Source organism: Caloenas nicobarica, chromosome Z, assembly GCF_036013445.1.
Source record: "Caloenas nicobarica isolate bCalNic1 chromosome Z, bCalNic1.hap1, whole genome shotgun sequence".
NCBI lineage: Eukaryota > Metazoa > Chordata > Aves > Columbiformes > Columbidae > Caloenas > Caloenas nicobarica.
The window spans coordinates 19,211,736-19,268,722 of NC_088284.1; the positions used below are offsets into that span (position 1 = coordinate 19,211,736).

The 56,987-nt window shown below is 39.7% G+C and overlaps 1 protein-coding gene across 1 annotated transcript; it reads right to left on the bottom strand.

Moving 5' to 3' along the window:
- Positions 1–8,340: 8,340 nt before the first annotated feature.
- GOLPH3 (golgi phosphoprotein 3) lies at positions 8,341–41,396 on the bottom strand. Its single transcript, XM_065657464.1, has 4 exons — positions 40,958–41,396; positions 20,553–20,684; positions 14,240–14,354; positions 8,341–10,326 (listed from the first exon to the last, which is right to left on the bottom strand). The coding sequence occupies exons 1-4, from the start codon at positions 41,168–41,170 to the stop codon at positions 9,902–9,904; spliced, it is 885 nt and encodes a 294-aa protein (XP_065513536.1). The 5' UTR covers positions 41,171–41,396; the 3' UTR covers positions 8,341–9,901.
- Positions 41,397–56,987: the final 15,591 nt, after the last annotated feature.

A 56,987-nucleotide genomic window follows, 5' to 3' on the forward strand; every position in this document is an offset into this window, starting at 1 on the left:
GCTGTTTCTCCTCACAGTGGAATAACAAAAGGCAGTTTTTCGTGGATGCTCTGGCTGTTCATTTCTGGAGCGACATTAGTTTTCTTCTCTTCCTGAGGGAGGCTGGATGGAGGTGGCAGTTTGTTTATTGGACATAAATGAGGTTGAACTGAAAAATAAGAGATTACAAGAACCTATGCTGAACACCACAGTGCAAATGAGAGAGTTTCCTACTGTACAGACTGGTAGAGCAGGAGAGATCCCTGCAGGGAACACAAGTTCATGCTGCACCAAAAAGTTCCTTGATATTCATTCATAAATATGGATAGGTATTAATTAGGAAAGGCAAGTATTTCACCGGTGCAGATATGTAATCCTGTCTTTGAAGAAAGTGACAGGTATACGTGTTTTCTGAAAATATCTCAGAAATTAATGAGTTTGCAAAATAGTTTCTCTCCTCTTTTTGTTTAACAGAACTATTCGTAATAAGGAGCTTTTCCTTAATGCTTAAAGTCATGAAACAACTTTATAAATAGCACTCGTGGACTTGCATGACTTTGCAGGAGCTCAAAAAAACCCTCTCAGCCTGAGCTATTTTGACAGCAGTGGTCAGAGGTGCAGAGCTTCTCCCCCTCCCCATCTCACCCCAATCCCATACTACAGGCAGGTCTGGTGCCTTCCTTGGGGTTTGCTGCCTGGATGAGACAACCTTGGTGCATTATCTGCCTGATACTGACATTGTCTTGCAAAAGAAATGTTGATTCTGGCAGCTCGGCTGGCAATATCTCCAGTCTGTCAGTTAAATTAGACATTAAAAATCTGCATCTAAACCCACTCCCACGAAAGAACCGAATGTTTCTATCGTGTAAAATTTTGGGGCATTCAGGACAAAGCTGAATAATATTGGAAGGACTGCTTCCCTTCTGCTCAAATACAAAAAGAGCAGACCACCCCTCTATTTCCCAGTCTCTCCCCTCTCTTGTTCGACCAGCCTGTTGTGCGGGAAGCTTGTTGGAGTATCTAACTTAGCTGTCTCAGTCAAAGCAATGAAGCTGATTGCAGCATTACAGAAATGTTAGCTGAGGAAGACCTTTGGAGGTCATCTAGCTCAACCTCCCACTTGGAGTGGGGTTTTTGCCAACACTGGATCCGGTCAGCTGGGGCTTTGTCTAGACAAGTGTGTAAGACCTCCAAGGATGGAGATACCACAACACCTCAGGTTAGTCTGCCCCAGGGCTGCACTACGCTACTAGCGAGGAAGTTTTCCTGAAGTCTGATTTGAAACTCCAAAGGTGCAGTTTGATGCTTTTGCCAACTGGTATATTATCTACTGCTACCAAGAACAGTCAGTCCCTGTTATTTTTGTAACTCATCCCCCCACCAAGTAGTTATGGAGCACTAGGCCTTCTCTTCCCCGAATTAAACAAACCGAACTCCCTCTACCTCTTCTTGTAGTCCGTGTCCCCCAGATCCATGACCATCCTGATGGGAACCCTTTGCTGGACCCTATTTTCTGAACATTCTTTTGAACCAAGAGACACAAAGCTGGACATGGTATTCCAGATGTAGACAAGATCTCCAGTGGAGGGAAGAAGTGGCTAAAATCTTCTCTCTAACTACTGCTTATCTTCTTATTGTGATGAAAGTGTCACAGTGGCTTATATTCGACATGGTCCATGTCCTTTCCAGCAGCGCCACTTCCACTTGGCTTCCAGCTTGCACCAGTACATTGGTTTTTTCCACCCTGGGCACTAGACTCTGCATTTCTTACTTAATTTCCTCAGATGCCTGTTGTCCCTGTTTCCAGTTTTTCTGCGGCCCTCTGAATTGAGGCTCTTCCATTTGACATGCCAGCCACTTTCCTTTTACTTATTATTATCCACAACGAGGATGAACCTTCTCTTTTCATGTAGGTAGCTGGTGATGCTACTGAACAATATTAGCCTTGGTCTACTACTGGAGCCCAGTGGTCCATCCAATTTTCACTTCATCCAACAGTCCAGTCTTCCAGCCCATACTTCCACAGCTTCTTTCCACAAGTGCTGTAGAGATGGTGTTGAAAGCCTTCCTGAAGCCAAGTAGTCTTATATCCACTGCACCTCCTATCCCCAGAGCCAGACGTTTCATCACAGAAGGCAGCATATTTGCCATGGCCCAATTTGTGCTTCATAAATCTTTGAACATTTCCTAGTACCATCCTGCCCTGTTACACGTCTGGAAGTGGTCTCAAGAAGTTGTGCTTCCTGCACTTGCCCAGGACGTGAGACAAGGCTGATTTTATCCTGTTGTATATGTCAAAGATGGGCACAACACTGGCGCAGTCTTCATGACTTCCCCGAGCCACTGTGATCTTTCCTAGCTGAATCTCGCTATTACTCTCAGCCCCTTGGGGTGAATCCCATCCAGCTCTGTGGATCTGTGTACATCCAGCCTCTCTGAGCAGTCTCTGCTCCTGCCACCTCCCACCAGCCCAAGCTGCCGGGTCACACACCAAGCTTCATTTCAGGGAAAGGAGAGTACATCGGCATTTTCCATATTTGCTGTCACTTGGTTGTCTCCCTCACTCATCAATGGACCCACGGTGCTCAGTACGGGCTGCCTCATCTGGCAACAGCATCTGTGCAGCTCCTTAGTGAACCTTTAGATCTCAAGAGCTGAGCTCAGGAAGCTCCAGGGCATGGGGCTCCCAGCCTTTGGAGAAGAGACAAGCTGCCAGGGCAGCCTTGAGAGTTGGCTGCACACCTGAAATGGCAAGAGGCAAATCTGCAAAGCCCCAAGCAGCTCAGAGACACTGATGTGGGAGAGCCGAGACTCATTTGACTGTACAACCAAAGGGCTGAGGACCAAGCAGACTCAAACCCTGTTCATTACTGTAAGCCCATGGGGTGAGCTCTCAGCTTTCTGACTCCTTTCTGTGCACTGATGAACATAACCTGCAAGACATGCTACAAGCAAGATCGTCACCAACCTGCTTGTAAATCTAGTTATCTTCTAAGCAATCGCCTTCTGAAGATATGCTTCAATTAAGGCTGCAGTAATGGTCATGTCTCTCCATCACTGTGCAGAGTAAATGAAAAAGTGCCAGACATTTCTGCTGTTCACGGCTCACAAATCCTTAACCCTTGTGCTGACTGTCACTCATATGTGATCCTGACAGCAGGTCCTGTCCATTCTCCACAGAAGGGGAAAAAAAAAAAAAAAAAAGGGGATACTTTAGTATGACCAAAAAATGACTTTGTTTCCTCTTAAAGAAAAATGTAAGAAGTTAGTTTAAATGTCTATAAGTTCAGTGTACAAATTCTGCTGGTCATACAGAAGGGATTCTGCATGTCTTTGGCTGAGTGTCTCAGCTTTGGCTATATTAAAATGCCTTTAAATCTTCAGCTGGATCTCAGAAGGAAGCTCTCAATATCTAGTGCCTAACATCAGGCAGCATATTTGCAGCAAGGCATTTATTAATGCAGTGAATTTAGCTCCATTTCCTGTTTGCAACGTATCCAACAAACAGACCTCAGCTTTTACTCCAAATGTGTTTACAATTGCATTTTATTTCAGGCCTGTTTTATTTGTACATATTCGAGTTTAAAGAAGGTCACACGCACTCCCTTGTTCCAAGCACAACCGCTCACCCGCATGACGTGGTGTTTTCCTGGATGACTGAAACCCTCGTGAACAGCCGGCTGTTCCTCTCCCACGCAGGCACAAGCACAGCCCCAGACACATCTGCAGGGTGCTGACTGGTGGGCACCAGCCAGACCCCTCAACACACAGCTCCCCAGTCCCCTTCGCCATGCTCAGATTAAGTCTTAGGCCTCCAAAGGTGTCCTTGGCACACACACAGGGTGGGATCACTGAGAGAGCACCCTCTGGGAGAAGATGCTCCGGTCTATCATGGCTACTACAGTTCATGGCCTGCCTGGATGGAGAGCAGCTCCCACCTTGCCCGGTGGGCAGCAAGTCTTCCCAGCCCCTGGCCCACCGCTAACCCCACTTTGACCAGGGGGAAAAGAGTATCCATACAAGATATTTTCAAAAAGCTCATTAAGAACATTGCATAAGATTAACGGCCTCAGAAATCTCAGACCTTTCCAGGAGAGGAAGCTCCCTTGGACCAGTTTTTGTTCAGGGACCAGCATTTCTCCATCAGGGGCTCTGCTTAGTGTCATACCTGAGGTGGGTTACTGAAAGGTTGCTGCTTGGAGAAAGAAACTGGTTTTGCTAAATTATTTCCGCAAGTCCTCTGAATACAGGGTCTGAGATTTTTAATGGTGTGTAGGCATTGTTCTGTTTAGCACTGCAAAACATACATGACTTAGCTAAATCTTATTATGTTTTCAGAAGTAACTGAGTTCCCCGGAGCTTAAGGGGTCAGAGCAGGATTTTATAACAAAAGCTGTTTGAGACATACTTTGGTTTCATTTAAACAGACACAAAATAAGGAAGGACCTATAAAGATGTCCTGGCAATGGCAAAGCAAGCTCATGAACTGCCTGTCATTTCACTTTACAACCACCAAAACTTTCTCCTAACACCTACCCATGAGATCAATCCCAGGGCAAAGGGAGGAAATAAAACAACACAAAACCACAAACAAACCAAACAACCCAAACAAAAAAAACCAAACAAAAACACCCCACCACAACAACCTCAAACCAAAAACCCCAACACCCAAGATTTGAATAAATGTATAAAAGGAAAGGTCAACACATGATAAATCCTAAAGAACTAGTGCACGACATGATGGCAAATCCTTTCTGAGCAGACATCAGATCCACTAGATGGGAACGAAGTGAATCATGTATTGGGAGTCAAGAAAGCAAAAATAAAAAACTAAAATATTTGAGTCTATTTTGCCAGGAAAGCAGCTTGTGTGATCACATCTGTGCCTCTTTCTACTCCTACTTAGTTCTTTAAATCAAATTAAATAGAAGTAAAGAACCCTCCGAATAATTTAAGCATCTACAAATTCCATTTAAAAAATGGTCAAATGAAGATGCTTTTTTGAGTTGCAAAACAAACTTTTTCTTTTTTTTTTTTTTTAACAAACAGAGAGCCCTAAAGGGAAAAATCACTCTTGAATATAACACCCTCACTGTAGCAAAAGCTTGAGGAAGAGAAAGGAAGTTCTTAGAGCACTGGCTCAGGAACAAGATCTACTCACATTAGAGAACTGGCGAAATCACCACCCTTGGCTGCAAAGTCCTCCCTGCTACATGGACAACAGCTGGCTTTTGAAGGAGGCAAAGAGCAGTTTCAAGGTAAATTAACATCAGACTTCGTTCACCTTAACAAAACACTTGTTATAAACTGTAGCAGGTGCCCAGCTGCTTCAGTTCAGTCACTGAAGCAGGTAGCATTTGTTGAAGAAGGCATCAGCAAGGAATTGAAGCAGAGGGGAAAGTGACTCTGAGGATAGCATACAGGAGAGTCAAGCTCAAGTTGACTGTAAAATTGAAAGCCAAAACAAATGTTAGTAATAAAAAGGCAAGACTGGAAACACCTAATGCTGGAGATCAGGACAACTCCATGAGCATGACAGAGGAAGTCATCGAGCAACAGGGAAAAGGGAAGAAAGAGATAAAACCAGGGGCCAAAATCGAGAGAGAAAAAAGCCAAAACAGCAAATTGTTTTTCAATACAGAAAGGTAGTGGGGACAAAGACCCAAAAAGCTACTGCTCATCAGCATTTCTTCCCCTATTAATTTCTGCTGCCTTAGGAAGCACCCTTTCTTCTCCTTTCCTACAGAAGCTTTTCCCTCCCGAGTCAGAAGGCATTTCCTACCGCCAGCTTTTCACAGGCTTCCTGCTGCTGCTTTGTAGGCAGGAGAAAACAAGACCCAACAGGAGGAAAGTCCAGATCTTTTTCAAAGATTAACATAGGCAGCATGTCTGACCATGCTTCTTCCCCATCCAAAGAGCCTCCCCTCCCGCCCAAGAAGGCCACCTCCTACAAACACCTGAAGTCACACTTTATATTCCACACTTCCAAAGCAGTTGACAGCATCTCATTTCCTGAGTAATTAAAGTGTTGTATACATCATTACCATATAATAAGTTAGTTACTTTTCTAAGAATTTTGTACTTCTCTGAAGGTGGAAACCCCCTTCGATATAGAGATGGACAACAGTGGAAACCAGGACATAAGAGGCTTTGACTACCTGAAGTGCCTGAAGCCCAGCTGAGGCAGAACTGAGGCTTTGATGGAAATCTTCTATTTCCCAAACTGGTAAAGACCAGAGCCTCAGAAAAAAACTGGAAATTACTTAGCAAATTTTTAAAAAAAAATCATTTAGGTATTGCATGCATGTGATACACAGTAACCACTTGCAGCTGACAGTTGAAAGGGTGCTTTATTTTGTTTCAGTACAGATTCAGTTCAGTTCACAGAGAACACATCAGTTTATATGCATCTTCACTTTGCAGGAGAAATGGGCATGAACACATGAGCACTCAGTCACCAGCCTTTTATAGCCAATTTCATAGAAAAACAGATGAAACCTTTCACCTCAAAAGCATCTTGTATAGCACACAGGTTCCACTAGCATCCCATACAGCACTGTAGCATCACCTCTAGAAACACAGGAAAGGATGTAAATCTCAAGGACTGTAAATATATATATACACACACACACGTGTGTATATATATACACACACATATATATATTTACTGCTTGGGCATTTAACTTCCAAAGTCTTGGTTTTGACATTAACTTGAAAGTTTGTTTTAAAAGAATGGATCCCTGAATAGCGTATGTTCTTCCTTGAGGCACGCGTTCAAGTTCAGGCTATGGACAGCCATCTTCACTTTAAGCAGACATTGAGAGCTGAGGACTCGGAGCAGCCAAAAGTGTCTTAAACCCAGGTCTCCAGGTGTTCGTGAGCTGCAGCAGCAGCTAATGGGAAGAAGGGTACCTGAATCTTATCACAACAAAGCTGTCTCCCATGCTTAACCATTTTATTAGAACCTGAAACAGCAACAAAAGCGGGGATGTTTGCTAAATCCTACTAAACTTACCTTCCTTGTTAGATGCAAGGTCTGGTAGCTCTGGTGAAGCTTTGGGCTTTTTAAAGCACAATATAGGACTCAAGACTCCAAAAGCTCATCTATTTCCCTGGCACATTCGGGCTTCTACCAGGTAGTCCAGCAAAAGACAGTCGCTCTTCACAAAACCTTCATTACTTGCATCAAAGTGCTTTGCCACCCCCAGTAGAAACTATCCCCATCACAGAAAGAGGTTCTATCTCTAAGCAAAATAAATCTGGTAAATACTGTAGGCAGTTATTTTCTCTGTGGAAAAAATAAAATGAAATTTAAAAAAGGAAAAAAAAGAAAATGAACCCAGCCTCTTTCCAGAGGGGATTAAAGGGTGATTTCTTTGAAACCATGTTGGCTGCAAGGGTGACAAAACTCCAATATCCTCCACAACCTAACACGAAAACAGCAGGAACACAGAATATACAGAATGGAGCTGAGAGGACAGAAAAGGGACTATGAAAGATACTTTCAGCCTGAAGCATGTTTCAAGTAGCTTAAATTTTCAAAGTAATTTTAAGAGTTTTGTGCACTTAACTTGCTCCTGAATACGTCACTATTTTTCTGACCTTTCCACCTAATTACTTTTCTCTCCTCTCAAAGAGCAACAGAAAATGAGAAAACAGATCACAGCAGCACGAGACAATGAAAGCAGAGTTAGCATATACTATCAAGTACAGCAAGTATTTTATAAGCTGTGAAATATGAGAGCAAGATGGCAACTTTCATTTTTCCTCCACTTAAAGCAGTCACATTTTGAAATGTTTAAAAGAAAACATCCGAAGTTCATGCCCAAGCTCCTCAAAGTTTTAAACACGGCATCTTACAACTGACAGAACACTGTCTTTTTATTTGTAAACCAGTTTGAAATATCTTACAATATACTTTTAATTCCATTTTTCTAAAGAAACAGCATTTAAGAACTGAAAGAACAGTGTGCCATTAAATGTTAAGGACCATTAAAAAACCCTTTATTTAAAAAAGGTTATATAGGTATGATGAATTTAGGTTGTATTTTAAAGTCAGCTACTTAAGCATCTAAATGATAGAAAATGAAGAGCAAAACTGTAAGTCCAGTCACAGATGAGGCTGTGGAGTTGTGCTCAAGACAAGAGGTCTCCCCAGGGCAGGCACAGCTGCTCTCTGACAAACTCACTGACTCAGCCATGAATCCTGCAGGTCTGAGCCACACCAATGATTAGGTCAGTTTGATCTACTTAATATAAACTCTCCCTTTCTAATAAGAAGAATATTCACTAAAGCTTTGAGTTAAGCAATTAAACCTTTCTAATTAGCAACAAAAAAATAAAAATGACATGCTTGCTCTGTTTCAGGCACTTTCAAGATCATAGTTTATTTACTGTAGGTAAAAAGCTAGTATACAGATTAAGGGTTCCCTTAAATTTCAACTCTACAGTTATACACCATCTAGTATTCTTGCTCTGAATATTAACCAAAGAAGTTTCTAAACACCGGTAAGCCCCACTATAAATCTGCATTGTTATGAGGAAAGAAAAAATACAAATCGATGCTCAATTTTTTCAATGCAGAATATTTATACCGTGAAACCAATGGGAGATAACAAGCAGTGGCAAAGAGGCAATAAATCTTAAAAAGGCCAAGTTCTTTATATATTTTTTTACAATAGTGTGCTAATCGGCATAATTGTACGTAAAAAATTGAAATATAGCAGAGCGTCCCATACAGAAATCTTTTGTCATCTGAACTGCAGTCATTACTTGCTAACCATTTACATGCAACACCTGCTAGGACTGACTTTTTGTTTTTAAAGTGTAAAACAGGTTATAAGGTTTAAGAGACAAACATTAATTTGTGTACAAAATTTAAAACTGCACCTAAGAATTGTACTGGTCATGAGCCTCTTCGATGAAGAGGGGGGTGCGGAAATACTATAAACAATGATAGAAAGCAGTCTCTTTCCGTACACTAATTACTAAAGGCAATACATAGACTGAGAATACCTGGATGGCAAACTCTGTGGACACTGGGAACAAAACAGCTTTCACATACATGCTCGTTACAGGACGCCTTTCTTTGCATCGAATGGCAATGGCTGACAGCAAATAAGGGGCACCAGGTGTACAACTAAGTAGATCTTGCAAAATACTAAGATGGGGATGTATATTGTTAATATACAATTTGAACTATATATACAGTATAACGGAATGTATCCCCTCCCAAAACTGGTTTATGAAACAATTGGACCTTTCTATACTAGCCTTATGACTCAGCTATCGTTCTAATGAAAATATAAGTACACAAGAGACTTGCACGGAAAGTAAAATTTACAGGGCATTTTACAGGAACTATTGACAAAGCTGCTTAATGGCATTTTCGCTTTTTAAGTAATTCTGTTAGATATAATTGAAACAACATCTGTGTATAAAATGTCCTGACAGACACTTCCAACATGTAGCTTTGGTGATTTTAAAAGGCCCTTTTTAATCTGTTATGAATTGTACTGCAGAAGCATTGATGCATGCACACATCTGTGTCGGCTGAGACTAGTGGTCCCAACTGCATGCACATTCTCTCCGTGAGGTTCTTTCCATGTTAAACCACTTCAATAACAGTGAGATGAAAAATAGATTAAACAAAGTATTTCAGATAACTCAAACTTAATAGGAAATGGAATGCCAATATGGCAGTAAAAGTTTTTTCTGTTGTTTTTAAACAGGAAGGTCTCTTGTACTAGGAGAATGCTGTATACAGATACACAGAGAAGGAGTGAATACGCCACTTATAATTCCCATTAAACAAGAGCCGATTCATCATGTAAGAAGGTACAAATTACAGAAAAACATGAATAGTCAATAGAAGAGAAACAACTGGTTTACATGAAAGGAGAATACTTCAGTCTGAATGCAGTTATTTTGTGAAAGCTGCTACAACAGCCCACAGAACCTCATTCGTGTTGGCTTTCATACATTCAACCTCAGGGTCTAAATCCAGAAGCTGCCGCACTCTCTTTGTGGCTAAATCATACTGCTCATCCAAAAGAGGGGCAAAAGCGTTCTCCAGAACATCTGAAGCATGGGCTAAATAAACCAGTGCCAGCAAGCGCTTGTCCATGCGGTGAGGGTCATTCACCCATTTGTCAAGAACTGCTTCCTGAACCTTCTTGATGAGGCGCTGCTTGATATTGTTGTTGGTGAGAGGGTGTGTAGTCATGTCAAAAAGAAGGAAGTTCTGTTTCTCTGTTGTCAGTACACCTTTTTCCACTAGATTTTTAGCTAACCGTTCACGGACATTTCGTAGTTGGTAGTGCAACTTCAATGGGTTCCATGTTTCACCTAAAAAAGCAAGAAAAAAACCCCAACAGTCAGGCAAAGTTTAAGCTGTACTCTCACCGTGTCCTCCACCCCACCCTGTGGTGCAAAATGAGCTGTCAAATTCATATAGCTGACTATTACAACAAGATATTGTGGGGCTGTTCGGCCTGGAGAGGAGGTGGCTGAGGGGAAACCCTATCACTCTCTGAAGCTATCTGAAAGGAGGTTGCAGCATAGAGGGTGCTAGTCTCTTCTCCCAAGTGGCAGGTGGTCATATGAGATGAAATGTCCTTGGGTTGTGCCAGAGGAGGTTCAGATTGGATACTGGGAACAATTTCTTCACAGAAAGGGTTGTCAGACACTAGAACAGGCTGCCCAGGGAAGCAGTGGAGTCACCATCCCTGGAGCTGTTTAAAAGACGTACAGATGTGGCTCTTAGGGACGTGGTTCAGTGCCAGAGTTACATTACGGTTGGACTCAATCATCTTGAGGGTCTCTTCCAACCAAAATGACTCTATGATTCTAATGTCAGCATTTCTCTGATCTCTGACCTACCCAGATATAGGCACAGAGACAGAAACTACATGAGCCTCCTTGGAAGAGCTTCTGTGTACATTTAAAGTTTGGACAAAATGCTAGCTAAGCCATGTCTTGATTAAGGATATGACAAGTAGACATACTGAAGAAAACAAACAAACAACCCACCCCCAAACCCAAACAAAACCAACCAAGCCAGTCATGAAGAAAGAATTTAATAAAAATTTTAAAAGTGCCTCCTCCAATTTTGTGCCTTTGCTGGCTGCTTCCAGCCTTTTGCCGGCTTTCTGCTTCCAGCCTTTTGCCATTTCAGAGACTGGAAGAAGTGTCAATGCCTTTCTTTCTGCCACAGAGACAATCTAATGCACACCCACCCTGTGCATTTCTCAGTTTCTTCAGGTTTTAATTCTTCTCTACCCTCCTGCCCCACCCAGGCAAAACAGTGACCATGCACTGAGTGTGTGTGTGGGTGTGTGTACACAAGAGCACATATTGGTCACAAGCTTTAATGTTTCCACAGAAGTTATTTCTAATGCTTTTTGAAAGGCCAGATTCTCCCGCCTTAACAGAGTGAGTGACTGTGTGTGCATACAAGAGGGAATTTAAGACACAAGATCAGCAAAACAGCTACTGATAATGCTAAAGTTGTTAAGCACCGAGAACTCCACCTTTGCTTAAGAGTTTACTTAACAAGCTAGAAAGTTTAGGTCCACCCTACTGAAGTATTTATCATAAGTATGAAGATATCCTTCTGCTATAAAAGAGTCTATGCATTTGAAGAGGTGAGGGAAGCAACATCATTAAGTATTTCTTACTCAGACGAGGCTTTTCTATAAATGATACGAGAATTTCTGTATCAATTCATTTCTATATCAGAAAGCTTCCTAAAAATTAATTGGTTAACATACAATAATAATAATAAAAACCACACATGACTTTAAAGTTCCTCCCACTGTGACAGAAGGTGATGTACACTGTATGCAAGTAACAGCCAAGTAATATAAACAAATGAAGCAACACCAACTGCACAGTGAAAGGCAGAGATCCCACTCAAGCCTGAATTACACAAGTCTCTGTAGGGTCCCACACCTCATTGAATGTGATTCCCCACCTTGACCACGAATGAAAGTGTCACACACACACACACACACGAGCACTCTCCTTACAGCATTTCACAGAGCAAAGGCTATTTCCAAATGTTGCTACATTTGTTAAGTGGATGTGGCTATACGGTGACAAAAATCGGTACTGTGGTGACACCTTGTGACCAATCTCCTCAATTACACACACTTGCTTGTCCAAACATGGACAGATATTTGTTACATCTACAGGAAGACCTGGCATTTTGATCCAATCTTCTGTATTCCCTACACTTGCTTCCCTTAGAGGCTATCTGATAAACAACATCAGCCTGGCACACATCACCTTACACATCCATATAAATATTTCCATAATAGCTTTGAACCCATATGTACTGTAAATTCAAGCAGCATTCTTCACATTGCTGATAACTACAGAGAGGAGCTATTTTTCCAGGATCAGGCCCTAAAACAAAATTATAAAAGAGTTTATAAAAAATAAAAACAAAACCAAAAACCACCAAAATACTTTTTTTCCAAAGAGCAGTCAACTAAACCATGGGACATGCAAAGAATGCTAATGCCATCCAAGAACTAGTAATTAATAACCATACGTACATAAAAATGATTGATCCAAGTCTTAGCCACAGCTCTGACGATAACTATCTACCCAGAGCCAAACTTAGCAGGGTCAGGAAAACCTTAGCTTAGCTGAAAACAAAAACCTACAACATTGTTCATTCATTAGTTGACCTTTTTTGAATCAGTACTAACTTGATGTGCTCCGCACTGGGAGAGAAGGTGAAATGTCAGCACAAATTATGTATCTGGGACAAGAAAAATGAATTGTTTTTGCAGGCTGTAAAAATGAAAGAGAGCTGAGCAAGAGCTGAACTGCCAGGCCAGGCAGCAGCTATGTCCCCTGCTGTTCTCCTCCCTCCTCGCAGCCAAGGAGCAAGAGCAGAGGGATGGCAAGGACAGGAGTGCAAACTGATGTGCAAGGAAGGCAGTTTAAGTTGCTACGGACAAATGAAAAGACCATAAAGAAAACAAGAAGGCAGAGAAAGCTTGAGAGATTTTGCTCACTTTTGAAACTCTTACTTACAGGTTGTTACAATAACAAATAGATTTAGATGGACAAATTCAAGTCCCATTACCCTCTACCTCGCAGAGTCATGTTGTTGACAAAACAGCGAGTTTTCCTCCTGCACTGTTTGCACAACTCAAGTACAGATCTGATCTACTCCAGAGAAGCTGCATTTTGTGTTCTGTAAAAACAGACTAACCCTGGTGATGAGTTTTGGCTACAGAAAAAACAAAACAAAAAACACCCAAACCAACAGAAGTATTACATGTTAAAAGATGGTCATTGTTCATTTCAGGTTAATTTATGCATCCTGGGGATACACCTGTTGGCAAGACATATAGAATCATAGAATCATTTCAGTTGGAAGAGACCCTCAGGATCATTGAGTCCAACCACAACCTAAATCTAGCACTAAACCATGTCTCTAAGAACCTCGTCTAAACGCCTTTTAAACACCTCCAGGGACAGTGACTCCAGCACTTCCCTGGGCAGCCTGTTCCAATGCCTGACAACCCTTTCTGTGAAGAGGTTTTTTCCTAATGTTCAATCTAAACCTCCCCTGGTACAACGTGAGACCATATGAAAAATGTTATCTGCAACTGTAAAGATGAAATCTGATTGACATTTCATTTTTTGGCAACAACTTACTCCCTTTACAGGAAGAGCTGTGTGCAGAGTACTTATCTTGAAAACTTTGCTTTGAACAACATGGAGTATCTAATATTTGAAAATATATTTTACATTTCCCCAGTTAACGGAAAAATAGAACTCTTAACTGTTTATTATTTCGTTGTGATTAATGGCCAAATCATCCTCAATTTTTACATCTGAGTGGTGAGCTTCTTACCTGCTTGCTTTATCAAAAGATCCAAATACTGAATACATACACCTGTACTCCATACTTCCACTAACTCTCATTTCCCATTACAGAGAAAGGTGCTTGTATCTCCAGGGTGCAGTCCTAATTTACTTTAGAGTCAGTGGAAGGCATTTCTTCCAGAGAGTGGTGATGTCCTCTGACACACCTAGATCTTTTCTATACCAAGTCAAAAGTAAGTTACTTATATTTGAGTAAAGGCTACAATCAACAAGAGACTACCCTGGACAACAGGCTAATTAACTTATTTGCATACTTTCTCCCAGAAAACCTTACAGCGTAAGATCTAGTGATGCCACATAACATAATTAGCTTTACAGGGTGGGGAGCAAATACATTATGTCCAAGGCTTACCACTAAGCAGTTCAATCCAATTTTGTACTGTTTCAGGAGGTTGGGTCTCTTTTATGTGTTTCAGAGCTTCATCAAGCAGAACATCCCCTGTGGGAGCATCTGACTTGCAAATCACCTAGGACAGAATAAAATGCAGTCAGTATTCTGCCTTAATGCATATGCCATAAACATCCACCAACAAAAAAATGGAAAAATCTGCCTATTATCAAAACCAAGCATATTTAAAAAAAATAAGGAGTCATCTCTAGGAATAAGCAAGTTTAAAAAAACATACCTAGTCAAAAACAAACAAAGAAACCAACCCAAGTATCTCAGATTTTAATTATAAAACTATGTTAAGTCATAAGTTATCTATAACTTAAATTAACCTTAACTGACTAAAACTATAGTATTAATAACATGCTTAATAGCTATTTTGTTAAGGAAGACAATCCACTAACCAAGCCAGGTCCTTCGCTTTCCCCCCAAACCAAAGTATACTACAGTGTTACATTACTCTCTGATGGCAGTCTATTTACTGCTTCACATCAATTTATTCAAAATACTGCAAAACTGTTAGGCCATGTGAAACAGAGAAATAAGTTACAAATTGAAAAAGCAGGAAAACTGGTTTTCTTCTTCCATGTACTGATGGACAAAAACAGGTTCCAGACAACATCTGTGAGTTTTACAGCCCTGAAAAACATGTTGAACAGCAGCACTATGTTCCATTCACCAATAGTTAAAACACATATACCAGGCAAAATATGTATATACCAGTAAACCCCTTAATATGCAACAGTAAATGTTGTATCATTTAAGTTTGTTCTTTAATAACTTCGACAATTATTTGAATTCTTCCCTCAAGAGAGTACAGGAGAAAAACAACAACTACAAAAAAACCAAAACAGTCACAGTGACATAATAAAATTTAAGTATTTGAGTAAATGCTTGTTTACAAGTAGTTATATAAACCAATACAAATGCCATTTTTTCTGGTTAGAAAAACATATGCACCAAACAAAAACATACAGATTAAACTAGCCTAAGTCAATATGCTTGAATAAAAACCAGATAACAATAAAAATCTGTCTTTCCTTGAGAAAAGAAGAATTACTACAGTTTCAAAGCTAGCTATGAAAATAACAAATCTGGTAACTTAAACAGTTTTACAAGTTAGTGTTTATAAGCATCAGGTAAGGAGATACAGGCAATTGACAGAAAAACTCACATCAACACAACTGCACATATACAAGAGAAGAAGCTAGTGAAAGCTCTTATTTTTCGTAAAGCTTCACAGTCATCAGAAAGGTGTCCTGGAAAAGCTTTAAGTGTCCTAATGAAATACATTCCAAGTTTAGTTCTGTTCCTTAGTTCTAATAATCCTTACTGCAAACAACAGAGGAGTCCAGTACATTTTCATAGTGTCTAGACACGACACCACAATGGTAAGACAGCTTCAGTACTGGCAAGATGATCCCAAATTGCAGGTGCATAGAAAGTCAATGAAATGGAAAGGAGAACTGCTGGAGAGATTTGTGATCAGATCATAGCTGAAATATTATTTCCAATTTAGATCATATATACAAAGCACCGAAACTAAGACTTTTAATAAAATAGGCAAGAATGAACCAGTCCATAATGCCAGGCTAAAAAGAACAAAGTTTGTTTAGATCTAAAGAGAAAGCATGTAAGATACTTTCCAAAGAAGGTATCAAACAGTAGGTTAGGGTCCCTACTTTGCGAAAAATAAAATATACCAGCTTATTCTGGAAATAAGAAAAACGCAGGATGTATTGTCAAAAATTTCAACAGGTAAATTAAACATGCAGGGAGCTGCCGAATTGCAGTCAATGGAGAATTTTAAAACTAAACATCTAGCAGGGAGAGTCCAGAGAAACCTCATTATCTGTTACTGCATCAAGATTAAATGGTCACTTGAGATACTGTCCAGGTCTCCATTTTTGGGAGCTGGATATTACTCCAACCATAAAGCTCAGATATTGGGTTTTAAGAACACAACTACATTTCAATCCAGACAATTCCTATTTGAAACTAAACATATAACAATGTGTACTTATCTTTCTGATTTACAAGCTTGCACCACAGTGTCACTCAAAACCCTTACTGAAAATATAGTGATATTAAATACTTTCCAGTTCTATATCAAGATTTTGAAGTTTTCGAAGTTTCTGTTCTCTAATTATACAGAAGCATCCTTCAAGATGGGTTTTTAAGCTGCAGTATTGTGGCTATAATTGGCACCTTTCAGACTTTCCTTTAATACTTAACCTAAAAACACCCAACTTATTTATTATCTTTACTTCTTTTTAAAACTGACATTCCAGCAGTATTTAAATTTCTTTCAAGTTCCCATATGATCAGTTTCACAGTAACGCGAGTTACACTGGATCACTCCAGCCTGCTGCAGTTGGTAACCTACTACTCACCATCTCACTTTAACAGATAAGATGTGAAGTTCTTTTTGACCTGTTTTATTATTAAAAAAAAGAGATCATAACGCACACACAATCAAAACAAACCTCACTGAAGAGATAAATGAAGTGCTTTTAAGTCTAGGATATAAGGTGGGTTTTTTGGGGGTTGCGGTTTGTTTGGTGGTTTTGGTTGGGTGGTTTTTATTTTTGTTTTGTTTTGGAGTTTAGAAACAGCTTTCCTTGCTTATTTGGGGTTAAGATGCTTTTTTCTACACTGCAAAGAAGTTTAAGTCAGTGTAAATATAATGCACTGTGACAGTACACACCTAAACACACAGGTGCTTAAGGGAAGAGCTGTAAGGTGCATAACATGCCCCATTCAACTCAGTCAAGACTCCATAGGCTCTTGCGAAGCCACAAGGCATTATGATTTTGTTTCAAAGTTTACCCTTCTCTGTAGCCAGGCATACAGCACTGTTTCTTCTCATTTCTCTGCCACACTGAATATTTACCGCACAGTTTCTTCTGATTACCCTTGCCCTTAAACAAAAGTATTCCGGTTCACACTCCCACGGTATTTATGTTGCCCTCTCCAGCATGTGGAGATAAGCAATAGCGGAAGCCCAGCCACCTCTCTCCTGTCTCCATGGATCTGCTCCTTCTTGAAGGACTTACTGATAAATGCTTCTTGGCTAACTCTCTTCAGAATCAGAACAGCACGAGAAGAGTGGGAAATCGAGTGGTTTGGCGAAATTGTGAATTGAATCATCACAGAAGATTAACCATCCACAAAGGGGAATTTTTTTTCCTCTCTTTAACAAAAGAACTAAGGTAGAGAAAGAAGCTAAGATCCTCCTTCTTTAGAGATTATGGTCCTTAGCCTTACTGCAAAAAAGTCTTTCTTTATTCAAATTTTTCAGTGACTTATCAGGTACTAGATCTGCTTTGCATCCAACTACCGATGAAATTTCAATTATACAGAATATTTAATTTGCATTTTCCACAATGTAGTTTTGCAATTAAACAATGCTAAAGATTAGGCACTTCTTGCATTGATTTTTAAGTAAAACACTTCATAATTTACTTTTAATACAAAAATTCACTCGTGCATGAATCACTCAGAATTGTCAGCTATAAAATACTGAAGTAAATCCACCATGGATTTGTTGGGATTTCTTTTGTTTTCAAGAACTGTAGGGATTTGGTTTGCTTTCTGAGGCTGTAAGGCAGCACAGAGTACCATTTTATATCATCAATAACCGCTAGCCTTAGAAATTACTTTATTTATATATAAACTTCAATATTCACTTGTTTCTAAAATTGATACCAGCAGATAGAGCTCAAAAATGATGCAATAATTACATACTCTTAAACCAAATTTACGAGGATGTTGCAGCATATAGAATGTCATATTGACTTTCAAAGTTTCACTAACGTCCACCAAGTCCTTGTCTACCCATTTCTCAGTCTCATTTGTGTGTCTGTGGCATTCAAGCATGGTTTTAATGCATCCTGATCCATTCTTAAGTTCCACAAAACCACAAAAAAATATGAAAGATCTACCTGAATTAAGGCTTGAAGTAGAAATCACTGCAGCTAGCAATCTTTTAAGTCAGCTGTATGACTAAGGCTACAGTTAGCTGGTTATAAATCCGTACTACTGCCTAAAGAACTAGTTCTGCCCTCTTCTTGTTCTCACTTTATTGCTTGTGCCAGCAGTCTCACTTTGTGCCCCGCCTAAAGACAAGATCAAGAAAGTAATTCAAGTGAAAACTAAACTATCAAAAAAGTGAATTAGTTTTCAGCCAGAGGCGTTATCCGACACAGATACACAAATTCAAGTAACAACCCAAGAGAGACTCCAATAAGCCTCTTCACAAAGACAGGACTACCCTTCTCAGCTGCAACACAGGCCAAAACTCCCTTTGGACCATGGCTTGAAGATAGAGGGTCTTGATTCACAAATCAAAGTTTTGAGTTTTAAGGATGTTTTACCTTCCCACAAAATCTGAGGATGGACCTGGGGTGAGGAGAAAGGAGGGCCAGCCTGAGAGGCAGAAGCCACAGATAATGGTATTGCCACTGAATCACAACCTTCGATGCAACTACACAGTTCATTCCACACACTAGGCACAGTATTTAATTCAAAGTGAAAACTGAGAGCAAGGGGAGAAAAGCCTGCAAAAGGGGGACAAGAAGGGCACTTGGTAGAGTTGGAAGACTTGCATCCAGCCAACACAGGAACAAGCCTGAAACTTACTGTTAAAGAAAAGCTTCAGATAAGGTACAAAACACCACAAGTCATTCATGAGAGCCATTTCTAAATTGAGAGAGGTGGTGCAGAGGGAGAAGAAACCTCATACACATCAGCAGTCATGGATTTTATTTGCAAAAAATTACTTAAGCAGAAGTGAATCTTCATTTGAATTTTAAATTAAAGCCTTTTCCATAGAATGCTCCTCTCTGCATAAAGAATTCCCTCTATTGCCTCATTAAGAGCAGAAAGAACAAAACCTTTAATATTGGGCAGCTCTTCTATCTCCTTAAGCAAAGGTGGGAGTGAGAAGAAACAAAGCACACTTGCCCACTCCCAAAGCCACATAACATAAAAAACCCACACACCAAACGAAACAAAACATATACACAAAAAACCCCACAAAAGAAAAAGACACATACACAAAAAAAACCTGACCCCATAACCAACCAAAATAAAACCCACAAAGGATGACAATAATTCGATAATTTTGCTTGTATTCTTTACTGAACATATGCAACGGTTATTTTTCCATTTTCCTAAATAAAAACACAGTTAAAATTTCAGGTAGATAGAGCTGACAAGGTTTGCACAGAATTAAAATAACTGCTAAGGAATATTCCTGAATGCCTATAGAGCCAAAACCTTTGGAGGAAAAAAAATTGTGCAGACTAATCAATGTTGAATGTGCTTACATGAAGCTAAGAGAAGTAGGAGCTGTTTGTCTGAACAGAGGTTCGATTCTTCAGACAAGGGGGAAGCTGGCAGAAAGTTGGGAAATCTGTCAGCTTTCCTTTGAAAAATTTAGCGAAAGATAATATTGACAGGGAAATTTGCCATAAAAGAGAATTCATTTGTGGTGGATAGACAACATTTGACTATGTTTTCAGTAAGTTTATTTTACAAGTATCCTCTAGTGCTGACGAAATAAAAATTCTTCAAACAGCATGACTTTGCACATTTTGTACTAAGGAAAAAATCCAGCATAAAAACTAGTAAATTAAGGCCTCATATCTTCAGCCCAATTCAACACAGAACCTTAAAAACTCGCCCATCTTAAAATGCCAGTGAGCACAACAAATTAAACACACCGGTCACATGCTTAAGCGGGATAGTTTTGTGTTCTCAGGGGCCCAAGGTACATGGATCATTTCCTTCCCATGCATTGCAAGCACAAACTGCCACACTGTGTACAAAAGAATTAAACAGCTTGCAGGATACATCTGGCAGGCTGTCTGTTAGCCATTCCTTTGAGTTCCAGCCCACATCTCACCAACATTGCAAAAGCCAGTTCCTTCGGGAGATTAGAACTGGTGCTACTGGCTCTCAACAGGAAGTGCTGCCACCGCACCCTGGCCAGAGGTGGCCAGCTGTTTCTGCAAGGTTCCCAACAGCAGCAGGAACATGTCAAGAGAACCAACAGGAACACAGGACACGTACAGAACATCTTCCAAGGTACTTCAGCTCACCATTTAAAGACCTTTATCTCTATGCATTTACCTTAGGTCAGTACTCAGAGTCCCCATCCCCATGTAAAGAAAAAAAAAAAGTAGTCTTTTTCTTGCAACCTGTTGTAATTTATAGCTACTATATTGCCTGAAGTGTGACACAAAAGTGAATGTGACCATTTCCCTCCACTTACCTTTCTTGTTAATAGACTTTTGCGCCTCATTCCACAAGCCTCTAGCTGAAGACGCCCTCGCAATGCCAATTCGATTAACATACAGCCACGCAATCCTGAGGAGATGCAATCATTCCAGAACGATGTGTAACCCTGGGAAGAATGAAAGACAGTAAGATACTGCCATCTCCACACCTGAAAGCAGACAGGAAAACAGGCTTACTGCCTTCTCTAAGCAGTTCGCCTGCCTTCATACACTTTTGAAGTAGCATCACTAGTCAACTACCATTCCTGTACCGAAAACAGGAGAAAGAAACCAACTTATCCCCTATTAGTTTTGACAGTCTCTGCTCTTTGAAGAACAGTGAAATCTCATGAAAGCAACACAAAATGAACCAGCAAGATATTGAGAACTCTGAGATATAAGGTGTAGTTTATATACAGTCAAAATAAACATAGTATATTTTTAATACATGAAGCATTTGGCATTACCAACATCACACAGGCTTATCCAAGTTTTCTGAGAAACATTAACATCATTTCACATCCACAAATAATATGGCACTGATGAAATCACAACCACCTGAAAATCAATACTAAGTAAACTATGGAGGACAGTGGAAACACAAATGTGGCAACCGGCACAAACCACAAAGCAGACTTTTCAGCTTTAACATAGTAAAACATCGGACAGAAGTTGTCAAGTAAATATTTGGAACAGGATCTATTTTGTCACTTAAATCCCCTGTAAACATGTCTTTTTAAAGCTTGATGCATATTGTTCTTATATGTACTGCAAAACTGTGTGAACCACATTCATTCAATGAACCATACCACATCTACCATGCTTTTTCATCTGTATTTCTTCATTGATAGCTGTTTGCTTAAACAGCAGAAGTATTTGACCCAATACATTTACTTAATATCTAGAAATACATGTATTGACTTTCATACTCCATTGCTTAACAATTATGATCCAAAAAAAGGATTCTATTTTACCTAGAGAGTAGTCAACACAGTTCTTGCGTATTTTTAAATATTTGAGTACCTAAGACAGAACAAAATCTTTCTAAGAAATGTTTTGCTTTTGAGAAATGACAAGAGAAACACTTGGTACGATCCACAAAGACCTCCCAAAACCTCTCTAGTGATGCATCTCTGAGAATATTCGCTTTGGGACACTTTAGAGAAAAGTGTTGGAAACACTTTTGCACTAAAACGACTTTTGCAATAAGAAGAGTGCACTCCCTTTCATGAAATTCATCTTAACCAATAACAAAGACTAGCTTAAATCAAGAGCAAATTCAACTTTATTCTAATCACAACTAAAAGTTGCCAATGTATAGAGATACAAGATGCATACATTTGAAGTCTACTAAAGTTACAAACCAGTCCTTAACTAATGCATGCCAATAAATGTAGGTTTCCAGGAACACAAGAATATTTGTTTCCTTTTAGCATTTAGATCTATTTTCAAGAGCTGCATTATACAGATGAACAATACTTCCAAAAAGTCTACAAAAGCTCTGAATTTCTAGAAAGTAATTACCAAAATGTCAGGTATTTATCTTAAAAGGTCATAAATTTAAGGTTGGAAAGGGATTTGAGAAGTTATCTAATCAGCAAGTTATCTTATTTGTGAGTATCAGGTACACTTGTGAGTCAGCCATTCTGTAAAGATTTTTGTTGGCACCAGACATTTCTTTGCCAAAAAACATACAAGATAAGGTGCAAGCATTTGCTTGATTAAAAGAAAAAACCTACTACATTCTACTATGTCCAATCAAATAGCCTCTTTATATAATAATTTTTGAAATCAGACAACACATATGCAAACTAAAAATCTATTGCATAAATTTACAGCTGTGGCATAATGCATATACACTTCTTTATATTCACAAAATGTGTTATATTATTATGCAAACAATTAAAGAGCTAAAGTTTTCCCATTTATTGAGTAATGAAAACTGAATTTATTTTTAAGTGAGTATTTTTCAATGAAGTGACGTTAACTTCACCACTCCTGGCAGCAATTACCAGATGTAAACTCCTCTGCTCCAGCAGTTATTCAACATATAAGCCACAGGCTGTGAGATGCAGAGAAATACAAGATCATAGGATAATTCAGGTTGGAGGGAACCACAGGAGACCTCTAGTCCAAACTCCTGCTGAAAGCGGGTTCAGCTATGAAATCAGATCAAGTTGCTCAGGGTTCTATACAGTCAAGTCTTGAAAACCTCCAAGGATGGAGACTGTACAACCATCCAACAGCTTTTAATCAAGTAATTCTGAAGACAATTCAAAAATATTTTATTCTTCATAAATGGAACTATTTGCTCCAGTAGGTTAGATGACATTGAAAATGTATACTGTGTCACCACTGGTTTGTAGTGGTTGGTTTTTTGTTTGTTTTTTTCCCAGGCTCAGCGTTTGCAAGTGATCCACTAGAACAGGAACATGATATTTCAATATACAGATTATACTGCTATTAACACAGTGAAGGAGATATTTAGAACAGTCAGTGTCATCCTGAATATTTTTCAATCCATTAAACTATCTTTCCAGATAGTTCAGGCAGATGGACTGGCTGTTTCTGGCACTTAACTGCAAAGACCTCAGACAATGGAAGGAACCTTCACAGAAGGTCAGTTTAGCACACAACAATCTAACTAAATAATCCTTTAACTCAAACTTCCTGGTGTAACTGAAAATCAGTAGAAGACAACGTTTATCTCCAATATTGGAAACAGCTTCTTGACACGTACTTTAAATAGCATAAGGCATAACTAGAAAAAGGTGCATAAAAGAGAAACAATAATGCTCAGCATTATAGAACTACTGCCTATTAAAGAGGCTACAGATGGTCAGTGAGGAAGAGTGAAAGGGGCAGAGAGAATAATAATAATATACAGAGAGGGAGAATAGCAATATAGAATAATGTACTATTTGCACAGGAAATAATTATTTTTCTTTTTCTACAGACAAGAACTAAAAGGTGGTAAACGAAGCTAGCTCACAGGTTAGAAAATTCAAAGGCCAACTTCTTTTCTGTTTCTATTCCAACTGTTTTTACAGGAAGGCAGAAGTTTTTTAAAAAAATCCTTTAAAAAATAGTTAAATTCATAGGAGATTGCTAATGAAGTTTGACAGGCAGCAATGGACCTGTAAACCATGCATGGTCTGGGAAGCTCCAACCCAGTTGAAGTCAGTGTACACTGGAGCGGTCATTCTGTGTGCGCTCATTCCCTGAACACAGCCTGGACATCACTCATTGCAGCTTATGGAACAATATGGGGATTTGGTTTGACTTGCCAACACTATTCTCTGCTGTCATTCCAAATACCTAGCAGTCTCAAAACACTTTGAACATCAAAGACAACTGTTCACAGAAGCAAGTCATTCCACTGTTTAATGCTCTTAAAACAACAATAGCCTTCTCACAAATACACCACCAGGTATTTTCACTTCATCTATCTTCCTACAAGTCTTTTATAACTTTATAAACAACCTAACTCAATGAAATACTTATTTCATTAAGGTTGCTAAGCAGCACAGGGAAAAAAAAAGTCTTATAAGGCAAGGAATTATTTTTATCTGACAGCAATCACACCAGAATAGCACTTTAAGGTATGAATAGCTTGCAACACAATATTTTAATTCTACGGTGATTCGAAGATCAAAAGAATGTTTACAACCATCATGTTTATTTATATAAACACAGCACAAAAGCATTTTTTTGTCAGAGCTGACCTAGAAATTTTAAGGTAAAAACTAGTTTCACTATAAAAGCATAAAGGGAAATGAGAATAGTCTATAACAGAAACTTGTTAACATATTAACTTTGAAAGCTCAGACTTTCCACTCAGGTATGGTAAAGCACAGAGATAAGACCAAGATTCTCTTTCTGCTTAAATAACAAGTTATCTAAAATCCATGTTCCACCCACCTCCTGCAGCATTTACTTGTCCTGCAGCATTTATTTGCTTTCTCCTCTTTCCATACCTCTTACCTGACTTCCAGCTCACACAGGTGTTCCTTTTCAGTCAGCCATTAACCACTTGAAACTGTCACTTATTAGATAGTCCATCTCCTAACAATGGCCATGTGCCTCGGTGTTATCCAGCCTACCTCATCTTCAATTCCCTGCTTTTAGCTTGCCTCTTTAGCTGCACTTCCCTACCACCAAACTGTGGCAACCTCCTTCCTTCCTCACTTCAACTTACTGCAACATGTAATAAACTAACCTATTACACCACTTCCAGGTTTATAAAGATCTGAATTTCTGTGACCCTCATGGATTTCCTTAGACCTGTTCACACAGGTGGTACAGACAAGATAGCAATGTATTTACATTATATGTAGTGAGTAGCCATCTTATTCTTCTCTCTGAGGGAGGGAGAAAACGTAAGATTATATTAGCATATGTACAAACAAGTAATCGTTAAGAATATGCTGGGTCTATCTTCGCTGAGCAAAGCACTAGCTCTTGCAGCGTCTTCCTGCTTACTGCAGGAGTACCCCAGCTCAGATCTGCATTAAAAAGTGTAAAACACATACTAGGACCCAGTCTCCTACAAATGCTGGCACGCAGAGTGCAACAGAAGGAAGGATTCATGGTTCATATACATACGCTGCAGGGAAGGAAGGGACAGCGAAGAGACCCTGAGTAGAAACGTCCTAACAATTTCCCTTAAAACTTTAACTTACGTTATTTCATCCTTTCCCAGTTTGCCTCCAAGATCCCTGACTTTCAAAGTTCACAAAGCTATACTTAAAACGGAATAGGGTTGTAGGACTTGCAAAACAGCGTTTACAAGGATTGCTAGAAATTATGAGAATTCCTGCACAGACAAGGAAATAATGTCATTGAGCAGCTCAAACTTTATCAGCCCAGCTGTGAAAACCCTAATGGGATCATCTATTTATGCTATAACAAAGCCGTAGCAATGGCTATGTAGATGAGCAAACTATATATACAGAGAAAACACATACACATTAACTCTGACAACATCAAAGTATTCTGAATTCAGTGATTATTTATATGTTTTGTTGAGGTATTCGGTACCAAATATTACACAATAAGAGCTGCTGCAGAGGTATTAAAGTACACTTCCACAGAACACACTCATTACCAGTTTTTCAAGGCACTCAAAATTTACATTTCTGCATATTTAAAATCCATATGTTAATATACACAAGTCTACATTTGTAGACATTACCTCAAAATATTGATGGAGAAATTACCTTGAATGATTACAGAATGAAGTTTAAAAAAACCAAACCAAAACACACAACAAACACAAACCCACTCATAAAATTGAGCACAAAAGTCTCATAGGAGACCACGTAATCTTTTACTCAGAATGCTTTGGTTTACATGTAAGAGTTCTTGCCACTGCAAAAACATACATTCTCTCCCCAATTCTTCAGTTAATTCAGAATATGAAAGAAGCAGTTCCCTGATGCTTCAAGATACACACAGTAATATAAAAATTTGATGTGTTTAACTTAATTGGTTATGGCCACTTGTTTACAAAATGTTGTACAGTGCAACCTAGGTAGCCACTAGTGCATTCCCTGATCTAACCCAGTGAGTCTCAAGATTACTTTGCAGTCACAGAGCCATGGCAAGTAGAAATCAGCTTTATATGTCTTTTACAAAAGCATCATAAAGCCATGTAATAGTCTGTGAAGATAACTGAGGGTTACAACAGCCTACTGAACTAAAAATAAAATATTTATTTATTTTAGAAACAACATGCCCCTCTGGCCCATCCTCAGCTCCACAGACTCATATTCAGTACTACAGGTCAGCGTCAGCTCAAAGTTTTGGTGCTGACTCAGATTCAATTTACATTTATAAAGAACGAGAACAGCAAAGCTTCCCTGGGATAGTGCATGTAACACTGCCCAGTGTATACTTCTCATACTAAAAACCTTTTCATTTTACATTCAGACTTCATAGTATTCCTTAAACCCTCACTTAGCACCCTCTACTTAAAATCAATCGTAATCAAACTGAAATACACCAAACAATTAAAAGGGAACCTTCTGAAGGAGAAACATCACTAGACCTACCCAAACCCCTCAATTCCTGTTCTCTGAAAATTCCAGATTCTTATTTTATGAAATACACACACACACACACCCACCACACAAAACCCCCAAAATTAAGTAAAGAATGCGATTTCTGGAACTTCATGTAGAGATAGCAGACATAAAATGTTGGTTTAACCCTTTCCAGACATGGTAGCCTCATCAAAAGGGGGAACCGGCCAACTTGAAAAGTAACAAAAAGCCAAGATAAACAACAATTACAGCTCCTGAGGAGTTTGGAAGTTCTAACACCGAGGCAATACATCTGACAGTCCATCAAGAAGTTAGTTCCCACTAATTTCAGAGTTTCACAGCTAGGAGGCACAATCTAGGTCAGGGGTGTCAAGCTCATTTTCACCAGGGGCCACATCAGCCTTGTTGTTGCCTTCAAAGGGACAAATATAATTTTAGGACTGTATTACATGTAACTACTGCTACATTTATACAGCCTTAAAATTACATTCGACCCTTTGAAAGCAACCACGAGGCTGATGTGGCCCCCAGTGAAAATGAGTTTGACATCCCTGATCTAGGTTAAAGAATGCTTTTACTTTAGCAAATAGTAAATTCTCAATTTACAGCTAGCCTGTTTTCTATTGGAAGAATATTTCAGAGGAAAAATTTCAAACAGCTCTACTTGGATGCTGAAAGATAGAAAAATTAGATTTCCCAACCCAAACTCTGCTGGAGTTTGCTATTACTTTTAATGCTTCTGCGTGGATGGCATTCAAATACTGTGTTCGTGGCAGCATTCTAAAAGCTCCAAGACATAAAACTGTTGTTTTGTTTATATACAAACAAGCATCTAGCTTTGCCAAACAAGGGTTTCTTCCTTGCCATCTATGCCTTCTGATATGTGGCAGACTATTTTTATGGTATGTTCTCAGAAATAACAGATGAAAAACACACTGGAAAACATTCTGTGCTTGCTGGCATCATGGGAAGTTATTGAGGGCATTTGTCTTCAGGTCCAATTAGTCATCCTCACTAAATTTACATGCCAGTATAATAAAAACACAGTTTGGAGACCTGTAAAACATAGAAGATTCAGTTCTACTTTTAAGATAAGAGTAAAAAGAAACAGTTGCGAACAGATGTATAGCCCGAGATGAACTAACTAAAGTAAATGTGGAACTTGGAAAAAAAAGAATTCCTTAAGTCAGTTTAGGTCACTGTAGGATTAGGCAAAACAAATTGAGTAGTCTGCCTGTATAAATTATATGTAAGACTGATCTCCATGTTGCATAGCACAATTAGCAAAGAGGCTACACTTCCAACATTTACACAGCCTGCGTCATAAAGCAATATTACCTGCATGATCACTTTGAGTAGTTATATCAATACTAACAGACTCATGTTTTTATATATGTAAATTCAGGTATCTTTTCTTGGAGTTACTTAAAGTGGCAGAGAGAAACACCAGGGGAAAAAATGCAGGAAAAGAAACTTAGGACAAAATGACATCCCAGTGTTTAACTACCTTCCCAGCATTAGCATCTCTTTTGAACTACTACTTTCTGCACATCACTTCAATTATTTTTCCTTCAAGACATTCATTTCAGTTTTACTGACCTTTCAAATCTACATCACAGCATCTCATTTTAACCTTGCACAAAACCATGTAACTTGAGAAGGTAAATCCTCCCCCATGTCTTAGTTTTTAGCCATTTGAGGGTCAAATCCAAGAGTGAAGTCCAAAGCCTGAACTGCTGCTGAACACAAAAGGTTTTTTTGTTGTTTTTTTTTCCTTTTTTTTCACTGCACTGAAGCACATCACTGTCATTTCTCTCTTGAGCCCACAGTAGCATTGGTGTACTCAGCTAGATGGGAAAGTGGTCTGTACAAAAGCTAATGGTCATCTCATCTGATTCAACAAGCAGGTGAAAAAATATCAGAGGCAGCATGGAAAAGGAACATGGTTGGGACAGACAGTGAAAGGCGATAGCATCTCCTTCAGTGTCAACCCACACTTCAATGGATAAACTCCTTTGAAAACCTGAATAGTTTTCACAACCTGAATAGTTATGGCTAGAACTATTCACTTAGTCATTGGGATAAAGAGCTCAAAATTTAAAAAAGAAATCATACATTATTGGGCTATCTATACTGAAGCCATTTGTGAGCACAATCTGCTCAGAAAATATAAAACACTTAATGCTTAAGGTGTTATGCACCATATTCACCACTACCTTCATCTCCCTATTTTGGACCCTGATCATTATACATTTGAAGTTATATTATTTAAATCTGAAAAGACAGCAATAGCATCCCCTTCCAATTCTCCAAAGCAATAGCAAGTTCTTTGCAATTTCTTTCTTCACAAGCCTATTATTAGCCAGCACAAAGCACAGACAGAACATAATAACCCCAAATCATCATTTCTCACCCATTTGAAACCTACTGCAAAAGACAGGCACAGACAATTCCTCTTGAAATATAAGCTGTGGTGAGTTGTATTTCATAATGGACTTGATCACGACTGTGACAGAACTCTCACTTTTCTAGTCAAGGAGTTCCTCTCTGAAGTAGCAATTTTGGCATCTACAGAAAGACAGCTAGGGGGCAGAGGGAAAAGAGTAACAGCATGCACTAGCCAGATGCACTGTAGCAGGTTAACAGGAATTTTGATCTGCCACAGTTTTCATGGCAAGGATGGCTGTTTCCTTCCCCTTGCATCCTATCTACAACACAACAATCCATTGCAAGCAACTTTATAACTTTTATCTGCTTCACAGCTATGACTGTTAAGTATTTGGATTTTAATGAACAGTACCACCAGACTGAGAAGCACAGGGCCATCATATTCCCAAAAAAGATGAGAACCATCTTAATATGCTGTTTCCTTTGTGTAGTTGCTCCACAAGTACTAATACTACTTTGAATTTTTGAAAACAGTTGGAATCACCTAAAGATCTTCTACAACACATCTCCTTAAAGCTGCTCCTAAATCCAAAGAGGTAAAATACAAAATATAAGAAGTATGTGTACAGAAACAATAATGAAACTACCTGGTTTATTGGAAATTTATGTTTTAGCATGGAATTGCTTCCTGTTGGCCCAAAAGCTTGATTTTATGAATTCCAAATGCATCTATCACCAGTATTCTTCTACAAGAGAAACACTACAATATTCACGTAAAGTCATACAATGAAATGGAGATACTAGCAGACAGCGGTAGGAGCGGACAAAGACGAACAAGTGAATGTCAGCCTCTGATACCTATGCATGATTCTGTGATTCCTACCCTTTCAGCTGAAAGTAAAATAGCTGATTAAGAAGAAATAAAAATTGCCTGCCATTGTTGCAGGTAAGTAAATATCTTCTTTGTGATAACGTAAGAAGAAATAGCAGGCAGATCAAAGTCAGTAACCGAGTTACTGTAATAAGTTAGTTTATGGATTCTTTACATATTAAAAACTGTTAAAAGCTAGTATTTTATTTAGGAACATCATTCTACACTGAACAACGAGTAGAATTTCTGAATCTCTTCAAGGGGGTGGAAGTCAGCAAGACTGATGGTATATATGCTTAATATCGAGCATATTTTATAAAGTATTTGTCCAACAAATCTGACACCTGACTTTTTCAGTCAAACCTAAAAACTTCTACCATATCCTTTTTCAGAGCAGGAAATTCTTATATTAGAAATAAGGTACACTTTAAAAAAAGTTAATCTAAGTTTCTTCTTCGATCATGCTGCTGGAAGAAGCTTCTCAACATGAAAATAAGCAAACAGGTCTTGTAAAAATGGACAAAAAAATAATTTTTAAAAAATGCACAAACTTCTCCAGGTTCTCAATGACAAATAGAAAAGCTAGTCAATACTAGGTGAACTAACTTTATATTTATTCTGATAATTTGAAGCCTTTAGACCCTCTTGTGCAGCCAGACATCAACTAGGTCCCTATACACATTTCTGTAAAGCTTCAATTCTGCTATTCAAGTACTCTCAGACTGATGGTAAACGTAAAAAGCACTTTGAACTCCAATGAGAACCAGTTAAAAGTCTTTTTACCAGCATACCTAAACATACTTATAAGAAGCTGGGGGAAAATGCAAACAATAGAAAACAATGATGGAAGAAGAGAAAAAGGAAAAACTTCATTGTAACACCTATCAGAGATAGGTTGGAATGTCCAAAATTATCCAAACTCTCAAGGTAAAATTAGGCTGCTCTCACCACAGCTATCTTATTATATGAACTGATCCGTCTTCACTTTCAGGGGATCTAAAAGATCTGTTATTTTCTTTCCAGAGCAGGTTATCGTAATTTAATCTACCTGAAGATGAGTGAAACCACAGCATGGAAGCTGCAGCTGACAGCAAGTATGTCTCAAACAAAAGCAGACATGGTCAAATTATGCATCTAGAGATTCTCTGTTACTTCCTAATACACATATATCAATTTATTATGCCTAATAGCTATTGATTTATTACCTCTGAGAAAATCTCATACTCCGTGACACTACAGTACTGCGCAATACCAGACAATTAAAACACAAAACCAAATTCAGCTTCTGTGGCAGCACTCTCTGTCAAGACCAAAATCAATTTCCTTTGGCAAAAAACTCCATAGTCCTACCTCAAACTATTCACACTCAGCTGAAAATATGTTCATGGTTAGGATATTGTTTAACTAACTCTTCCATGATAGCTTCAATCTTTTCCCCCTTCTATGGATCTATAAGACCAGAGAGAAGAAAAACCTCCACAATTCTGGAATACAAGACCAATGGTAAGCTGCGAACATGCTCAAAATTTTTTTCTCATGTTTAAGTCCTAAGACAACAAGCAACCCTGAAATGCAAAATTGATTTTTGGTTTTGACAGTAATAAGATTCAGTAACATTTACTATTATCTAGAATATTATAAAAAAAACAAACCCTCCATTTTTCTTACAGGATTGTTTTCACATGTACTGTCTGCTGAATTTTGATTTTCACTCCTTCTATAGACCAATATGTTTTAAAATATATTTGGTTAAAGACATGGCCCAGCCTCACTTGACAGGAATGCATTCAGAGAATTTTACTTTGTAGATATTAAACAGATAAATAATATATGCAATAACCAAAATGGATAGGTTCATTTTTCAGGTAGTTCTTAAATGGGTACAAAGGAATTTCAGATCCAGTGAAGAAATACAGTTCTATCTACATAACTGGAAAAAACAAAAATGCATTTCTGAAGATAATTTTAGGAAACATTCATCTCTTTTACCAGTCAAAACCCTCAATAATAATAATAATAAAGATAAAAACAACATGTCCAGAAACTGTGAACATTAAAAATATTCAAATAAAACAACTACTAGAGGAATACTCTGGATTTCCGCATGTGTCAAGGACAAAATATTCACACTTCAAGTCATTTGCAATTAAAATAAAATGGATTCCTCTTCATCCTCTTCATATTAGGTTAAGAGTCTATGCCAACCCATACCCAGCCAGCTCTTCACTGCAAATCTTAGCTCTCAAGTAAACCATCACCTTCTCAACCTGGAGGGCTGCAGGAACATCTAATGATACAACCTGACCTACAAAACCTTTGAAAATTAATATATGTTTAAGAAAGAAAGGCAAGCCAGAGTGTAGGGGTGTTTATTACTGAAAGGCTACAATGTGAGGACTCTGATGTCTGACTGTGGTCCCTCTTGACTTCCTCTTTTGATGTAATTGAAATAATTAGCCATTTTACTCAAGCATAAATTATTGTCTAGTTATAAAGAGAAGATAAGTTAGTGAGGAAAACCTCTGAAGTGTCCTGACAGCCAAACACTAGAAATAATTTAGGAAAGCAAACATACATATTCTACAAGGCACAGTATGGGTGACAAGAAACTTGTCAGGTACTTGATTAACCTGTCACTGCACGTAAGAAGAAATAACAAATGGCAACTGCTAACAACTACTGGAAGCATTAAAGACGAATGCTGTTGCCCAGCTCTTCAAGCACATACACAGGTGTACATTACACAGACAGATCTATTCACTAAAATGAAGACAATGAAAAATTGTAGCTGTGTCAAAGAGGAGGCAACTAACACACACTGCTGAACCTTTACGAGACCCCTGAACAAATCAACACTTAAGAGTCTGACTGTTCATTTAGGAATGAAAAAGCAAACTTAGAAGCCTAACTTTCAACATGATTAAGTGTATACACATGCAGATAATTACTTCAAATATTTGCATGGCTCTTGCAAAGCCACCTTCCATCAGGGTCCAATCTCTGTTCTCCATACTTCATGCAAAAGATAGATATAACTTGTTCCACAGCCTGCAAATTCATTTCTACACTACCAGCTATTGTCACTGAGCATAAGATCTGACATTTATTTGAAATAAATCTTTAATTAGAACTGCTGCTTAAATCCTCTGCATCAGATATTTCACTTAAAAAACACGTCTTCCCATGGCAGCAAGTAAATATAGCAAGATCAGAAAAAATAGCTTGCATCCTGCCTTGATGTAACAACCAAAAGCTAACAAAACAAACTTTGCACACATTTAGTGTCTCCTAGTGGTGGGCTGACCCTGGCTGGCAGCTAAGTCACACACAACCACTCTCCCAATCCCCTCAGCAGGATGAGGGAATAGACTAGGGAAAGTGAAAACACAAAACTAAGTGATGCAAAACACCCAGTAACCACCTCCCACAAGCAGACTGATGCCCAGCCAGTCCCTGAACAACCACCACCGACTCATCCACTCCCTCCCCTCCCTTTTCATTGCTGACCATGACACTACAGAGCATGGTGTACCCCACCGGTACATCAGAGTCAGCTCTCTTGCCCTCTCCCAGCCTCTTCGCACCCCAACCTACTCACTGTGGGGTGGGCTGAGTGAGAAATGGGCAGTCTCAACGCTGTGCAAACACTGTTCAGCAACAGATAAAACGGGTGTGTTCACAGAATGTCAGGGACCGGAAGGTACCTCGAAAGCTCATCTAGTCCAATCCCCCTGCTGGAAGCAAGAACACCTAGATGAGGTTACCCAGGAATGTGTCCAGGCAGGTTTTAAATGTCTCCAGAGAAGGAGACTCCACAACCCCCCTGAGCAGCCTGGTCCAACGTTCTGTCACACTCACTGTGAAGAAGTTTCTTCTCATATTTAAGTGGAACCTCCTGTGTTCCAGTTTGCACCCATTGGCCCTTGTCTTATCATTGCTCATCACCAAGAAGAGCCTGGTTCCATCCTCATGACACTCACCCTTTACATTATCCACACTGTTTTGGTCAAAAACAAAACAAAACCACATAGCACCACCCTGGCTGCTATGGAGGAAATTAACTCTACCCCAGTGAGGTCCAGTACACTTCTTCTTAAAACAGTAAGAGAAACCTAAACTCGGTAGGTCTTTCTAATACAGACAAAGCAGGTCTAATATTGGCTAACTAAACAACAGGTGGAAGTTTCACTAACTTTGACTAACTAGGGCACATTAAAACTACAGATCCCTCCTCCAGGCTTATAAATATACTGTATCTGTCCCCAAATACCACAGCTACTCCTCTCTTCTACCTTTTCTTCTACAGTGGTCACAATTTAAAACACTATATAAAGCACTGTGTTATTTCAAATTCATTACCTGTACAACGTTTCATTTTTAGAGATCTGGATCAGGTCATTAATGTGGATGGATTTCCAGAGTCATGTTTCGAGTGTTTTCAAAGCATGCATAAGGGATAGGGATTCCTCCTTTTTCTAAACTTCCCCTAGTTTCCTTTCAGTTTGTTCTTGTCAGAACAGATCTCTCATATTTCACTTATCCAGGTGCAAACAGTTTTCAAGAAACAGACTATCTCATAGTAATGCCACGTGAATATTTTCATTGCACTGTTCTCACACCAAAAAGCACAAGTTCTTCCATTTAGTACTTAACGTGTTAACTATAAACTGAAAGTCTCAGCCATAGTCTGCAGATGCTTAATAAGCAGTAGTCACATTTACATATCCAGCATAGGCAAAGCAGTTGTAGTAAGCGCTAAGTGATTAGTATAGATCGAACATCCATCTGGCATTTACTTCAACCTAGCAAATAAATGTTATACCTGCCTTCTTCACTGTGCAATGTCAAGGGCATACCAAAACCACAACATAATATGCACAGTATGCTGCTCTTGTGGTAGAAACTGTTGAATGTGGAAGTGCTGAAGCAAAATCAAGCATCTGCTGAGGTAAAAAAATGGAAGTGCAATTTGCTGTGCTATACAAGAACGACTGGCTAAGTAGAAAACTCATACAGTCCATGCACAAAAGACACCTAGCGTGGCAGTTATACAACCACATGATGCTATCTACTAAGACCATAACGGCAGATGACTAGAAAGTGTATAGCAATAAGTAGCTTACAAGTGCTTAAAAGAATATCAGCAACAGAAAGACATGGAAAAAACCTGACAGACTAATTTCCCAGTGTGATGAATAAATCCTGTAACATCCACAAATAATAAAAGAGCTATGAGTGTAACAATTATGAAGATCTAGCTTACAAGGCATACTATTTTATTATCATAATGGTCCATCAAAAACTGAGGAAGGTGAGGAAGAATAAATAAATAAATAAATAAATAAATTGAAAAAATGGTTGAAATACAGTAGGGGGTAGGTGGGAAAGACTTGGCATGCATAATACTGGTTTGCACTCAGACTAACAGCTTAGTCATAGTACCACACACTTATGTGCTCCTACTCATCCAGGCTTACATACAGTGCCCTTAGAGGAAGGGAACAGTTGTGCATCATGTTATGTGTAACCTTGTAATTTTGAAGTCTGAAAAGTGCATGTGAAGTCATTCTGCAGTAATGTTTTACGAATATTTCTGAAAGAAAATAAGTTACTGAAATTGATCCAGGACCTGTTTGCAAGCTGGGAAACCCAGTTGAAAGTGGCACATGGTAAGCTGACTATTATTTTTTCTGTCTTTCCTAAATGTTATGAGAAAACAGATAGACAATGTTGTCTACAGAAAGGAAAACAATCTACACATTTACTCCAAGGTAGCTTCCCCCTCCCCCTGTAATGCAACACAGAGGTGAATATGTGCTGTAGTAATTATTTGTCCTGTGAGTAAGAAAGTAATTCTTGAATTTTTCTCTGGAACACAGCCTGCTCAATTCGGCCTTGCAAAGGCAAGTTCTATGTAGCTTAACTGATTCAGACAAATGCTGCAGTACTTGAACTACTTTAGGATCAAAGAACATCTGAAATAATAGCACTTTTTTTTCCAATATAAAATGTTAGTTTTCAGTTCCAGTTAACAATTAACAGCAATACTTTTTCATGCAATTTTTTTAATAGAAACATCTTGCTACAGGGAGAGGAAGAAGAGTTATAGCTTTGTTTATTTAAGAGCACTTCATAAAACTGAGAAGCATCACTAGAAAGGCTTTGACAATGTTTTTGGTTTGTCGTACAGTAGACAGCTGGACATGAAAGAAGGGACTACACTACACTTGAAGTTATCCATTAATAAATAATACAGATTACACATTAGCCATGCTATAAGAGCAGGGATAACCAGCCCAGCTGCATGCAGAACCACAGAATATAAATACCATTTCAACACAAACTCAACTCGTAAACAAAATACTGCTACCAAATCAGCATGTCCTCCAAAGATCCTGTAAGTAGGATTTACTCAGCAGCACAGTAAAGAGGTGCTTTACTGCATCTTGTAGCACACAGAATTTGCGTACTCCTCCTCCCACACCTCATATCTTCTCCTAGCCTGTAATTTATGTACGGACATGAAACTTAAAAAGATCAGAAAGGTAGGCCACTATGAAAGAAAGAATTTTTCATCACAGATATTACACACTTTGTTGTTATTAGGCCCTGAACATTTCAGAAAAAGCACGTCTTTGTCAAAGTTTCAACACAGTCATACATCATTCTTCAACTGAAATTTGAATTCCCAGTAGACGCCTCTTCATGTTTCACTCATTTGTCTCAGAAATTCTCCAGCAAAATTGAGAGGTTTTGAGTTGACATTCAGGTTGCTGCTGAAACTTTTTTAATGGGGGGAGGAAAAATACTAAAAAGACTTGAAGACGACACAAAACAGCGTATCTGGAGCAGGCAAACTAGCTCCTTAATAACTCATTTCAATACAATGAAAAATATCCTATGCTGGAAACCTTCACAGGAACTATTTGGACAAAAAGCAATGCTGCAACACTAAATCTTCAGCAGTAAATTAAGTTTCAGAAGGCTAAATATGAGTAGCAAAGATCCAAGATAATTTCTGTACCTAACAAAGTGATTTAACATTACTTCTCTCTCACAAATGAGATCTCAGTCTTCACCAAATAAAAGCTAAATAAAACGAGAAATATTTATTGTTGCAGTTGACTACAATACAGGACCGTTATTTCAGCATCCTTTACATTAGTTTTCTTTCAGTAAATAAGGAATTAGTTACAGATCAAATATCTTAGCAGATGTCATGTCTCCGTAGCTGCTTCAATTTGTTTAGTTGTGGCAGGTTGTATAGATCAGGGGTGTCAAACTCATTTTCACCCAGGGCCCCATCAGCCTCATGGTTGCCTTCAAAGGGACAAATGTAATTTTCAGACTATATAAATGGAGTATTTGTACTTATACAGTCCTAAAATTACATTCGGCCTTTTGAAGGCAACCACAAGGCTGATGGGGCCCCCTGACACTGGGTTATAGAGGAAAGGAACAGCTGTGTGCATTGCTGTACTTTAACAATTTCCAAAAAGGGAAAAAAAAGTACAAAAATCTTAACTTAAATGGAGCAACAGTTATAGAGCACCACAACCTAGCAACCTTTCAATTTTCTGTGGAACTGAGTTACAAGATGTCTAGAAGAGCTATAATGAACAAACTGGCCTGTACTCACCTCTTACCTGCCTTTTTAAAATAAGCTAACTTTTCATATTTATCACTCCCTTCTTTTGGGAGTGATGACCTCAAATGCTTCAGCAGTTCTGCTGAATAACCTCCTTCTTTCTGTGGCTTTGACCTATCCTACTACAAAACTATTTTTAACCTAATACAGCAACGCATTTTATTACAGTGAGTATTTTTTATTCCTATAGCAACAAGCTATGGCTCTACTCTAAATGGATGCACATGACTCCGTTTCTTAGCCATGTTTCTGAAGAGTTTCCAAATAAGTGTAGGTGTTCTTGTGATATTCCCTGAAGAATTATAGTAATGTATTTTGTTCCCATATATTACCTGCTCCTCTAAGGTCACCACGTGTCTTATGTTATGCAAGCATGCACATACTTCAGCACATATCCCATATAACCTATCTTGACCTTGAAATACAGAAATAATTATGTATACACACAAGATACAAAAGGAAGATGAACCACTGGCAGAAAAGAGCAACCAGTACCAACACATCAAGCACAATTTAATTAGGCCAAACAGATGGGAAAACAAAAAAACCCCATGTCCAGGAAGCACGTGTGAATGAAGTTGTGTTCAACCATTAAGAAAGGGATGGAGGTGTACTGTGTTTGTTTTAGGGCAGTCAGACATTCCCATCACTGAAGCCATATTCAGCTACAACCAGGCAACCACTCAAAAGTTTTGCTCTGGTTGCTACAATCCCTGTGCTATCCTGAAGGCAGGATTTGCATAAATATCTAATGATCTCCTAGAAACATTGAACTCATTAATCCATCACTGCCTGGATATCCCTGAAAAACTCTCTCCTAAGAGTAAAGACTCTGCCACCTACAATCACAAGCTATAGATAATACTTCCTTACATGCAAGGCATTTTGTATACAATCTACATGGTGTCAATCCATATTCACCAGTATTTAACATCAGAAAAAAAAAAATCCCAAGACCTGAAACTTATCAATGCAGTTATGAGTGACTTTCCTGAGAGAGAAGTTATTTTTAGGGAAAGATGTTCTTTGGCCAATTCAGACCCCGCCTTTTTTAAATTTTAACTCAACATTAGGTTATTTTGTCCTGTTGGAGTGTTCAGGAAGGACATTCTCAGCTTTAAATCTACTGGCTTTCAACTGAGCTTATAGCTCACACACCTGCCTTTGCCGTTTTCTTACACTTTGTGTCGTTTCACAATAATACTTTACAGACTTTACATTGCTTTCCCCTGACTGCTGTCACGAGGAAGTCTCACATCAATGTCATGGGAAATCAATTACATTGGAGATAAAAACCTTTACAAAAAGCACTTCCAGATGCGTAAATAAGTAAATGAGTTTTGCTTACTTACCGTTAGAAAACTAGAGGAAAAAAAATATTTGCAAATGAGCCTATAGTTTTATTTCCAGTTCTAAAAGGAAACAAATGTGACAAAGCAGTTCACATAGTGCAGCTTGTCCATAGGGGTACAGGCAGACCCCAAACCAAAATACAAAACCTAGTGATTCATGCCTAACAAAGCTCAGAAACGATGTATCCTACAGCTTCTGCACATAAGCCCCCTACCCTACCGATGACATTATCATTCTTTTCGTCTGACATCTCAACTTGAAAATTCCCAAGGGAGCTATAGATATCCATGCCACTGTAACCACTCAGTTCGTTTTTCCATATAAAGGAATACTAGATTATCTGCAGTTTGTGCCACAGCTGCTAGATGATTTATAATTTTGATACACACCAGTGCAAAGCTGGATTTTTAGGCCCAATGTTAACTATTAACTTTTGATATACTAGAAAGACTTGGACCGTATGTTCTTTCTAGGCAGACAGAACACTCCTTACTTTGAAATCTTTATAGACTAAGACTCATAAATTTGGCAGATTTACCACACAATCCTGAAAAAGAAGTGAGCTGAAAAATCACCTTGTTTATGCCACCTTCCTCAAGGCATGACATCCCATGCAATTCTGCCAGATATCTGTCTTGTCACACCTAACTCACTTTCCTGCAACTATTCAGATGTGCAGAAAGAGAAATGCATAAGTCTCCAATTCAGCAGATGGAAGCACAGATGACCATGAGCATCCACTGAGTGTATCAGGATGTCATGGCAAAGTCCACCTAAAAAAATGGGGTTACAGCAATATAGCCTAAAATACACAGTCTGAGAAAGAAATAAAATGTTATTGTAGTAGATATATATACAGATATATCTGTGTGCATTAATAAATAAATGTTAACCATGAAAACTACTCTTTAACCTATTCGTTATCAACCGGCAATTTTATTTTAGATGCAATGCACTGTCAAAGAACATAAAGCTTATCAGGTTCCCTCCCCCACTATTCCGTCCTCATGAACACACACAGCTTTAAGAGACTTCCATCCAAATCAATGAACTAACTTGATTAATTTACTTACCACTAAAAAAGAAAAAAGCTGGTTTCTTAATTAAATTCGTATTATAACTCATATCTAAAATAAAGGCATATTAAGCTTCACCATATACCACATTAAACTAAACTGTTTCCCCAACAGGACTGATTTTCTGCAGTGTGTATGCTTTTTATATTGATTACCTCTTTCACAGAAAACAAAAATCCACCACACTGGTAGATGTGTTATCTTCCTCAATGACTGTTATTCACAGTATCATGACAAATAATTAAGCTATAAATTCAGTAAAAATAAGGAATTATAAAATAATGCCATTTCCGCATTTTGAGAGACCTCTCATTACTCTCATTTTTGTCATATGTATCTCCTCCAATTTTAAGATATTTTTCACACGCATTTGCCTGGAAAGCCTTAATAGAAAGGGCTGCTAAGATCATATAGCACCTGAGAACCCCATAAGTACCAGAGAACTGTGTCTGACAAAATACATAGGAATAGACAAGTCTCTCACATTAGAGTCATGGGTAGGTTGCAGGAGAATGACTATAAACATCACAGATCTACCCAGGCCTCCGAGCCAACCACCAACAGCGATTAGAAACCCTGGCTTCACCTCCAGATGCCTGTCTTGCCCCAATCCCTCGAAATGCAAGTAATGTGAGAGTCCCTTTGTGAACCCTGCATCCAAAGGGCGACCCAAACTCTCTGCCAGGCTCCCCCTCCCCAAAATCCAAGCACCCTGCCCAGCTCCTCCAAACCACAGAACCTGCTCCCGCTTGTGCCGCTCACCCCCAGGAGCATCAGTCCCCATCCTCAGTTACGCCTCTGCCCCAAACCCGCAGCAACACTCCCCCCATCTCACCCACACCCTGGCACCACTTAAGCTCCCCTTTCCCAACAACAGCCTCCATCAGCCCCCGAATAACCGGTGTCCCCTCGGGCACCCCACTGCTGCCGCCCTCAAGCACCGCCAGGCCTCCCCAGCCACCCGGCCCAGCGCCCCTCACCTCGGCCCGCCCCAGCCCCGCTGCCATGGCCCCGGCCGCACCTCACGGTCCTTGAGGCCCAGGAGCAGCACCTCCTCCATGAGGGTGAGCCGCGTTTCCTTGGAGTCCCCCTTCTCGTCGTCGCCGGACTCGTCCCGGCGGCCTTCGTCGTCCGAGCCACCCCCCGCTCCCCGCTCCTTGTCGGCGGCGGCGCTGCGGGAGGCCTCGGTCCGGCGCTGCACCAGGCCGGAGCTGCGCTGGGTCAGGGAAGTCATGGCTGGGGGAGGTGAGAGGGCCGCGGGGACACGGGCTCGGAGACAGCTCGGGAAGGGGGAGGAGAAGGGACAGGCGCCGCTCCAGCCTCCGCCCTATCCGCACCGAGGCAGCGGCCGGCCGGGGGGAGTCATGGGAAGCGGGGCTCGGCCGCGGCGCGGGAGGCGGAGGCAGCGGGGCCCGGCGTCCCCCCCTGCGGCGGCCGAGCTGGCGGAGGCGGCTTCTCCTCCAATATGGCGGCGCGGGCTGATGTCAGCGGAGGATGTGGCAGCGCCGGGCGGGGGGGCACCGGAAAGGGCCTTGGGCGGGAGGGGCCCCGCGGGGCAGGGGGCGGGGCGGGGCGGGGCGCGAGGAGCGCGAGGAGCGCGGCGGCGGCCGTTGGCTGGCGTTAGCGACCGTTACCGGCCGTTACCCGCGGCTGTGGAGAGCGGGTGATCCAGCGGTGCCCGCCGTGCCACAGCCCGCTGCGTTTCCCTGTTTGTTTTTTTTGTTTCTTTAAAAAGTGCCTTATTTATAGCCTTAAATCCACTTTATTTCATTTTTAGCCAAAAGACCGTGCCCAACTTCTTTGGCATCCCCCCAGGAATACCGTGTTTCCCCCAAAATAAGAGCCTGATATTAATTTTTGCTCCAAAACTTACTGCTTTTTAACATGTATAGCTGCCTGGACACTATTTAAATTGACTTTTTAGTGAACTGTGACTAGAGCTTATTTTTGGACTAGGGCTTGTATTTCGAGAATCCTCAAAAATCCTGAAAAATCATGCTTTCAGAGTAGGTCCTATTTTCTGGGAAACAGGGTATACCTCCATACATAATATATACACACGTATACATATACCCATCAACTAAACTCAGGTGAGTTCTCAACAGTCTTGACTTCAAACTGAGGCTATGGAGTCCTTCGGCTCTGCTGTTGATGAGCATCTTTTCAGACCTTTAGTCCTTCTGAACGTGGCACGCCAAAAGCTCAGAAAAGTTCTTATCAAGGCTAAGTCCCATACGTGTTTCCAGGTAGTGTGTTTTATTGCAAAATAAATGTTTTTATGCAAGGGTGGCCTCTGCTTTTTGGTCCACAGGATATTGCATTCAGCCATATTGCGGTATATAAACATATATCAAATGTGTCTCTTAAGATATAAATAAAATACATATATAAATATAGAATTATTTTTCAGTTGTTGGAGTTTTTTTAGGTGCAGCCTGTTAACCAAGAGCTCCGAGTCCCTTTCTAAGTGACTTTAGCCTTAGTTGTTTCCCACACCCTCAGTTCTTACATGATGTGCTGTTGTGACTTGGTGATAATTCGGTACAGCTTCCTCAAGATCACTGATTAAAAAGAACAGTAGATGGACAAAACCGATCCCTGGATGATCTGAATCACTCGCGCAAGTGTTTGCTGACCGTTCCTCTTCTGTGTTTTGAGGCCTGCTAGTGTTCACAGTCCACTTTCTGACATTCTGATTTTTTTTATGTTTCTAGTTTTTTTTAATTAAAATGTTTTGCTATACCGGGTCAAATACCAAACTAAAGCTTATTACTTTGCCTAAAGAAGGGATACCACAATAGCATTACAAGATCTGTTTTCTGGAAATGTATTTTCTGAGTAGTAATTATCCTCAAATATTTATTAATTTAGTCCTATATGAGCCACTTGGATATTTTGCTGAGAATTACAATCAAGATGACAGGCATGTAATTAAGCTGGGTCATCCCTTTTACCTTTTTTAACACAGTCGCTATGTTAGCTTTCTTCTTTGAAACTCTCGATATTTATTGAGAATCATAATTAGAGATCCAAAAGAGGTTCCAAAAGCTCTTTTGAAAAACTGTATGCAAGTTAACCTGGCTTACTAATACAAATGACCTAGCTTTACTACTGCTGTTTAAATTTTTCTTGAAGTACACTTTTAGTGGAAAGTATTTAACCTTTGTCCTCTATGATAACATTTACATATTTCCCCAAAATACAAAGTTATTTATTGAACATATTTTTTTTAAAGCACTGATAACAATTATCATATTTCCCTTTAGTAATATCATTGTTAGAATTTGCCTTGCACCTACATGCAATTCTCTCTGTAGGCAAAAATTGCTCAACTTCACTTACATTTTCTTTAAATCCTAGATTGAATTAACAAAGCAATATGATCTTCTCTTTTCTTATCAATTGAATGCACTGTTCAGGCTCTTACAATTATTTTCACTTTCCCACTACACTACTAAGGCATTTTAACTATGTTTGGGTTTTGTCCTGATTGCATTTTAAGGGTTAACTGATTGAATGTTCATTACCAGCTCCCAGTTTATGTTTCTTTGATTTGGATTCTTTCCTCAAGGGACCCAAAGCACTCATTGTTATTTTCAGTTTTGTGAAAATAACTTCTTAAAAGCAGCAGCTAACTTTAAAAAAAAAAAAAAAAAAAGAAAGAAAGAAAAAAAAAGGTGGTCAAATTAGGATAACTTGTAGGTTAATAAGAATTTTTAATTTTGGTGATTGATTAATTTTTTATTAGGATGAGGTGTACTATGAATTTTCTTATATTTGACAGTCACTTTTCTGACTTAGAAAGTCAGGTATTTGCACAAATTGAATGGTGTCGTTTCAAACAAATATTGGTTTTCATCACTAATTTCAGTTCTGACTCTTTATCATGAACCTAAAACTAATAAGCTTGGTGTTAACCAAATTACAAATGGCTGTAATTTAATTTTGAGCCAATTAAATTATTCTTTTTCACACCAGTGTAATGCTGGTGGACAAAACCAAAATTTGAATGAAAAGGGTAGCAAACAAGACACATTCCAGCACCAATTTTTCAGTGTTGTTGACTCCTTCTACACAACAGAGAGTCTGTGTGTCAGTGGGGACCACTCGGCTTGTTGGATCTCCACCTAGGAGATCCTGAAGTACTGTGTCGCAACCTTTTTACCTGCAATTTATTTTACAGTACCAACCTGCATCTGAAAAATATTTTGAGTCATATGTGGCTTTATCAGGAGCTCAGAAGGCTGTATCCCCCAACAGTGCGTTTGGCACAGGCTGGTGCAACAGGTGGTTCATGTAATTTGGGCTGTCAGTGGGTACCTCACTGGGTACAGACTTCTCTTCTTCCATCCATCCCAATGCCAGTGGCATCCAGCCTGAGAGCAGGGGGCCTAAATCATTGAAACCTTCTGTTAAAAAGCAATAATGCAAAAGCAAGTAGTCTATAAATAATTTTGTTTGGCTTGCAGTAAATGGACCTTGTAACACATCCTTTTTTATTCTTAAGCCAATATCTGGCAGAATTTCTATTAGCAGTTGCTGATGAGTATAGGTTATCTTCACTAAATGCAGTAGACTTCAAAAGTAGCTAGGTTTTTTCAACTGCTGCTAGCCGACTGGGAAGTTGAAATAAAAGGGAAAACAGCAAAGGCATGAATTGTAGACTCTTGTCTTGCATTGCACTAGTTGCAGTTGCTGTGATTTACTTCACTGTAGGAGCAGGGCTTACCTCAGTGATGTCAGCAGAAAAAGTGATTAAAAAAATGAGTGCAAATGTCTCTTGGGACAGCAGGTCAAGCAAAGCGTAACTTTATTTAACACCTGAAGCAACAGGTCACCTGCTATTAACTATTGAGAAATGTATTGTACCTTGAATGTCATGAGTATGACATACAGCTTATTAAAACTAGAAGTTGTAAAAGCCTCGACCTAACAGACATGCCAGACACTGAAACTTAAGATGTAGTGGACAAATCCTAGTGCTACTGTCACAGCATCACAAGGTACTCAGGGGCAGATTTTTCTCTTGGAGGATGATTAGATAATAGCATGTGCATGATTTGAAGTTGATAGCAAGAATACAGAAATAGTTTTCTAGAAGAAGGCTGCTGATTCTGGTACAGTTTCACCATCCTGTGGTTTCACCAGTCAAGCTTGTTTACATTCCTGCCTGTGTTTTCCATTCTCTCCCAGCGAAAGTTTGCCACTCCCAAGTATGCCACTGAAAACAAATGTCAGGTGGAACTGTGCCCTGAATCTCTCTGTAAGGATCTGACTTGGAAACAACAATCAAAAAAAAGGTCATGTTTACCTACCTGTATCATTTCAGGGATCTATTGGCAGGGCAGCCTCACAAATAGGGACTGTATCTTTGCTGAAGGAGCACTGGGCTGGTGTGCAAACTGGGTAAACCTGTGGCCAGGAACGAAGGCAGTGTGGTGGGTTGACCTTGGCTGGATGCCTGGTGCCCACCAAGCTGCTCTATCACTCCCACCTCATCTGGACAGAGGAGGAAAATATAACAAAAGGCTCATGGATCAAGAAAAAGACAAGGAGATCACCTAGCAATTACTGTCATGGGCAAAACAGACTCGACTCAGGGACATTAGTTTAATTTATTACGAATGAAATTGGAGTAGGGTAATGAGAAAAAAGAGCAAATCTTAAAAACACCTTCCCTCCACAACTCACATCTTTCTCGGCTCGGCTTCACTCACAATTTCTCTACCTCCTCCCCCTGAGTGGCACAGTGGGACAGAGAATCAGGGTTCTGATCAGTTCATCACACATTGTCTCTGCTGCTCCTTCCTCCTCACCCTCTTCCCCTGCTCCAGCATGGGGTCACCCCCACAGCAGACAGTCCTCCATGAACTTCTCCAGAGCCTGGAGCACCTCGTCCTCCTTCTCCACTGACCTTGGTGTCTTGCAGAGTTGTTTCACATATTCTCACTCCCCCAGCTGCTCTTGCACAGCAGGTGTGGGGGTTTTTTTTCCCTTCTTAACTATGTTATCCTAGAGGCACTACCACCATCCCTGAAAGGCACAGGGTGACGCAAGGAGTTCAAAGATATGGGACAAGAGAATTGAGCAGACTAACGTGATACTTTAAGTGGGAAGAAACTAGAGTCAGTCATAAACTGAGCATAGAAACCATGTCTAGTACACAGCGGTCATGTACTATTCTCTCTTTTGTTTTCAGCTGCACCTGTTTACTCGTACTGTTGTTCTGGGTACTAAGTAAATCCTTCACTAGCCAGTTCAGACCAGCTAGAATTTTCTTGTTGTTTTTAAGAATGAACTTTCCACCACTAGTAGAAAATTTTTAAAAGTAAAAAGCATCTACTGATACGGCTCCTTCCTTCCATACAACAAACTCTTGCTTTGACAGCTTTCAGTGCCCAATAATTACACATCATTTAAATTATGAGTTTACAAAATCAAAATTTGCCTATGTGTCTTTTTCTGGTAAGCTTCTTTTTAAGCCTTTCCCTTCAGATGATTTAAGGATGATGTTTTAGGTTTCTCAAAAATATGAAGAATTACCACTTTCAGTGGTATAGTGCCAGCTGTTAAAACCTAGTTCATATAAAATCAGATGCAGCCACTAGGTCAGTAATAGATTTCTTTTAACTTCACAGGGCTTTGAGTTAAAAACATAGTGGTGCTTTTAATTTTTGTGTATATTAAAAAATAAAAAATAACGTGATTTTTTAGAGACAGAGTGACAGGCATTTTAGGAAGACTAAAGGTAGACATGGAAAGGTGCTATTCATATTTGCTCATCTCAAAAAGTTTTTTTTTATTTCAAGCATTTCCAGATCCGCTCATTTTCTTTCTTATCACCTGCGGAGTTCAAATGATTGCTAGTTCCTGAAATTTTTGTATTTTCCTAGCATCTTCCTCCTTGTATCTGAGTGGTATTCCTCAGCAGGAAGAATCTATACTGCTTATTTTAATATTACAATTATAGTACTGAAATCATAAGGATGAAAGTATCTGTCAAGGTGCTGTTTGTAATGAAGATGTGCTTTTGTTTCTACACAGGGGTCCAGTTCAACCAGCACCACTAGGAAATATGTGTGGCTTTCTTCACAGATGTTCATTGAGTAAAATGAGTCCCATGAAGCCTCCACAAAACCTGACTGTCATTAGTATTTTTGCAAAATTGAAAAAGATCAATACAATGAATTTTATATAAATTCAGTTTTGAAAAATCTTCATTTCATTTCCTAACGTAACAAATGTATCTGTTCCTTGTAAAGTATATAAGTACTCATTAAAGTACTTATCTGTTCCTTGTAAAGTATATAAGTACTCATTAAAAAAATCCTAAATCCAGATGGCACAAAGAAAATATTTCCATGGAGTTGTAATTTGTAAGATAAAAAATGATTAGAGCAGTATTCTTGTTGTCTAATTAGAGAGTACTTGTGTTCATTCAGAAGTGTGTGTAGAAGAAATGTTGATTACTTTTGGTAGGTTTACACCCTCTTGTAATGACCGAAGACCCATGCAAAGAGAATCAAATAATGAGTGGTAATTTCAGAGCACAGTAAATGTGAGACAAACAGAGCCTTGGGGTCAGTCAGGGAGAAAAATAAGGATTCCAGGAAGTAGTGGTTGTATGAACTCAGCAAAGGTGTGTGAGCAGCTGGGACAAGGGGAAATGGAAGAAAAATCTAGAAATATTTGGCAGCCAACATCTCTGAGCCTCTATAAAGACTGTTGTAAAGGAGGAAAAGCTGCATTTTTGAGTTACCTTGTTCCTGAGAAATCATCCAAGTGCATTGCAATGTCTGTTGTGCCCCCGGCAGAGGTTGCACACCCTGCCTGTGCTGGATGTTTGTTCTTTTGATGGCAGCCAAGAGGTTGTGATCACAGTGAAAGCCAAAAGGTTTTTAAGTTTGGCACATATCTTCCATAATACCTTCTACCCAGGGAGCAAAAAACATGTGATAAACATTTGTAGATTAAACATGCAGACATCTCTGGGTTACACTTCTCCCTGATTCATTCAAGAGCCAAAACAGGATGAAAGCAAGTGGAATTAGTTTGCTATATTGTCTGCCTTGGAGTGCAGATTATTATAGAAACAATTGCTTTGTCCAAGAATAGATGTATTTAATTCTCAGTTGCTTAACATTAACATGTATTTCTTTTGCACTGTGCTGCAAGTGTAGTACCTATACACTGCAAATGCAATAAATGATATCACCATTCGTTCGGTACAGCCAGTACCTGTAATGTAGAACAGTGGATTCATAATGTTTTGGTCAGATTGTCTCGTCTGGCTGTGTTTGCTTGACAACGTACTGGCACTTCATGGCATCTACAGCATTTATTCTTGAAATTTTTAAGAGCTGATTCATGGTTTTCAAGTCTTTTCTTAAACCTCATGAAGAAGGAAGTGAAGCTGATGAAGGGCTAGTAAATATAAAAATGCTACCAAACGCACCTTTGATTTGATCTAGTCTAATCTTTGTTATTAATCAAATGCTTTCAGTAGCCAAAGATTTAACTGTCAAGCACTTTATAAAGTTCTGAAGAATATGATTTCAGCATGTTTGAGGTTTGCTAATTTAGAGGATCAGGCATCCTCCAGTGAGTCAAACAGAGTAATTGTGGACAGTATGTCCATCTGACAAAGACATATAGTTCAGTGACTTCATCATTGCTCCTAATTTTACAGAAAAAGGTGCTGACATTTTATTAATTGGCAGTATTAGAACAGACAAAAAAACGAACAAAAAACCCCACCAAGACTAATTTTGCATAAGGAATTAGGAGGTTCCATTAGGAGGTTCCATCTAAACACGAGGAGAAACCCCTTCACTTTGAGGGTGCCAGAGCCCTGGAACAGGCTGCCCAGAGAGGCTGTGGAGTCTCCTTCTCTGGAGACATTCAAAACCCGCCTGGACACATTCCTGTGCGATCTGCTCTGGGTGACCCTGCTTTAGCAGGTGGGTTGGACTGGATGATCTCCAGAGTTCCCTTCCAACACCAACCAGTCTGTGATGCTGTGATTTAATGTTGGCTTTGAAAACAGGGAAGAATAAAATCTTGTGTGGGCTAAGTATTAGAGAGCACTATGTCTTAATATCTTGCTTTGAGCTTAGAATCATGGAATGATTTGGGTAGGAAGGAACCTTAAAGATCATCTAGTCCAAACCCTCTGCCGTGGGCAGGGACACCTTCTGCTAGACCAGGTTACTCAAAGCCCCATCTAACCTGGCCTTGAACCCTTCCATGGATAGGGCATCTACAAGTTCTCTGGGCAGCCTGTTTCAGTGCCTCACCACTCTCATCATGAGAAAACATCTTTGCACAGTTGCTGCCATCATGACTGGCTAGACACTAAACACAAATTTGATTATGACGGAGTGAGAAAATTCCAGAAGATGTTTTTTGGAGGGGATGTACTTGCTCTTAACCGGGGGAGTTCAGAAGTGAGACTGCTCTCTCAGCAGCGGAGTACCCCAACGGCGCTGCCATTTTTCTGTTTTCACCTGTATTCCCAGTATCTCATCGAATGTAAGGCAGAAAGCTTAAGAATATTATCCCATGAACATTTTCCCATTATTCTGCACTGGATTATATCTATGCAACACCATCTATCTTTGGGACCGTAAAACTATATTATCGCTAGATCATTTCTATGTGATGGCTTTTAAAGAGATTCCACTGGCAAACACTTCACCATCCAGGAAAACATTTCTATTAATAAATCAATTACAATTACAACTAATAAATCAATTACATTTTATGCAAAAGATCTGTTCAAACACAAGTCTCTTCATAGGGGATATGCAAAGGATTTTTGATTTAAATTTACACTGCAGAACACATTCTTAGTTCAAATTAGAGTAATAATTTGAATGGTTGGGGAAAAGGCCATTTAGGATGTTACTTGCATAGTACAGATTGATGAGCACGTGAGCATTAAACACATTGTCTCTGAGGTTAGCCAGTTATTTAAAAAATTGTTTCTGTTCAGCTGAATGAGGACATTTCATAAGTACTGATTGCATTTCAGAGTTCATTAATGATCTACAAATATGTAAAAACTTCTGCTATGTACTCATGTAGCACCAAACACTAGACTACCTGCACATGAGTAACTAAAGATGATGTACAATATCCTACCATGAGATACAGTGGGGTGTAATTCTAGAGTGTCTCTGTTTTTTAATATGGGTATTTGTAGCAATCACAGTGGATTCAAACAGAGCAGAAACCTGACTAGTAATCAGAAAACTCATGGTAAAGCAATAATTTTACAGTCAGACTTGTACATTTATAGCATGCCAATGTTTCTGCCTTTTAGTACATTTTTTTCTCCCTGAAGAGTAGGTCGAGGAATAAGTGAAGGGATTTGGGGCTTCACTCTTGAAGTAAAAAAAAAGCTAAAACAGCACCAGAAATACGCAGTATAGTTGGAAAAGCTATATGACTTTTTTTCTAGGGATCCTGGAATGCGGAAGGGGGACTCACTAGAAAAATGCCTCACTGACTCCAGAGTGAACCAGCAGCTGAGTACATTTCTCTGCATGCCCAGACATGCAGCAGCACTGGGAGAAAGCCAATGAGCCTGACAAAAATAGCGTTTAAAAACTTGGCATGAGTTCCCCAAAATACTTTTCTATACCTGAGAGGAAAAGGAAAAAAAGTGTAAAAAAGTGCTTGCATCACTTGTTCAGTTGTATGGACTGCTGTCTTGCTGATGGTTGCTTACTTTTGCATTGTCTTTTTATTATTTTTAAGGGTACTAAGTTGTTTCAAAAGTTAGCTTTGAACAGGGCAGAAGCAGCTTTCCTTTTCTCTTGAATCCATCTACCATTAAACTGCAGCTTCAAGCCATGACATTGATGCCTCAAAGCCTCACACAGCAACAGCCATGTGTGGCAAGTGACCATCAGATCACTTTCGCATGGTGATGCAGGCAGTGGCAGGACTGGATACAAAACAGCCTGCCTTTTGGTTCTTCCCAAAATCTGCCTCCCACAGCTACCAGAAGTGATCTGCTGCTCACAGCAATAAACTATGTCACTGAACACACGATTAGACCTTCAGTGCTCAAATGACTCCCCAGGGAGGAGAGAAAAATAGGATTAGGAGCTAAATTATCACCAGTTGCAAATTCAGATGGAAGTTAGAAACAAAAACTTATTGGAGAAACACAGCTGATGACTGGTCATAGAAACACATCCTGCAGGCTAAGAAGGTCGCCCTGGCACGGTGCAGGAACCTCCAGATAATACTGATGCATCTGCAAAGGAGGCCCATGGCTGCAGCAGGGAATGAGAGAAGCTGTACAGCAGAACAGTATTTTCACCTGCATAGGCAGTGAGTCAAGATCTCTCTCTGGTTCATAAGTCATCTTTGGAAGAAAAAATAAATCTCTTTCTGCTCGTGCTGAGATACAACAAGTGGCATCTGAGCTTTTCATACTTAACACAGAATATGTCACACTGATGAGTCTGTATTAGGGTGTCCTGCTTTGGTACATATGGCCTTTTGTCACTAAATGTTTTCCTTAATGTTTACTGGGCCATCAGCTTAATTGTCTTTGCCAAAGGATAAAACAATGATTTTACCTAGCAGCTATTTACTACACAGTAAGTCCTTCAGAGAGAAATAAAAAAAATTTCATTTAAAAATTACCCCAAACTAAAACTAGTCTCATTGTTCATATCCTACATTGTGGAGCAGCAGATGCAACTCTTGTGTTTCTGCAGAACAAACACACAAGCAGAAAAGATTTAAGCTTTTACTGGCCTTAAGCATCAAAATGTACCTGTGGCTGAAATCCAGTGAGGTGATCTCTCACTGCTTACAGTAGGAGAGCAGGACCAGGCGCCACGCCAAAGCAAAGAAAGCACTCCCTATCCTGGAAGCACGGTCCCACTCCGAAGCACAGCTCTGCAATAAAATAAATAAATAAATAAATACACACAAAAAAACCCAAACCAACAATTTTAGGACTTTCCCTCTTCTTTAAATCAAATGGGCTGTTTTTCTAGCTGCAAACTCAGCCTGGAACTGGGGAACCAACTTGGCATTTCACCATCAGTCATAAACATCCTGCAGCCAAAACCAAAGCAGTAGTTATATCTGCACAGTGCCAGGATTGTAAATTGGCTTCAGATATTAATGTCATGTTTGACTACATGTTTGTTAGGCATTGTTAATATAAAGCAAATACAAGGTGCTAAGTGATTTTAACATTCTGTTTTCCAATGAGCTATTTTTGATGCTGTACAAGGCCACTTTGCTCTTAGCTATACTACTGCAACGGAACTAAAAACTTCAGCAAATAATTTTTATGAAGGTGTACTCCAAGCTGACAGTAGCAGGGACTTAATTTTGCCGTTATCATGAGGAAATATGGCGTGGAACATACAGGAGGACCAAAACTGTTCAGGAAAGAAGATGCTATTTTTACCACTTTCCATTGGCAAGACCATATTGGAAGGATATTGTAGCGTATAAATAATTGTGACATTTGAAAACACATAGATAAAACTACTTCAAAGTAGACTTTTTTACTTCAATGCAGCTGACAACAATTAAAAAAAAATGATCAAAATTTCTCATTCTGCTCCATCTGCCAGTTTCCCTTCTGCAGGAAGAGATCTTTCTTGATCTGGGCAGTAGGCCAGCTCAGAGTCCAACGCGCTACTCCAGTTAGGAATAAAGCATCTTTGATGCAGTTTAATTTATTTACAAAAATATACAGCCATGATTCTTTAAGCACAGTATAAATCAAACAACTAGAGGCAGTTTCTTTAAACACAGCTCTTAAAGCTAGCACCGTACCCACGAGCTCTTCTGTGATGCTTCTCCTAACAGTTCTCCATAGAGCAACACATTTCATGCTCCTCACCACTGAGTATATCTCAAAATCTAATTGATACAATGGAGTTACTGATGAGCTGTTAGGCAGCTATCGCTTGCCCCAACGCAGAACAGACTGCTTAGAGTTCCATAGCTCAGCAGTGAGGAGTTGGTGATAGCCAAGCTGAGATTACTCGCTTATTAATGAAATGTGTACCTTCTCACAGCAGGCCCAGGGGGACCTTCAGGAGGCCTGGGAAATATGAATTGGTGGGTGATTTTAACTGAGCAAGATCTTCCTGCAAGTGTACCCGTCTGGGTAGCGAATAGTTAAATAGAACAAAATCTAATATAGATGCATAAAATATATTTTCTACACCTTTAAAACTCAGCCATACCTAAAGGCAGTGAAAATCCCACCATAAAAGCTTTCCAGAAACTCATACAGCCAAACAGATGCCGTTAAATGGTGCAACTATGGAAGTGTTTGTGGTGGGTTGACCTTGGCCGGCTGCCAGGTGCCCACCAAGCTGCTCTATCACTCCCCTTCATCAGCAGGGCAGGGGTACAAAATACAACAAAAGGGTCATAGGTCGAGATAGGGACAGGGAGATCACTCAAGAATTACCATTACAGCCAAAACAGACTCAACTTGGGGAAATTAATTTAATTTATTGCCAATTAACATCGGAGTAGGATAATGAGAAAAAAGAGCAAATCTTAAAAACACCTTCCCCCCACCCCTCCCTTCTTCCCAGGCTCAGCTTCACTGCCAATTTCTCTGCCTCCTCCCCTCAAGCAGTACAGGGGGATGGGAATGTGGGTTTGTGGTCAGTTAATCATACGTTGTCTCTGCTGCTCCTTCCTCCTCACCCTCTTCCCCTGCTCCAGCTTGGGGTCCCCCCCCAGCAGACAGTCCTCCATGAACTTCTCCAATGTGGGTCCTTCCCACAGGCTGCAGTTCTTCACAAACTGTTCCAGCGTGGGTCCTTCCATGGGTTGCAGCCCTTCAGGAACAGACTGCTCCAGCCTGGGTCCCCCACGGGCTCACAGGTCCTGCCAGCAAAACTGCTCCAGGGGGCTCCTCTCTCCATGGGGCCACAGGTCCTGCCAGGAGCCTGCTCCAGCATGGGCTTCCCATGGGGTCACAGCTCCTTTGGCCATCCCCCTGCTCTGGCGTGGACCTCCATGGACTGCGCAGGAACAGCCTGCCAGACCAAATGCAGTGTTTCTTTTCCCTGACATGCCTATGAAAAGAAGAGTTGATCCTCATTTCCCCACTTAAAGGAGTTCAGTTGTATGAAATAATTCCTTTTCAGCCCTGTGATTAAATTTACCTTTTCAAGTCTAGTTTGGTACACCCAGATATTATTTAACTGACTATAACTTTTTAAGATAAATTTCTGGGCGGGGGGAACTGTCGTATACCATGCTCCTCTGACGAATGCAAAGATGTTCAGTCAACTTTTCTCTCTGTTGCAGCTGGAGAGACATTTGCCTTGAGACATTTGCCTGCTGGTAGGCAGCTGAGGTAGGCAACTGAGAGGGACAATGTTCAAAACCAGGAAGCATGTCTGCCAGCCTAGACAGAATATTGATGTCAGTAGCCACCACCAGCAGGGCTATTATTACTTTAATATGACCCAAAGATTATGAAGAAACATTTATGTCCAGTCATTTCCTGCTGCCTGAGTGAGTCTGGGTCCCTGGTAATTGTATTTCAGCTGTTTCTAGCATCCATTATTACCTGTAGAACTCCAGAGGCTTTGCATATTCATGCAGCCTCTACTTAATACCAAGACATTAAGTAATGGCTTTACTATTACTGTATTTCATTTCAGTAACTAGCCCTTTTTTATCACCAGCTCTGCAGTTATTCAGCTGCAATCTGAATCATAAAAAGGGCCACTGCCTTAGGAATGACACTAAGTGGATAAATATCCCTGAAAATCAGGGTCTTCCAGTCAGAATGGAGAAAGCTTCACCCTACACTTGAGACAGATAATGGACTCTGTATGGACGAAGCACACCACCTGCATTAAATTTAAATAAAAACAAGAAGAAAATAAGTGTGTGTGGGGGGGCAACCAATCCCCTTAGCTATGCGTGGCTGAAGCTCCAAAGAGAAAAGCAGGAATGCATCAGGAATCCAAAATCACTTTCCGAGCAATGGTGGTTTTCAGAATACAAGTCAGAACATGATTTTTGCTTTTCAACAGCTACACTCAATCTCTGCTTAATTACAGCCCCAGCAGCATGATGGTATTTAAACACTGCCAGTCCAACCCAAAGCACAGTGAACCACAGGCCTGAAGAGCAAAGTGTGTTTGATGGCCATAGACTGAACTAACTGGTTTTGTTTACCTTACCTGCTTACTGTAGGAACAGGTGCCAATGCAACTATACTTTAAATCACCCTGTAAGACTTCTACAGGTAACCTCAAACCAAAGCTATTTTGGGCTGTGGTGGTTTTGTTGTTGTTGTTTGTTTGTGTGGGGTTTTTTGTTTGTTTGTTTGTTTTTTCCCTCAGAAGTGTTAAACAGCTGGAGTTAGCTGTGCATGTTATTTTCAACATTTCAGCTAGCCACACATTAGATGTGGCTCCCAGGATTTATCTCTTTTTCAACAACATGGCAGTTTGACGGTTCAATTTACTGCACTTGTGGCTCTACTTTTTCACGTTGTCTGCTGTAGCTGGGGGTTGCCTATATAGAAGGGCATCCTCAAACAATCTGCTCCTGTTGTTTCCTCAGGCACTCCCATGGGGTGATTTGGCTCAACAAGCTGATCTGATGGAAACCTAATCCACAAAAGCAAAATGGGTATTTCTATAAAATCAGCTGGTGGCTCTGTGAGACTAACAGCGAAGGTGCCATGCACAGCAGGACCCCCTTGGCAGCCACTCGTGGTTGCCTCATATTGGGTGCAACCCAAACCAACACCCTTCTGGGAGAACAGACCATCGTTCTTCGGTCTGCGCTGCAGGCATTGGTACGGCAATGTACTGAAAACCACAGGAGATATGCTGCATTAAAAAACACAGCTTGGCATTATCACCCTGCTTTTTATTTGATTCAGTTTTTGCTCGTGAAAAATGCTGTGGAGGATTTTACTTATTCTAAATATATTTTATTATTATTATTATCATTATTACAAGAGAACTTCCAGAGATGCCATCCTCCATATTAGCAGGGAAGGGAGGGACCTTGTACTTTGAAAATACTGATTAAGTCATATATAGTACTTCTTGTCTGGCTTTTAGATATTCCCACTACCTCACACTAATGCAACAGGAAAAAATAAGAATAGATAGCAGGTATAAAACCAATCTTTTCCAAATTTAAACAGCCATCAAAATCGTATGTACAGAAACATTTTTTTAAGAGTGAACCCACAATGGAAAGTCTTGAATGGGAAACTGGAAAATGCAGGAAGTGGCTTGTAGGAAACAAACTGGGTTCATCTGTGCAGGGAACTTCAGGAGCTTGGTAAGGAGCATCCTGTTTAGATTTCTGAGTTGGGGTCATAATGAAAGTTGAAATATCTTCTTACATCATCACCAAAACATGAAGCAATGAGCACTTATGCTCTCTGCATAAAATTTGCTTCTCTGTCTTCACATTTGTACATAAACATAATTTAAATAAATGACTGTAGAAACACAAAAGAAAGTGAATTGCACTGAATGCAAAGGGAGCAAGCTAGTGAGGCCACAAAGCTCTGACATTTAAAAGCTTACTAGCATTTATAAAATATGTAAAGATTTACATTCTTAATTAGCAAAACTTTACATTAATTCTAGCTGTGTTAGCTGTTCTTAACTGGAAATTTGCTTCAGATGGGAATCAAAATAAGGATAAGTGACTTTTCAGAAGTCGTACGAACATCGGTTGATTCCCAGGAATCTCAGTGGTACTCTAGCCTGAATTTTTGCCCCTACAGCGTAATGAAAGGTTTATTTCAGAGTACAAACCCCCAAATTATCCAAGATAAAGAAAAAATGTTGCATTATGAGAAAACTGGGATACATGATCTGACTCTAAATGAGCAGATTTTCCAGTTTAACATTGCTTTTAGCCTGAAAACTGCAGATTTAAATCATGCCTGAGCTGCAGATACAGAGGTTTTAGTTTCAATCTCTCACTGTGATTTCCTTGGGAACCACACAGGACAGCTAATCAGTTTCCCCTCCACCTGCACCAAAGCTTTGGAAACC

Excerpts from the sequence above, each read along its gene's own strand:
- GOLPH3 (XM_065657464.1), bottom strand. The coding sequence starts at position 41,170 with ATGACTTCCCTGACCCAGCGCAGCTCCGGCCTGGTGCAGCGCCGGACC. Across the intron at positions 20,685-40,957 it reads TGGGCCTCAAGGACCGTGAG|GGTTACACATCGTTCTGGAA; the intron begins GTGCGGCCGGGG and ends CATTCTTCCCAG. Across the intron at positions 10,327-14,239 it reads TTGGATTGAACTGCTTAGTG|GTGAAACATGGAACCCATTG; the intron begins GTAAGCCTTGGA and ends TTGCTTTTTTAG.